The sequence below is a fragment of the Narcine bancroftii genome, chromosome 2 (genome assembly GCF_036971445.1).
Source record: "Narcine bancroftii isolate sNarBan1 chromosome 2, sNarBan1.hap1, whole genome shotgun sequence".
In the NCBI taxonomy this organism is placed as follows: domain Eukaryota; kingdom Metazoa; phylum Chordata; class Chondrichthyes; order Torpediniformes; family Narcinidae; genus Narcine; species Narcine bancroftii.
In genome coordinates this window covers 191370671-191442759 of record NC_091470.1, presented here as the reverse complement: position 1 = coordinate 191442759, position 72089 = coordinate 191370671, and the positions used below count along the sequence as shown (strand labels likewise).

Genomic DNA, 72089 nt, shown 5'->3' with positions numbered 1-72089 from the left:
CTTGTGTCTATTAATCCTGTGGCCCAGGAAGTCTATTGGCTCTCACCCCAATTGGCATTTGTCCGGGTTGATGGTCAGGCCAAATGCACTGAGGTGGGTGCATAACTGCCTGATGCAGGGCTCATGTTCTTTGTGGTTATGGATGGCTATCAGCATGTTATCCAAGTAAATGAACACGTCTAAGATCCTGGCCCACTGCGTCCATCAGCTTCTAGAATGTCTGAGCCATGTTTTTTAGCCCGAAGGGCAACCTGAGGAACTCAAACAAAATGAAGGGTGTGATGATGGCAGTTTTAGCAATGTCCTCAGGGTGGACCGGGATCTGGTGATAGCCCCTGATAAGTTCGACCTTCAGAAATATCCGTGCCCCCTGTAAGTTAACAGTAAAGCCCTGTATGTGGGGCAACAGATACCTGTCCGTCCCCCTGCTGCCTTCAGTACCATGTGTAGGGGGGGGGGGGATGCCCAGGGACTGTTGGACTGCTGCACGATTCCCAGCTCTTCCATCTTTTGGAACTCTTTGTGAGACGGTGTGCCCTGGCATGGAGAAGGACATGCCACCTCCCCCCATCCTTTGTGAGGATGTGGTGCCGTAACCCATGTTTCAGTTCTGCTGAGTAAACTGTGGCACCACAACAGAGGCAATTCTGCCAGGATGTGTGCAAACTCTTCGCTGGTGGTGGTAATGAAATGTAGTTGGGAGCGGGTAGCTTGACCTCCCGCCCCTGAGGTCCACTAACAGGTAATGCGCCCTGAGGAAATCCGCTCCTAGGAGTGGTTGTTGCACTGCCACCAGGGTGAATGTCATGTGAATTGTCTGTCTCTGAAGCAAAGTTCTTACATTGGAATTGTTCACAGCCCTCAGGGATGGGCCCAGTTTCCTGTTACGAGTATCAGAGTCTGAGGGGGGGCAGGATGTGACAAGGAACCATTGCCCACATGTGGAGGAGGCTGTCTCAATGGCTGGGCGTTGCAGCTACTAACGACGGTCGGCTGTGGTGTTTCCTTGGAACATGGGGGTGGGGGGACAGCATCGACAGGTCTTTAAACCCCATCGCAAGTGAGAGAAGCAATACTGCTCACTGGGTGCATGTGAGGCTTTGTGACTTGCTCCACCACAACACTGTTGTCTCTTTTTGTTCCCTAGAACATGTCTGCTCAGACTGCAACCTTCCTGGGGTCACTGAAATCCTCCTTCAGCAAGCAGCAGTCGGATATCCTCTGGTAGTCACTCCAGGAATATCTGCTTGAAGAGCAGGCAATGCTTGTGCACATCAGTTAAACCTATCATGTCACTCATCAAGGGGCCCTGTGCGAGTTAAAAGCTCTTTTAGGACCACATATCTGTCCTGCTCCAGAGGCTGCCAGAGGAAATCAATGACCCTGGTGGCTGTGTCCTGGTTGAGCAAGCTCATCAAGTAGTGGTACCTCATGTTGTCAGCTGTGATCTGTCGTAGCTGTAACTGGGCCTCAGCCTGCTTGAATCACACCAGTGGTTGTGGCCAGAATGTCGGCAATTTCAGTAAAACTTCATGGAGCTTTGCTTGCTCTTCCATCGCTGGGTCCAAAACATGGTTTGAACCAGTTGGGGTCACCAATGTAGCATGTGCTACACAGGAGGGCACAGAAACAAGACGCACACTCCGTGAGTACAGTCAAATCTGGTTTATTGAGTGGTTTGCCCTGCTTTATATAGGCCCACGGGGCCTAGTGTCGTGCTGCTTCCAGCGGCAATTATGTCACTGGCTTGCCGACCGCCAATTGGTCAGTGATGCCGCCAGTGCTCGTCGTTTCCCACTGTGCGGCGTGAAAAAGGCCATTTAGTTGGTGTGGTCCATGTGGGATCGCCGTGTTCAACAGCCATCTTGTGTGTCAGGACACCTATCGAGTAGTGGGTCACCACAACAGTAAGTTAAAATATATTATTTGATTTGGTTTTCTCGTTACAAGGTTTTGCTGCAGGAAGTAAGAATTTCAAATGCATTGTACTTGTGTGTCTGGCAATAAGCTAACTCATTACCATCCCAAGTCCTGCACAGATTCACACCTTCACTGCTGCTTTTGCCTGACAACCGGTGATGAAAATTATCCATGGTCAGCTATTGGCCAGAATTCCATCGGTACCCACCTACTTTAACAGAAATATGTGGATCCGCGGATGCAGAGGGCGCCTGAGCCTCGGTGGCTGAGAGAGGCTGAAAGCAGCCCGAATATTTTCTTCCCGGTAGCTGGTGATGCATTCCGCAGGCTACCTACTCATTGGCTGATTTTAGAGTTGGGGCCCCCAACTGGGTCTGAGGTGGTAACTTTGCGCCTCTCGACACGGACGCTGACTGACCCGATGAGTATTCCCAAGATTTCAAGCACTTGCGGCATTTTTGTAATTCATGGGGAAGCTGTTATCCTGGAGTTTCTAATTTCTCAGGTTCCAGGTCCTAGGACACAACACTCCCCAAATTAGTGGTGAAACAGTGTGGCTGGGTTAGAAACTGGGTGCTGGGCATCCATCCCTTAAGGAAGCAGCACACCTGGATAGGTGATTAGGAAAGCATGCCTTACTTAGTCAGGTCATGGAATATTGGAGCAGGGATCTTCAACATAGAACAATGCAGTAAAGTACAGGCCCTTCGGCCCTCGATGTTGTGCTGACCCATATATTCCTTCTCAAAAATACTAAACCCTCCCTACCCCAAATCCTCTATTTTCCTTTCATCTACATGCCTCTTAAATGCCCCTACCACCACCCCTGGCGAGGCATTCCAGGCACCCACAACTCTCTTTGTAAAAAAAACAACCCTGGTGTCTCCCCTAAACTTCCCTCCCTTCACTTTGTACAGAAGTCCTTCGGTGTTTGCTGATTCTGCCCTGGGAAACAGGTGCATGTCTTGTAGACCTCTATCGTCTCCTCTCATCCTTCTGCACTCCAAAATGAAAAGTCCCAGCTTTGCTGACTTGACTCATAAGATTTGTTTCCCATTCCAGGTAACATCTTGATAAATTTCTTCTGCACCCTGTCCAGAGTGTCCAGAACTGGTACAACTTTACAGCTGGAGTACTGTGTACATTACTGGTCACTGTGCCACAGGAGATATGTGATTGCACCAGACAGGGTGTAGAGGAGATTCATCAGTTTGTTGCCAGTATGAGGAGAGGTTGGATAAGTTGGGTTTGTTTTCCATGAAGTGGAAAAGGCTGCAGGAGTCTGATAGAGGGCACCACAATTTTGAGAGGTATGAACTGGTGGGCAATAGGAAACATTCCCCTTGGCAGAAGTATCTGAGACCAACAAACACGTATCCACACTCATCCCATTTACCAGCATGAGCTGTAGCCCTCTATGTCTTGATGGCTCATCCATAGAACCATAGAACACAGAAAGCAGGCCCTTCAGCCCCTCTAGCCTGTGCTGATCATCTCCCTAGTCCCATTGACCTGCTCCCATTCCATAACCCTCCACACCTCTCCCATCTATGTATCAATCTAATCTATTCTTAAAACACAAGATCGAGCCCGCATTCACCACGTCAGATGGCAGTTCATTCCACTCTCCCATCACTCTCTGTGAGGAACCTCCCCCTAATGTTCCCCCTAAACCTTTCCCCTTTCAGCTTAAAACTCTCGTATTTATTTCCCCCAATTTAAATGGAAAAAGTTGACTTGCATCCACTCTGTCTACACCTCTCATAATGTTGTAAACTTCTATCAAATCTCCCTTCATTCTTCTTCACTCCAAGAAATAAAGTTTGAACCTCTTTAATCTTTCCCTGTAACTCAACTCCTGAAGACCAGCAACATCCTAGTAAATCTTCTCTGTCCTCTTTCAATCTTATTGACATCCTTCCTGTAGTTAGGTGACCAGAACTGCATACGAAGCTCCAAATTTGGCCTCACCAATGTCTTAAGCAACTTCAACATAACATCCCAACTCTTATACTCAATACCCAATACTTTGATTTATGAAAATCAATATGCCAAAAGCTCTCTTTACAACCCTATCCACCTGTGATGCCACTTTCAGGGAATTATATATCTGTATTCCCAGATCCCTCTGTTCCTCCACACTCCTCAGTGCACGACCATTTACTGTCTATGTCCTACCTTTGTTTGCCCTTCCAAAATGCATCACCTCACACTTGTCTGCATTAAACTCCACCTTCCATTTTTTGGCCCATTATTCCAGTTGGTCCAGATCCCTTTGCAAGCTTAAAAATCTTCCTCACTGTCCACAACCCTCCTATCTTTGTGTCATCAGCAAACCTGCTGATCCAATTTACCACTTTATCATCCAAATAATTGATATAGACAACAAACAACAATGGTCTCAGCACCGATCCTTAAAGCACACCATTAGCCAAAGGTCTCCAGTTTTCTCCCATACAGCCTATTCCTAATCCAGTTTACAACCAATCCATGGATACCTAGTGTCTGAAACTTCTGAATTAACTTCCCTTGTGGGACCTTGCCAAAACCTTTACTAAAATCCATGGAGGCAACATTCACAGCCTTTCCTTTCCACATCCAGATTCTTCTTCAATTGTGAGGAGTCTCTGATGCCATCACACCCTCAGGCTTTCTTTGGGTGAAAGTGTTCTTCTACAGGTTCCCTCAGAACCTTCTACCCCTTACCCTAAACCAGCCATTCCCAACAAGGGCCCCATGGCACATTTATATAAAAGCCTTGTTTTCTTTTCACCTCCCGTAACATAAATATCTTTAAATGTTTTTTATGTAGTCATTAAGAGAGAAGTATGAAAGAAACTAAAGCTTCTCAGCTTCACAGGGAAAGGGGGCCATAAACTTAAAGCAGAGTTGCCCTCCAGTCTTGGATATGATGGTGAGGCTCTGTCCCTTCTACTGGTCCCAGCCTCCTTATATACTCAAGCCTTTCATCATTGACCATTCATCTACGATCCCCACTGGGCCAAGTCTAACACACATTCTTATCATTGTTGCTGAGGTTTTGGTCCGTGTGACCTAAGGATCAACGCACCCATTTCAGGTCTGCTTTAGGGCAGCATTTCCCAATGCAGGACTGTGCATTCCAGTGTAGAAGCTCCGTGATCATTCCATTTTAGGCTTCGTGTTACTTCCTCTTGGAAGCACGGGGCAAGTTTCACTTCTCCAAGCACCCTCCTGGTTGCATTGCAGAGCTGAGCTTTCACTTGCAGAGACCATTTGAGACCTTGTGCTCTACTTCTGTTGACACTTGTTGTGCTCAGGTGGTCTCCCATGTGTTGTGTATAAATCGGTAACTCAGGGAACATCACCTGTTATGGGAGCTGCTTGCCCTCGCTGCCGCAGGTCTTCTTCCCCTAGCTCTGTATGTGGCCTCTGATGGAGAGGGTGGGCAGGGAATGTCTGTTGAAGTGTCATTCCCTCCCTGCCTTCAAATATCACCAGTTAAAGCCCAAGGTTTGGAAGGGATTAGAGGACCCTGACCGATAGGGAGTTACAACCCCCCCCCCCCCCCATGTCACCTTGGGATTGTGTACGTCACTGTGTGTATCCCACCATTTACATGGATCACATGTGATTTACTGTGTGGGTCCCCCATTTACATGGATCACACTTGTATCACTGTGTGTGACCCACTGTTACAAACTAATAAAATGTTATTCATCCTAATAATGGAACAGCAATGGAAAATTCCCAATGGTAAATGTAAAATAATAGTTTTTATTAAACTATTAATAACATAACCCTTCTTACTTCTTCTAAACTTAACTCTAACTTTGTGTGTGTGTGTGTGTGTGTGTGTGTGTGTGTGAAAGTCCAAATTATTACTGTTTAAGCTTGATTCTGAAAAAAATCATTTTTAAAGTCCAGTTTAAAACATCTTGATGAATTTGAGGATCTTTTAAAATCAAAGTTCAGAAGTAAACATTATATCTTCAGATCTCTTTAAACTCAGAAGTCTCTTTTAGAGAGATACTTCTTCTCACACGTGTTTTCACAATTTTCCCCTATCTTGTTACGGTTGCAGAACTGTGAGCTTCCCAATGGAATATTTTTCTCAAACAGGAATGACCATCTTCTAGACACAAATGAGGCTGCCTCTCTTTTCTTAAAAGAGCAGTTGGAAGTGGTCTGACTTAAAAAAAAAACACTTATGTTGTGTATCTCCTATGTTAAGGATATCAGAATACAGAATAGCATCTCCCTCTCTCTCCAGATACTACCATTTCAATTCTGTCTTTTTACAGGATGGCCAGTTTTCTTCAGTGGTCTCAAAATGTGTCTCTCTCTTCATTTATATTTCTCTGACATCATGTGATGTGACATCACCACAGTTTTAGTTTCATTCTGAAAAATATTCTGCTTTACTTCAAAACCACCTCATATCCATAAAAACAATCGACCTCATCTTAGTCTAAAGATTTAATTGGTTTATGTTTCTGGAAATTCTGGCTTCCCTCAGCCAGTAGAATGGTGTGCATACACAAAAATGCTTTTAAGAACCACACATGGTACTTGAGCTTCAATTAAAAGCACTTCTCCAGCTTTGTGGCTCTGTTTTCCAGATGCAGCAACTCCAAAAATGACTTCTGTGTAAAGATCTGTGGTGTTTCTGTGTTATCCTGAATCCAGCCCACAGTTCCCTCACTAAAAATATATTTAACTCTATAACACAGGATCAGTGGAAAATTACCTGTATGGGTAAAAATATTGGCTTGTATGAAGAAAGCAGAGAGTAGTAGTGGAAGGAGAGTATTCTTCCTGGAGGTCGGTGACTAGTGGAGTGTCACAAGGAACCGTTCTGGGAGCCCTGCTCTTGGTGAGTTTTATAAATGATTTGGATGAAGAGGTGGAAGGATGGGTCAGTAAGTTTGCAGATGACACAAAGGTTAGAGGAGTTGATGGAGCTGAAGGTTGTTGAAGGTTACAAAAGGATATAGGTAGGATGCAGAGTTGGACAGAAAAGTTGCAGATGAATTTCAATCTGGGTAAGTGTGAGGTGATGCATTTTGGAAGGACAAACTGGAAGGCTGAGTTCAGGATTAATGGTTGGATACTTAAAAGTGTGGATGAACAGAAGGAGCTTGGGGTGAAAATCCATACATCCCTCAAGGTTGCTGCATAGCTTGATAAGATAATTAAGAAGGCCTATGGGATGTTGGGATTCATTAATAGATGAATTGAATTCAGGAGTAGAGAGATCATTGTTGCAATTCTCCAAATCTCTGGAAATAAAACACAGAGTATTGTGTTTAGTCCTGGTCACCTCATAAAGGAAGGAAGTGGAAGCTATGGAGAGGGTGCAGAGGAGATTTACCAGGATGTTATCTAGATTGGGAAACAAGTCTTGTGAGACAAGGTTAGCAGAGCTGGGACAATTCTCTTTGGAGTGTAGAAGGATGAGAGTTGACTTAATAGAGGTGTACAAGATTATGAGAAGCATAGATAGGGTGGACAGCCAGCACCCGTTTCCTAGGGCAGAATCAGCAAGCATCAGAGGACATTTGTACAAAGTGAAGGGAAGGAAGTTTAGGGGAGATGTCAGGAGTAGGTTTTTTTTACCCAGAGCATAGTGGGAGCCTGAAATGCTTTGCCAGGGATTATGGTGAAAGCTGAAACATTAGAGGCACTTAAGAGACTCTTAGACAGACACAAGGATGAAAGCAAAATAGAGGGCTATGGGGTAAGGTGGTTTTGCAATTTTTAGGAAGGGATATATTTGTTGGCTCAATATCAAGGTCCAAAGGGCTTGTTCTGTGCTGTATTGTTCTATGTTCTATGTTAACTAAGAAATATATATTTTATAATGAAAGATTTTAATTTAAAGTTTAACACAAATCTGTAACACCACCTTCCCACAGAGAAAATTTGAACTTCTAAAAGGTCAAAATTTTAAACTGCAATCAACCATTTATCTGGTGGACTTCGCATTATTTTACAATATAATACAAACAAATATTGCAGAAACAATTTGTAAATTCAACATCTGCATAGGCAATCAGCAAGCACATTATCCTTGCTTATTATATGAGTCATAACCAAGTCATATTCTTGCAAAATTAAATTCAAGTTCAATACTCTCCTATTCATATTTTTAATTTTACTCCAAAATACCAAGAGATTATGATCAGTTTAAACAATGAACCAGCTGGCATGAGGTCATGAGACCAGAGACAAGGTTCAGATACTAATTGAGGCTTCCAACCAGCAGTTCAGCTCTGGACTCAACTCTCCTGTTGCCAAAGGCAGCCTCCTGCTTTGGGAGTGTCCACTTCCCCCCACTGATGAGGGTGGGGGGAGGGGGGGGGGGAACAGCACTTGGACTGATGTACCACTGAAGGCCAAATTGACTGGGCCTATTGTAAATATTCTGCTGAAGAGCTTGCACAGTCACTCAGACCCTGGCATCACTTCCCACCAACACATCTCATGCTCCTCACACCCACTCCTCATATGGTTAATGGGCAGTGAAGTGGAGCAGAGGCACCCCAGTTCTGGTCCAGGCCTGCATCATGCCCAAAACTAGGACGAGGAGACCCAGCAGATGACTGTGATCACTGGTATCTCAATCTGGGTGGACAGGGTTCCCAACCAGGGTCAGAGCCCAGTAAAGCAGGTACCAGTAATGTGGGCACTGGTAACATGGGCATCAGGATCAGTGGTCACTGGATACTGAGCATCAGATATACTGGGTACAGTAGAAACAAAGTACAATGAACACTGGGTACAGAGTGCACTGGGTAATGTGAACACTGTAGGATCCATGTACAATGGTCATTGAGTACCATGACAATGAGACAATGAGCAATGTGGCTGGGCAGTGGCATGGCTGGTAGAGATGATGCCTTGTAGCTCCAGAGACCCAGGTTTGATGCTGATCTCCGGCACTGGCTGTGAAGGTTGCACTTTCTCCCTGTCACCATGTGGGTTTCTTCAATGAACTCCTGTTTTCTCCCAGAGACAAGGTCTGTGGGATAACTTTTGATGTAGGTGAGAACCAGTCTGATGGTAGACACAATGATGGGCCAAAGGGCCTGTTTCTGTGCTGCTTGTGAATTAGAGTGGGCACCGTGGCTGATATTGGGTATAGTGAGCATTGGGAGAACTGAGATGTATCGCCAGCAGCTCTCATTGGATGTGCCAGTTTGGAGATAGGTGCTCACTGGGTCGCAGAAGGGCAAACTCTTGGGAAACATCTCAGTTTAAACACCAATGATCCTCAGCCCATTAATTAGTGCAACATTATGTCAGAGGCCGGCTTGAGCTGTTGACTGATTTTCTCCCGCAGAAGCTGCCTTATGTGCTGTGATCTCCATTTCTATATTTCCTCGTTGATGACAAGATTTACAGAAGGCCCTTTCCATCCAATACTCAGTATCTTTAACCCACTGCCAACAGGAAGGAGAGTCAAAATCAGAAGAACCATAGAACGTTATAGCACAGAAAACAGGACATTCGGCCCTTCTAATCTGTGCTGACCATCATCTTCCTAGTCCCACTGACCTGCTCTCATTCCATAACCCTCCAGACTTCTCCTGTCCATGTATCTATCCAATTTATTCTTAAAACTAAGATGAGTCGACATTCACCACATCAAATGGCAGCTCGTTTCCACACTCCCACCACTCTCTGAGTGAAGAACTTCTTTCTGATGTTCTGCCTAAACCTTTCCCCTTTCAGCTTAAAACAATGACCTCTTATATTTATCTCCCCCAATCCAAGTGGAAAAAGCTGACTTGCATCCACTCTGTTTATACTTCTCATAATCTTGTAAATCTCCATCACATCTCCCCTCATTCTTCTTCACTCCAAGGAATAAAATCCTAGCCTATAAATCTTTCCCTGTTACTCAACTCCTGAAGACCCAGCAACAGCCTAGTAAATCTTCTCTGCCCTCTTTCAATCTTATTGATATCCTTCCTGTTGTTTGGCAACCAGAACTGCACACAATATTCCAAATTTGGCCTCACCAATGTCTTAAGCAACTTCAACATAACATCCCAACTCCTGTACTCAAATCTTTGATTTATAAAGGCTAAGATGTCAAAAGCTTTCTTTACAACCCTGTTCACATGTGACACCACCTTCAGGGAATAATGTTTCTGTATTCCCAGATCCCTTTGTTCCTCTGCAATCCTCAGGGCCCTATCATTTACTGTGTAAACCCTCCCTTGGTTGGCCCTTTCAACATACAACACCTCACACTTGTCTGCATTAAATTGTACTGCCAGGTTGGGTAATAGCTTCTTCCTGCTGGCTTTGAGATTGATAAGCAATATTCTGTAATAAATAAATAATTCCAAAATATTTCTATTTATTTATTTTACATCATCTATTCATCTTTAGACGCGATTATTGTGTGCGCACACACTTATAGTCTGGAGAAATGCTCTTTTGTCTGGTTCAGTACAGTATATGTGCAGTCAGATGATAAACTTGAACTTATTCCCAGGGTCGCACACACAGTCAAACATTGAGGACCACTGGAACACCATAAATTTGGTTAAAGGTGACCATTTGTCTGTCTAAACTCTGATGGTCTGTCAGCACATAGAGATGTTGATGAGGGAGTGCTGCCAACTGTCACATTCCAGGCTGCAGGAGTGCGTGGTGAGGGACGCACTAAAGCTTGGTGCAGCCAATGTCGGGGCACTGGGGAGAAGGTCCACAGTCTAGAGCCCTCCCATTACTGGGCACTGAGAGGGTGAGACCAAGGGTAAGTCCCTCACTACATGGGTTGGAGGGATTAACTACAAGGTGTCGCAGTGGTGGCAATGGAAATTAATGTAACAATATATACAGTGATGGAAATGTATGGATACAAAATGAAAGGTACGAAAAGAATTTGAATGGTTTTTGGCTGCAAATAATTTATTATGAATAAAGTCTACTTTTACTATTTAAAACTCTTTGAACTTGAATTTGAGGGTTTCCAACATTCCCTGCTTGCTTGAGATTTCGAGTGTGGGCAGGGATTTCCAATCAGCAGCGCGCTGAAGCGACGGAGAACGGGGGCTCCATGATCTGAGGGGGAGCAGGAGGGATAGGAAGGGCGACGGTACTATCGGGATGGTTCGGTGGTCGGGTGGACACTGTGGAGCAGGGAAAGTGACAACTGTCACATCTGTGGCCCGAAATGTGAAGTTAATAAAACATTAAACACAAGTTTATCAGGTAAACTTCTCTGTGGCTTTATTCTCCCGTTTCCTTTGTTCTCCTGCTTGTGTTCTTATCTCTCTCTCCTACTATGTGACTTCTGGTACATCTCATACATATTCATTATCATGACATCCCTCCTCTAATTAGAAATAAACTTTACCTTCACTTACCAATATCCCTCGGAAACCTACAAACATCGTAACTAATGGTAATACTATAACTCAACTACATAAAATTTACTTCCTACAGCACTCATACATGCACTTTATAATATAAGATTAAATACTGTCCCAAAGTTCTTATTAAAACTATGGCACAAAGTCTTAGTATCGTTTGGGCACTTTCCGGTTTCGTTTTGGCCTGCCTGCGATATTGTCGTCGCTTCTCGGTTGTTCACTCTCAGCGTCGGAAATACTGCTCGCCACGGCTTCGGGTGTTTCTGGCGCTCTAGTCACTTCATCAGGAGTGCTGGTAACTGCCTCTGGAACATCATCAGGTTTCTCAGTTTCAGCATCTCGTATTGGCCTTTCAACCTCTTCACTCGATATATCTCTGGATTGGTACATTTTTACACCTGAGACATTTCTCTTATACAGGACTCCAGTCGGAGACTTGACTGTCACCATACTGCCACTTCTGGATATGACAGTATAGGGTTGATGGTAATAAGGTGTGTCTAGCTTACCACCAGTTTCATGCCTCACTAGAACATTATCTCCTGGCATGATGTCTGAATACTTGGCTCCACGTTTCGAATCTGTGTATAGCTTTGCTGCACCTTTCTTTTCAGCATCATGGTCCCTCATCTCCTGGTCGTCTCGGATTTCCTTTATTTCTGGCATTTTTGTGCGGATTTTTCTCCCAAAAAATGCTTCTGCAGGACTTTTTCCATGGTTGCATGAGGCGTTGCTCGATAGACAGCCTCATAAGATAGCAATGCTTCTCGCCAATTTTGTCCTTCTGCGTGTGCAATCCTCAATCGTTTTTCAATGGATTGATTTTGTCTCTCTACTTCTCCGTTGGCTTGCGGCCATTTCGGAGTTACTTTATGATGGTGGATACCTGTGGTCCTCATGTATTCCGTAAATGTCTCTGAAATGAATTGTGGACCATTGTCAGAGTATAATGTAACAGGTAATCCATATCTTGTGAATATCTCTGCTAACGCTTGTATTGTTTTTTCAGTGGTTGTGGACTTCAACACCACGTACTCATAGTATCTGCTGTAGTAATCTATCACTACCATAATTGATTCACCCGTCGGTAAAGGTCCAAGAAAATCAACAGCTACGTCAATCCATGGTCCTGTCGGAAGTTGCGTACTCCGGATCGGTTCTGGCGGATTACTCCTACTTGTGATTTGACATCCATGACAAGTTTTAACAAATCTCTCTGCGTCTTTATCACAACTTGGCTACCATACCTTGGTCCTGAGGTTTTGCTTGGTACCAACAATACCTAGGTGTCCTTCATGCGCTAAGGATACGATCTTCAGTCTCAATCTTTCCGGTATCACCAATCTGCAACCTCTCAATACACACTGTCCGATACAAAAAAGTTCGTCTCTTATGGGAATGTAAGCCTTGTGAGTACACTTGTCCCATTGTCCACTCTGTATGCATTCTCTTACTTCCATGAGTTCTGGATCACGTTCGGATTCTCTCTCGACTTCCTTCGTAGTCACAGCTTTCGTTGTCGCCTGAATAGCTATGAAGCGTACAAAGCTCTCTGTTTCTGTTCCCAATTCTGACTTGGATTGTGGACCACCATCCTTCACCAATCTGGACAGCGGATCAGCAATGTTTGCTTTCCCTGCAATGTGGATTACTTTATATTTGTAGGATTGTAGTCTGAGTACCCATCTCTCTATTCTGGCACATGGTTTGGATCTAGGTGCATAGATCACCTCTAATGGCTTATGATCTGAGATAAGTTCAAATTCAATGCCGTATAAATATGCATGGAACCTCTCACAGGCCCATACAAGTCCGAGTGCTTCTTTCTCTGTCTGAGAGTATCTTCTTTCCACATCTGATAACGATCTGCTGCCATAGGCAATGATTCTTGGTCCTCCATCATGCATCTGGACCAACACTGCTCCTAAACCAACCGGGCTGGCATCCGCTATGACTTTGGTTGATGCCGCCGGATCGTAATATCCAAGAGTTTTTGCATCTGTCAGGCTTTGCTTCAGCGCTGTGAACGCTTTCTTCTGCTCAGATCCAAAATGAAATGGTACACCTTTCCTGGTTAGTTTCCTTAGTGGTTCTGCCACTGTAGCGAAATTAGGAATGAACTTTGCACAAAAATTGACTAATCCTAGGAAACTCCTCACCTCTGTTGCGTTCTGAGGTGCACGTGCCTCTGCAATAGCTTTCACCTTGGCCTCTGCAGGGTTTAGTCCTTTCCGTGTAAGTCTGTGTCCCATGAAGTCCATTTCTGACACACCGAACTGGTACTTGTTTCCATTCACGGTAAGGCCTGCCTCCTGTAGTCTAGATAGTACACGCCTCAACCGTTTGTCATGCTCTTCCTTCGTTGGTGCATGGACTATGATGTCGTCAGAAATGTTGGCAACTCCAGGAATGCCTTGAATCACTCGATGGATTTCATGCTGGTAGATCTCCGAAGCTGCATTAATTCCAAATGATAGTCTCTTGTAACGATACAATCCACAGTGAATCACAAATGTAGTTACCTCTCGGGATAATGGATCCAGCTCTAATTGATAATAGCCCCATTTCAGATCAATTTTTGAGAATACCTTGCTGGTAGTTAGTTCTTGAAGTATTTCTTCCACTGTTGGTATAGGGTGTCGTTCTCTAATTATAGCTTCATTGGCCATTCTCATGTCAACACATAGTCTTATGTCACCCTTTGGTTTGGGCACAATCACTACGGGACTGACCCATTGTGTCGAATGTTCCACCGGTTCTATAATGTCTTGTTCGATCAATTCTTTAATTTTGACTTCAACTTTCCCACGAAGTCCAAACGGAGTTCGGCGCATTGGTTGTACCTTGGGTTTGACCGTTTCATCTACCGCTAGCTTCAATTGTCGACCTTTCAGCTTTCCTACTCCTTGGAAAACTGCGGGGAATTCTTGCTTCATATCCTCGTATGACTGAATTGAATTGACACAAGCTCCAATATGAAGTATTGCCAGGTCTCTTCTACTCAGCAATGGTTCTCCCCTCTCTTCTATGACCATAAACTCTGCTTCGGTGTACTTACCTCCAGCTTCAAAAGTTGCAGTAAAACATCCAATGGTCTGCAATGGCTTGGTTGCTTTGTATGGATACAGTTTCTTGGAACACTTCTTTGAGGTACAGATGATCTTTTTCCTTTTCAACTTCTCCCATAAATGTCGATCAATCACATTACTGTCACTGCCTGAGTCTACAATGACCTGAACTGTCACTCTACCAATGATCACTGGGACTTTCTCATGATGTACTTCATTCAACGTAAATTGGTAACAACTCTGTTCCTCCTGGGTATCATCATCGTCACTGTCTATCTGGCGAATGGTATCTTTCTTTCCAGGATACTTTTCTTTCCCCCAGGCTTTGCCTTTGGAAGTTGTACTCTTCCTCTTCTGGTCTGCATTGGACTTGCTTTTGCACTTCTTTGCAAAGTGGTCCTTACCTCTACACTTTCTGCAAAGTTTGACTTTGGCCAGGCAATATGGGTCTTTTCCAAAGTGACCTCGGTTTCCACATCGATAACACTCCACGTCATGTGTCGACGTATATCTTGGCTGATTATGGCGATGTGAGAGCCTCTTAATTTGCTGGCTTGAGTTGTCTTTCAGGGTCATGGTATGAAATTGCCCTTCAACAGCCTCTAATGCAGCAGCAATGGTTAAAGCATCGGTGAGTTCCAACTCACTCCCTCTTTCCAGTAGACGTCTTCTGAGTTTATCTGATCTGCAGTGCTGTACGACTTGATCCAATAATTGGTTGTCCAAATCAGCTGGCATGTAATTGCATCCAACAGCTAGCTGGCGTAGTCTCGTCACGTACTGAGCAATTGTCTGGTCATCTTCTTGTCTCGTTCTCCGAAACAAATAGCGTTGAAATGTAGCATTCGGTGTCACTACATAGTGTGCATTTAATGCATCTACCGCTTTCTGGTACTCATCCTTTCTTCCAGTATTCAAAAGTGTCTTAAATGTTTCCCGAACAGAGGGTCCCGCAGTGAAAAGAAGTAACGCCCTTCTCTGCGCTTTTTGTTCAACCGTACCGGTATGTAGAAATAGGCCATGACTGTCGGCATAGGATTCAAATTCTTCCAGCCGTGTCTTCCACTTCACACTTACAGTGCTTGCATCACCAGTCGGGTCAAAATGAGCAATTCCACTATGTGTTAGAAAGTCACTGTTTGCACCAGCCATGAGGAAATATTTCAGCCCCAAAGTACTGAGTCACAGAGAAAATTCTTATCACCTTGAAGTTGTCTGTAATCCTCTGTAATCTTGTTTAGTCTTTAATTTTCTTCAAGCTTCTTTCATCCTCGTCGCCAATGTCACATTTGTGGCCCGAAATGTGAAGTTAATAAAACATTAAACACAAGTTTATCAGGTAAACTTCTCTGTGGCTTTATTCTCCCGTTTCCTTTGTTCTCCTGCTTGTGTTCTTATCTCTCTCTCCTACTACGTGACTTCCGGTACATCTCATACATATTCATTATCATGACAACAACATCCAGCCATTTCACACGAGAACGGACCTATTTCTGCCAGCAACTGGTGACACCTTTCGGCTGCCCCTGAGCATTGGTCGATTGGCTGGGGGCGGAGTTACTGGTGAACCTATCAGTTGACCGTGGTTTGGTTGAACCTGTTCCAGGGACTTTCCAGATACCACTCACTTGACATTTTCTTCCCTGTACAATGCACGTCAGGTTCAAGTGCACAATAGGTTAACCTTGCATTGTCCAACACTTTCCTCCTTGGAATCAGAACGATGCCCGTCAGAGTCATTTCAAGACAGGAACACTACATTTGGTCTGTCCATCTGGACTAACCTCACAATCCAGCGCTTGACCGGCATCTGTCTATCCCTGGGTGACACTTGTTAAACCCTCTCCTCCCACCACTCCATCTGGATGTGTTCCAGGTACTCCCCACTCTCTGGGTGAAGAAGGTCATGTCCTTAAGGCCATAAGTCACAGGAGCACTTCTACCCATCATCTTTGATGTCATGGTCCCCCTCAGATCCCCTCAAAATTTCCCCACTGTTGCCAAATGTATGCCCTCTGGTTTGATCTGTCTTGGGTAGAGGGTAAATATATTTCAGAGTCTACTCCACCGAAGGTCTGAATTTCCCTGCTGCTTTCCCCCCCTTTTTCTTACCCTTCCTTTTTTTCTTTTGAAAGATCCTATTGTCCCTGCCTTGTACTGGTAGCACATTCCATGCACCCACTCCTCTCTGTGTGAAGAACCTGCCTCTTATATCCCCCCTGTATTTTCTTCGAAGCACCTTAAAAATATCTCCGCTTATGTTAGACAGTTCAGCCCTAGTGAAAGCCACTGACCATCCACATGATCAATGCTGCTCATGGCCTTGAGCACCTCTATCAGGTCACCCCCTCCTCCTCCTCCTCCATCACTCCAAGGAGAAAAGGCCAAATTCACTCGACATGTCCTCATAAAGTGTGCATTCCAATCCAGGCAATTCACCCTCTCTGTAGCACCCACATCCTTCCTGTAGTGAGGTGACCAGAACTGTACACAATGTTCCAAGTGGGGTCTCATTAAAATCTTCTAATAGTTGCAACATTATCTCATGGCTCTTGAACACGATCCCACAGTTAATGAAGGCGTTTACCTTCGTGACAACACTCAGTTATGGTCTTTCAGCAGACGGAGATGTTGATGAGGGAGTGCTGCCAACTGTCACATTCCAGGCTGCAGAAGTATGTGCTGAGGGACGCACTAAGGCTTGGTGCAGCCAATGTGGGGGCACTTGGGGGGGGGGGGGAAGGTCCACAGTCTAGAGCCCTCCCATTACTGGGCACTGAGAGGGTGAGACCAAGGGTAAGTCCCTCACTCCATGAGGTGGAGGGATTAAGTACAAGGTGTCACAGTGGTGGCAATGGAAATTAATGTAACAATATATACAGTGATGGAAATGTATGGATACAAAACGTGTGCTGAAAGACCATAACTGAGAAATCTGAGGATACGTGTCCACAGGTGCTGCACAGATTGATAGTGTTGTCATGAAGGTAAACACCTTCATTAACTGTGGGATCGTGTTCAAGAGCCATGAGGTAATGTTGCAACTATACAAGATTTTAATTAGACCCCACTTAGAACATTGTGTACAATTCTGGTCACCTCACAACAAGAAGGATGTGGGTGCTACAGAGATGGTGAATTGCCTGGATTGGAGTGCACACCTTATGAGGAGGTGTCAAGTGAATTTGGTCTTTTCTCCTTGGAGCGAAGGAGGAGGGGATGACCTGATAGAGGTGCTCAAGGCAATGAGCAGCATTGATCATGTGGATGGTCAGTGGCTTTCACCGGGGCTGAACTGGCTAACATAAGCGGAGATATTTTTAAGGTGCTTTGAAGTAAATACAGGGGGGATATAAGAGGCAGGTTCTTCACACAGAGAGGAGTGGGTGCATGGAATGTGCTGCCAGCAATGGTGGTGAAGGCAGGGACAATAGGATCTTTTAAAAGAAAAAAGGAAGGGTGAGAAAAAGGGGGTGGGGGAAAGCAGCAGGGAAATTCAGGGCAGTTGTTCCAGTAGAGGCTATGAAGTCAGCAAAGCACTGTGGGCTGAAGGGCATTATGTTCTGCAGAATTCAATGTTCTACGTTCCATGTTCTATTGTTTTGCATTCGGTGTTCAGAATTATGGGGGGCTTGAAGAATGGGGGTGAGGGAGTAAAGTTGGGATGAAGGAAATAGGAGCATAGTGAGGGGGAAGACTGAGTAAGGGGTGGGGTGAGGAGATGAGTGATGAGAGGAAGAGGGAAGAGGATGGTGGGGTAAGGGGGTGAGGGAGTAAAGGAGGGGAGCAGGAGTGGGGAAGGGATAGGATGAGGGTTAAGGAGGGGAATGAGGATGAGGGTGAGGAAGGGAGAGGTAGGGTGAGGTTTAAGGAGGACAAGTAAGGCTAGATTCAGGGAGGGAGAATTAGGGTGAGGGTTAAGGAGGGGAATGAGGATGGGGTGAGGGAGAGGTCAAATGAGGTTTCAGAAGGGAGTGTGAGGCTGGGGTAAGGTACGGTGAGGTTTAAGGAGGGCGAGTGAGCCTGGATTCAGGGAGGGAGAGGTAGGGTGAGGTCTAAGGAAGGGGAGTGGGAATGGGGTGAGGAAGGGAGAGGGAGGCTGAGGGAGGTTTAAAGAGGGGCAGTTAGGCTGCGTTGGGGAAGAGAGAGGTAGGGTGAGGTTTAAGGAGGGGAATGTTTGCTCAAGATCTTTAGCCCAATGAGACTTCTTCTCCATCTTGAATTCTTCACACTGCAGCCGGTCTTCTCCTGGTTTCCTGTGAACTGTAAACAAATTTGTATCCTTTAAGAAGATTTCTCTGGCTGTCTTCAATCTGTGTTCTTCACACAGGGTGGCATATCAGTTGTTTGTACAACTTTTCAAAACATTCTTCAGGGCTTCCTGCCAGATTCTGGCTGGTAGCTTTCTATATAATCTCTTCAAGTTTACAGGTGTCTGCAGTCAGACCAACATGTTCTCATGGAGACTTCTTTAAAGCTTAAATGCTTAATACATTGAGTTTGTTCATCCAAAATTTATGAGCCTTTTCCCAAACATAATTTACAATCATAACTTTATTTTGAATAAGAATAAAGAAAACACTTTCCAAGTTCTAATATTTCCCAATTTCAAAACGTGTCATCTTCTCAGAAACATGAGTGATGATATTCCGAATTACCATCTTATTAATCCATAAATCAAATTCCATAGTAGCAGCTGTAAGTAGCTTTAATTTGTTGATAAAATTAATAAACATTTTGCATAACTTCACATTGAGATTTTCATAGCAATGAGTAAACAAATTATACTGTATTATAAGATAACGATATTCAACTTTAAACAGATATAAGCCAAAATTAAGATGATTAAGATGATTTAAGACGATTTCAGTGTCTCGAGCTTCTCATGATTCTCGAAAATCTCATGATTCTTTCTGCTCAGATATTATGATATATGACATCATAGTAACTATTGTAACACTACAAACAACAGTTTTTCTTAAAGGGATAGGCACAAAATCAACTAAAATCAGAAACACAAGGTTTTTAACCTTTACAGGAAGTGAGGCTGGCATGAGGAAGGGAGAGGTAGGGTGAGGTTTAAGGAAGGGAGTGAGGCTGGATTGAAGTGGGGAGAGGTAGAGTGTGGTTTAAGGAGGGGAATGAGACAGGGGTGAAGATGGGAGAGGTAGGGTGAGGTTTAAGGAGGGGAGTGAGGCTGGGGTGAAGATGGGAGAGGTAGGGTAAGGTTTAAGGAGGGTGAATAAGGCTGGGGTGGGGTAGGGTGAGATTTAAGTGGGTGGAGTGAGGCTGGGGTGGAGGGAGGGAGGGGTAGGGTGAGGGAGGTTTACAAGAGACACATTTAACAGAGAAAGAACAACAAAAATTAAAAAGTGATTGGACAGGACAAGTGGCAGCTTCATCATTGGGCTATTTTGATTAAAAAGATTTTACCTGTTAAGATTCAATTTATGGTCACAAATCCTGCTGGGAATTTATAGAAATAAATTCTAATTCAGTGGATAATAAATTTATTTTATGGGATGCTTTGAAGGCGTATTTACGAGGTCAGATAATAAGTTACTTAGTTAAAATGAAGAAGGATTATGCTAAAGAAGTTGACCAATTGGAAAAATAAATAGAGAGTTTGGGAAAAGGCTTCTGATAATAAAGGAAAGGCTTAATAAAGAGAAAAATGTAGTGGGCCAAGTGACCACATGGTTAGATGGGCCGAATCGCTGCCCCAGTCGGTTGAGACAAGATGGCGTGGGCCTCCTTCTCTTCTCAGGAGAAGTATATGTTTGGCGATCCGCGTTGCCTGGGAGATGTCGCCACTTTCTGGTTGTGCGTCGCTGGGCAGTCAGTGACCCCACAAAGGGCTGACATCACTCCTTTAGACCAATGCTCCCCAGACAGGAAGTAGGTTGTCCCCTTAAAGCAGCATGAGAGATTCAAATAAAGTAATTTACTGGTTCACTTTGTGTGTGGTCTTTGGAACCCACCTCGAATACGACAAAATGCAGGATGTGACCAACTCTGTGGGCATGCATTTGCCACCCTTCTGAGCCAATCAGCCTAGGAACTGGTTACAACTGGCCGAGTCACAGTTCTAGATCAGAGGCAGTGTCTCAGAGGATACCAAGTTCTGGCATGTCATCAGTGTCCTGGACACTGCTACTGCAGTAAAAGTAAGCTCTTTCATGAAAAATCCTCCTACGGAGTGTATGAATGAACAATTCCTCCTCGATTCCATAGAACTCAGCCAACACAAGCGCGCCGTCCACATCCTGAATATGCAAGGCCTGGGCGATAGAAATCTGTCTGAGCTCATACACGAAATGGTGACTTTAGCGGACACACACAAACTGTTTCTTGTTCGAGGCCCTGTTCCTCTCCAAGGTACCGGTGCACATTTCCTCGACAATATCCGACATGGATTCCAGCCCCCCACACCTGGTAACCAAGGAAGCAATTAGGGTTTTCTGCACCCTGCAACATGTACCACTGATCTACGCAGTTGGTGCCTCCAGCACAGCTGCCCATCAATTCTGCCAGCAGTAGCCGCGGCCTAACTGCAATGTAACGAGCGCTCAGATAAACAGAGTAATTACTGTTTCTACCACTGCAGATAGGGCTGTAACACTTGGCGGTGCATCCCTCCATGCTTGTACCCTAACACCAAGTCAAGCACAGCAACATAAAACAAACAGGCCACCTATAGTGGCCTCGCGGTTGGCACACATAAAGGCCTACCCTATTAAAGGACCAGCAGACAAGGAGAGATTTCCTAGTCAACATGGATGCAGAGATAAGGCTCATCCTGCCGATGTACTTCAAGCTCAAGCACAACCCCAAGGGCCTCCCCCTACAGGCATCCAATGGCTCCTCCATTCCAAGCTTTGGCACTCATCTGGTCACAATCCATGCTGTGGGAACTGTTTTACATTGGAAGTGTATGATTGCGTCCATTGGGCAAGTCCTACTCGGAGACGATTTCTTCCCGACACATAAGATCGTGGTAACATGAACAGATGCCACTTGATCAATGCTACCACATTCCAGTCATACCCCCTCAAGTTCCTTTTCACCGTTGGGCATCAACAGACTGCGATGAATATGCCCTTTTACTGGCCAAGTACCTGTCACTGTACACTCAATTTCCACGAAGCTAAACCAGCACATGGCGTGGAGCACCACATCAAGATCACCGTGGCCCCCAGTTTATGCACAGGCATGGCACCTCTCACAAGACAAACTCCTCCAAGCCAAGACCAAGTCTACTGCCATGGAGGAGTTGGGTATCATCTGCCTTCAAACAGCTTCTGGGCATTCCCGCTGCAAATGGTCCAGAAGAACTCTGTCTGTTGGGGTCCATGCGGTGGCTTAGACGACTCAATGATATCACAGTCCCAGAAGGATACCTCCTCCCACATGTCTAGGACTTTGCCACATGACTTCAGGGTTGACAAATTTTCTCAAAGGTAGGCCTCATCAAGAGGTACCATCAGATTCTGGTGCACCCTAACGACATCCCGAAAACAGCCATTATTACACCTTTCGGCCTTTTTGAATGCTTTTTGAATTAATGAATATAGCCCAGACGTTTCAGCATTTCATGGACATGGTCAGCAAGGACCTTGATTTCATTGTCTTCTACCTGGATGTTTGGAGGAGAGTGAGCCCGACAGAGAAAGATTTTTCTTTTCATTCTTCTAGACATGACTCATTTTCTAGATTTTTTTTATTTCAGCACATTTGTTGGGTAGAGTATTGCAGGCTGAATATAAAAGTCAGGTAATATCGGATCATTCTATGTTATTTTTTTCTTGTGTGAGTTCAGAGGTGGTGCAATCATCTTATAGATGGAGATTTAATATAATGCTATTGAAGACACCTGAGTTTATTACTTTTGTTAAGGAGCAGATTGCATTATTTTTGGTTGAGAATGTTAATTCAGTACGTAGTGATTTTGTACTGTGGGATGCTTTGAAAGCTTATTTACGAGGGCAAATCATTAGTTATACTACGAAAGTTAAAAAGCAATATGTAGCGGAAAGTTTAATGTTAGAGAAACAAATTACTGACTTGGATAAGGAATTTCAGAAAGATGTTACAGAAGATTAAAAAAAGCTGCTTTAATGAAGTTGAAGTTGCATTATAATACATTACAAACTTATCAGTATGAGCGCCTACTTAATCGATCTAAGCCACGTTATTATGAATTAGGTGAGAGAGCTCATAAAGTATTAGCATGGCAATTAAAAACAGAACAGGCATCACAAACTATTAATGCTGTGAAAAAGAATTCATCAGTTACCTATAAACCTCAGGAAATTAATGATCAGTTTTATTCATTTTACAAAAAAAATTATATACTTCTGAGGGGAAACAGGATGCTGGTTCTATTGAATCTTATTTATCTAAATTAAATTTACCTGTTTTAGGGGAGAAAGAGGTTAAAGAAGTGGAAGCTCCATTCACAGATTTTGAGATTAAAGAGGCTATACAGGAAATGCCAAATGGAAAGTCATCAGGAGATGATGGTCTTTCAGCTGAATTTTATAAAGTTTTTTTTATGAAGATTTATCTTCTGTATTTGGACATGTTTTGCTGCAAGTAACTGAAGAGCAGTCGTGACTCACCCCTTTGTGAAAACCTTTCCCCTCACTTCCCCTTTCAAACTTTCCCCTCTCACCTCAAACACACCCTCTCATTTTAGACATCCCTATCCGCAGGGAAACAGTGTCCATCCACTTTATGGATACCTCTCATTATTGTACAAATCACCTTTCTGATGCTTTCTCCTCTCAGGTTTGGTGAGGCAAAGACGTAAAGGACGTGGGTTTAGGGTGAAAAGGGAAAGGTTTAGGGGGAACATCTTCATGCAGAGAGTGGTGGGAGTGTGGAACCAGCTGCCAGCTGGAATGGTGAATGTAGGCTCAAATTTGATATTTAAGTAAAGTTTGGATATGTTCATGGATGGGATGGGTTCAGAGAGCTATGGTCAGATACAAGTCAGTGGGATGGAGAGAAATAGTTTGGCACAGACTAGATGGGCTGAAGGGCCTTATCTTTCCTGCTCCGTGTGCAATTTAATAACATCCTTCCTATAACAAGACGACCAGAACTGTACACAATACTCGAAATGTTGCCTTGCTAATGACCGTCACCACGCAGCACACCCTCTGTTCTCGCTGCTGGCACCAGGAAAGAGGTCTCCATGTCACAAGACTCGCCCCACCAGGTTCAGGAACAGCTGCTCCCCCTCTACCATCAGACTCCTCAACCACAAACTCAATCAGGGTCTCATTTAAGGGCTCTTGTGCACTTTATTGATTTTTAAAAATTCTTTCTGTATTGCATTGCATTCACTGTCCGTATACTTGTTATTTGTTTACATGTTTACACTGTGTACAGTTTAATTTTGCACTACCAATTAGTAATAATTCTGCGGGGCGAGGGTGTGGCGGAGAGGAGGAGTGTTGCGGCGGAGGTATTGATCATGTTCACAACCCTCTGCAGCTCCTCGGGGTGTTGGGGGACGGGTTCCCATCCCACAGGGACCATGACAGGATCCTCCCACTGGGGCCCCTGTAGACGGGGTTCGGGGAAACTGGTGACAAGTGAAGCCTCCTCCTGCCCTTTCTTGGCCATTGGATGGACCAGGACCGGTCACTGCAGACGTTTACTCCCCAGTCACAAAGCCCTCGGCCATCCCCTGCTCAGCACCGTCGTTGCGGACCGTTGTTAACACTGAGGGAGAGGTCGTTGTCCTAGCCCCAAAGCACGTTCCTCCATTCTCCTCTCTAGCCCGATTTTTGGAGATCCTGCCCTGCGCGGTGGATGCCCAGATGGAGTTGGCCCTGGGTGCGGTTCGCCTTGGCGGGCGAACAGGGATTGGGGTCGGGGGCCGAGTACACGGCATGGAGGGTGATCGTGGAGGTGGCGCTGAAACCGAACCTCACTGACTGTGCGATCCGACTGCAGCGAGGGTGCTGAGCTCCAGGTCACGGAGAAGGCGGCTGTTCAGTGGTGTGGGAGCCGGAGGGTGGCTGGAGTTGATGTGAACCAGGACCATCCTCTCCGAGCCCTGAATGATGGTGGGTGTCAGAACAAGCGGCCGGGGTTCATTTGGACATGGCACAGCGCCTGACCTGCCACACGTGCCTCTCCCTCTTTGAGGCGCGCCCAGCCTGTCCGAACGATTCAAAGAAGAACTCCCAACATTGGTCTCCAAACTTCCAACACTTCCTTCAACCAGCGTGTGAGCTCCACATCGATGGATGGGGGGGGGGGGGGGGAGCGTGGACCGTGGGAGTGTTGGAAGTGGCCCCTCCTCACATTTGCAATTCCTTCCTCTTGTGGAGCAAACTCCAGGCTTGGTAAAATTCAGGGCAAACTTGCAACTTACCAGGAAACAGCTGACGCGGCGAAGCGCAGCGTGCGATTGGCTCACCCTCACCCAACCCCATCAGGGATGGGCTCCGCAACCCTCGTCCACCTGCCCATCACAGTCCGTGGTTTTTGGTGAAGTGAGTGAGACTTGACTTCCAGAGAGAAGCCGGTGTCCTGAACGAGCGGACGCCGCTGGGTGAAGAGCGGCCGCGGGAAATTTGCGAGCCACAGGAGACCGAGGATGGGAGCTGGGAGTTACCTCTCGGTGCTGGCGATGGCGTTAATAGGTGGAGCCTGGGCTGGAAAATGTGAGTTGTTAAACAGGAGCATTTCTCTCTCTGGGATCATTAATAAAGCCTGACCCTGGTTCGGTCCACGGGCTTTCTACCGAGAAGTGACCTCAGCGGGTCAGTGTGCTGTTCTGGCAGGGCACCCTCCGTGCTCGCTCTCCGTTTATATTGAAACATTATGCACTAAAGTCTCGGGTTGGTATGAGAGGCGAGCGAGAGGGAAGCCGAAGGTTCTGAGACATTAGCGCATCAGCGGTGAGAGAGTTGAGTCGCTCTTGGGGAGCCGGCGTGAGTGTGCTATTCACAGTCGACAACCCCGGGGAATACAGAAGTCCACTAACTCCTTCCCACCAATCTTCCCTCACTAGCTATCCTCTGTCCAGTCACCCCCCCCCTCTTATTAATCCCCCTTCAGATCTGCTCCATTTGTGCCCACGACTCCTCCCTCACCAGCCCTTCCAAGTGAGGCAACGCTTCCCTTGTGAATCTGCGCGGCTCATCGACTGCACCCGGTGCTCCCTCGATGGTCCCGTTTACATCGGACAGACTGGGAGATGGCTTCGCTGAGCACCTTCACTCTGTCCGCCGCAAGAGCATGAATCTCCTAGCGGCCAAGCATTTTAAATCCACGGTAGTAAAACTTTGTTGAAGGGCTCAAGTTCGAAACGCAGGTCATCTATTTTTACCTATAAAGGACACGGTTTGACCGGCTGAGTTTCTCCAGCATTGTGTTTTTATTTTAAATCCACACCCCATTCCCACAACGACAACTCAAGCGCTGCCGAGCGGCAGCATTAACATCGACTTCTCCGGCTTCTGTCTCGCTCTTTCCCAATCCCTCTGTCTCCTTCCCACCAGAGAACTTTTCTATCCTCTACCTGTTCGTCTGGGCTCCTTCCCCTCCCCATGCCTCCCTGCTTTTTACTCAAACCTTGAAATCTCAGCCCGAAATATCGGTTTTCAATCTTTACTTCCTCTGGACTCTGCGAGACCTACTGCGTTCCTGTTCCACCCCTTCCTCTCTCCTCTCCACCTCTTTTTCAAAGAGCTTTCAGACCCCAAATAATCAGTCTCTCCCTCCCCCTCCCCTTTCTCTCTCCCCCTTCTCGCTCTCCTCCCCTTTCTCTCTCTCCCTCTCCCCTCCCCCTTCTCGCTCTCCTCTCTTTCCATCCGTGAAACAGATTTCAAATAAAACCACCAGCTGCCGCCCAAAACTCAACACCCGCACCTGCCTATTTTTGCTCACACTTGATGAAGGGCTCGGGCCCGAACCATTGGTTACCCGTAACTTCCTGCGGACGCTGCTCTTTCTCCCATGTGCGTTGCATTCGACCTCAGCGTCTGTTTGACCTCGGAATAGAGGAGACCGTGGTCATCTCGCTGGTTGGTGGAGGTGTCGGGAATTAGGACCGGGTGTGGTCAGATGGGTACATTTCACACCGGGAGGGCGTGTGCTTGGTCACCGATGACCCTGTGGGGGGGGGGGGGGCGAAAGAAGCGCACCGTGTGTGGGAGCGGGTGCCCAGGCCGCACCCGGGGGAGAGAAGTGGAGGGGTTTGAGCCCGTGCGCCGACACCACTGATGTCGCCGGCCGGGGTGGGGGGGTTCCTCGACAGTGATACCCGGGATTAGCGGCAAGTCCCGTCCGCAAACTGGGGCTGGACTTGGGAGCGGGTCCGACCCTGCGCCGTGGGAAGGCTGTCATGTCCCTGGACGGAGTGCAGTTCCCATTCAGCGCAACCACCGACGGACTCCAGTTAAAGCGTGATCGGAGACGCAGAAACAGCAGCTGTCCTCACGGACTCTGTTCAAGTTCAGGACAGAGATCATCTCTCACTGCACGCATACAAGCCGAAGAAACAACGTTTTTCCGGACCACTGGACGCGCGCACACACACACAGTATACAGGTACAAATATATGATTTATTTATATAAAATATGCTATTTCCCAGCCTGGTAGCCCTGACTTTGATGCTCCTGTAGTAGATGTAGTATCCAACACAGGCAGGGGAACTGGGAGGGATTTGACTCCCCCAGGTTGGGGAGTCCAGGGTGCGGTCACAGGATGAAAGCAGGTCCCTCAGGGTTAAATTGGGAAACATTCCCCACACGGAGAATGGGTTCGATCGGAAATCTATTCCGCGTGTGATGATTTATGTCCATTCAGGACATCTACAAGAGGCAGGGTCTTAAGAAAGCAGCTTCTGTCATCGACCCTCCCCATCCAGGAAGGGGGTACAGGAGCCTGAAGCCGAACACCCAGCGGCACAAGGACAGCTTCTTCCCCCTCTGCCATCATATTTTCCTATGGACAATCAACCACAGACGCTATCCACTTTATCTTACATCAATTTAGAGGTTTTTTTAAAAAAAAATTGTGTATTTACGGAGATGTAATTTATAGCCATCTTTGGACCCGTAAATCACAGTACAGGGCGGGACGGTTGATGTCGAGATTAGTGCAACGCCTTTACAGCGCCAGCGATAGGGACGGTGGGTTCGAATCCTGCGCAGTCTGCAAGGCCGTCCTCGCGTGGGTTTTCCCCGGGGGCTCCGGTTTCGAAACGTACCGGGGGTGTAGGTTAATGGGGTGTAAATTGGACAGGACGGATTCGTGGGCCGAAAAAGGGCCCGTTATCGTGCTGTTGCAAACCAACGAATTTCGGGACATGAATTCATGAAAAGACATTCTGATTATGGCCGATTAGTGCCTCACGGACTTGGTAGCGACACGCAGACACAGTGAAGCTGTCTGAAGACTCTCGGAAAGAGGTCCAGGAGGATTCTGACATGTTGTTCCTCAAGTTTATTGTGAGCTGTCCTCCCCTGAATGGTCAACCCCACAGCCAGGTCGAAAGCACTCCATGTATTACTGAGGGTGATGATTCTCTCTGCTCCCCCTCGACACCCCTCTTGGTAGTCACCCAGCACCCTGGCCACCTCCCTGAAGTTCTAGTCCATGATGATCTCCAGGTTTATCAGTGTTAAATTCTGAGGTACTGGTGTAATATTTGGGTTTACCATGTTTGAAGACTGGATGAAAATGCTGTTGAGGTGGTTAGTAAATTTGCGGACGAGACCAAAATCGATGGTACAGTGAGGAACGTTATCTAAGATTACAACAGGATGTCACCAACTGAGCCAGTGGACTGAGGAATGATTTGGATCAGTGGGAAGTGTTTCATTTTGGTAAGTCACACCAAGGCAGGATGTATACAGTAAATGGAGGGGCCCTGTGGAGTTTGGTACTTTCCCTGAAAGTGGTGACTACAGATGGACTGGGTGGGGAATAAGACATTTGGCCTTGGTTGGTCAGGGTATTGAGTACAGGAGCAAGGACATCCTGTTACAGGTGTAGGAAGACATTTTCAGATTTATTGTCAGAGTACATACATGACATCACATACAGCCCTGAGATTATTTTTCCTGCAGGCATGGCAGAATTCCCACTTATTGGCAGAGAAAAACTAAACTGTACATAGCATGAATATGTAAACAAATAAAGAACTGTAAATGGACAGTGAATGTAAATGTACAAAACAGAGAGAAAATAAATCAGTAAAGTGCACAAGTAAGAGTCCTTAAACGAGTCCCTGATTGAGTTTGTCGTTGAGGAGTTTGACGGTGGAGGGTGAGCGGCTGTTCCTGTACCTGGTGGGGCGAGTCTTGTGGCACCGGAACCTCTTTCCTGGTGCCAGCAGTGAGAACAGAGGGTGTGCTGCATGGTGACGGTCATTAGCAAGGCAACATTTCGGGTATTATGTACAGTTCTGGTCGTCTTGTTATAGGAAGGATGTTATTAAACTGCACACGGAGCAGGAAAGATTCAGGACCACGTTCCTGAGCCTAGAGAGGTTGTGACATAGAACTATAGCACAGCATGGAAACAGGCCCTTTGGCCCATCTAGTCTTTGCCAAACTATTATTTTTCTCCATCCCATTGACTTGTATCTGACCATAGCTCTCTGAACCCCTCCCATCCATGTACATATCCAAACTTTAAAAATGTCAAAATTGTGCCTACATTCACCATTCGAGCTGGCAAATTGTTCCACACTCCCACCACCACTCTCTGTGTGAAGAAGTTCCTTCTAATGTTCTCCCTAAACACTTCCCCTTTCACCCTAAACCCACATCCTCTAGTTCTTGCCTCACCAAACCTCAGAGAAGAAAGCTTTTTCTACCTGGATCATTTGAAATGCTGAGGGGTGGGGGGGGGGGGGGGGACCATAACATCAGAAAGGAGGTTTGTACAATAATGAGAGGTACCCATAAGGGCCATTGGGCTCAAAGGGCACATATTGAATTTGGACAAAATGTCCCACCCACATTTGCCAAGTCCAGATCTCATTCTGTCCATTTCTTTCCTAAATATTACAATAGTACCTGCCTCAACTACCTTGTCCAGCTGCCCATTACATTCAGCCACCACCCTCTATATAAAAAGGTTACCCTCGTGTTTTTGTTAAATCTCTCCCTCCCAGTTTTAAACCTGTGTCTGGTTACTGATTCCCCTACTTTCACCATTTACCCCATCTATTCCTCTCATGATTTTATACAGATCAAAGAGAGGGAACCAAAGAACATTACAGCCCTTTGGCCTTTCTAATCTGTGCCAAACTATTTTCTGCCTAGTCCCACTGACTGGCATCCAGCCCATAGCTTCCATACCCCTTCCATCCATGTACCTGTCCAAATTCTTCTTAAATGTGAAAATTGAGTCTTCATTCACCACTTCAGCTCGGAACTCGTTCCACTCTCTGTGTGAAGTTCACACAAATGTTCCCCTTACATTTTTCTCCTTTCACCCTTAATCCATGTCCTCTGATTTGTATCTCGCCTACCCCTTAGTGGAAAAAGCTTATTTACATTTACAGTCTATACCCCTCATAATTCAAAATACCTCTGACTCTGATCCCAAAGACCTGGCAACATCCTAGAGTGGTGATACCACAGTGATGCTGTTATGCCATTAGTACTGTATCTGTGTGACTCCTCCCCCTGGAATTCCCTAATAAAGTTATCATTAAATTATATTCTTGCAGAATTAAACTCCAGTTTAATAATCTTCTATTTTTGTTTTTCATCTTACTTAAGAACACCAAGAGATTATGGTCCACATACATAATAATCGGTCCCTGAGCTGTGCGGATATAAACATCAAAGTGCTGCAAAGCCAATACAAGGGACAATGGTTCTTTTGATGATAGAATCATTTTTTTTGATTTTCATTGCCTGTCTTGGAATCAGTGCCAGGGTTATGGCACAATATCTGGTTTAAATTTTCTACAACTCTTGACCAGATTTTGTCTACAAATTTCTCACCATTCTTCAAAAGATTGGTCTTCCTTTAACCAATTTCTGCAAAATTCTTGCAAAACTTCCTATCATTCCTAAATCCCTTCTCACTTCTTTCTTGCCATTGGGAATGGGGAATTCAAGAAATCACCTGCATTTTCACTTGAATAGTGCAACTTTGCCCTGATCATTTTCATGTCCTAAGTATGTCACAGTGGCATGCCCAAATTCACTTTTAGTTAAATTGACAGTTAAGTTTGCTTCAGATAATCTTGCAAACAATTTCTCCAATGTGTAGGATTTAAATCTTGGATTACAGAATTTATCATTCTTTTGTAGCTGTGCACCTATCGAAAGAAGACACACACACGTAGTGTAGTCAGGTTAAGCTCATTATTAGGGCTCAAGCCTGACTTTTATATTTGCACTGTTCCCGCTGCGCCCCCCTCCTCCCTTGGCTGACGTCACAACATGCATAACAAAAGCAGGTTTCCCACATGCGGGCACTTTACTGCATAACAATGCCTTCTTTCCTCTGCGCTGTCCCTGTCTGTTGGCTGCGCAGCAAGGCCAGCACTATTTTGGGGTCACTTGCCTTTAAGCTGCCCTTGCCTTTCCCATGCCAGTTCACTTGTTGGGGTCAGTGTTGCTGTGTGGGCTGCTGGCGTTTAGTTGTGTTCACCATCCGGAGCACTGGATCAATTGCTGCAACAGTGTGCTGTCACATGAAACCCCACCCCAAGAACAGACGGTGTTGTCCTTCAGTGACCTGGCTTTTTGGCATGTTGCTGGTGTCTTGACAAGGTACATTGGGTTTAGCTGTGCCAGCTTCAGCCTGTCTGTGATGAAGACCTCCATCTTGCCTCCAACCTCCAGCTGAAATGTGGCCCCTTTGTTGTGGATGACCTGGAACGGACCCTCATATGGCTTCTGAAGTGGTGGACAATGTAGACCCCTGCTAATGTCCTCACATGTTCATTCCTGGAAGATGGAATCAGGGCCAGATTGCCAACTCTTTCTCTTAGCTTGCTGAGGAATGCTGCAGAATCATCTTGCATCTGCCCGGTGATGGTATGAATTCTACCAAGACCACCAGTGGAGCTCCATAGTTAGATTGAAGAGGTGTTCAGATCCTCCTTGGGTACCTTGGTAGCTCATCTACCCAGTTGCATCTGGGCAACTACCAGATGGCCTCCACTTTGCTGGGTAGTGGTGTGGCTCCTTCCCTGGCTATCCTGTGGCCCAGGAAGTCAATGGCCTCCAATCCAAACTGGTATTTGGCTGGGTTGATCGTCAGGCTGAACTCGCTCAATCAGATGTAGAGGTTGTGGAGGTGCACCATATGCTCCTGTTGGTTCCTGCTCTCCACCAGGAAGTCATCCAGGTACACAAAGGTGCCATCCAGGCCTCGGCCCACTGTGTCCATGAGTTGCTGGAAGGTCTGTGCAGCGTTATTTAGCCCAAACAGCATTTGGAGGAATTCCAAGAGGCTGAATGGGATGATGATGGCAGTGTTGGGGATATCATCATGGTGTGGCGAGATCTGATGATGTCCCCGCACGTGGTCAACTTTGGAAAAGATCCTTGCCCAATGCAGGTTTGCCACATTACTGAATGTGCAGCATGGGATACAGATCTGATGTTGTGGCCTTGTTGAGCTGGCAGTAGTTGACACATGCTCTCCAGCCCCAGTTGCTTTGGATACCATGTGCAGGAGACTCCTGGGCTGTCCAAATGCCGCATGATGGCGAGCTCCTCCTGCCTCCTGAATTCCTCCTTTGCCAGCTGGAGGTGCTCCAGAGGAAGGCGTCTTGCCCTTGTGTGAAGCGGTGGGACAAGGGTCAGGATTTGGTGCTGTACTCCATGTCGGGGCATTACCGTGGTGAATTGGGGCAAGCACTGCAGGCAATTCTGCCAGGACTCTGGCATATTTGTTGGTTGATCACTGCCCAAAGTTCAGGTGGAATGCTGGGAGCCTGGCATCTTTGAGGGGGAAGGTTTGAAAAGTCTTGGCATGGACCAATCTCCTTCCCTTGAGGTCCAGAAGCAGACTGTGGGCAAGCAGAAAGTCTGCCTGGAAGGGCAGCTGTTCCACTGCGGCCAGCGTGAACACCCATGAGAAGAGGCTGCCTCCCAACTGCAGTTGGATCTTGCAGGCACAGTTGGTCCAAATCATACTTTTGTTGCCAGCCCTCAGCATGGGGCCCGACTTCCTGTTCCTGATGTCTTGTCCCAATGGGAGCAGGATGCTCACCTCTGCTCCTGTGTCCATGAAGAATCATCATCTGGACTGGCGGTCCCAAACATACATGAGGCCATAGTCATAAAGACACTGTACAACATCTTTACTCTATTCGGGTTCCCAAGCTACATCAAAAGCGATTGGGGGTCCTCCTTCACCAGTACCTTTTGGCACAGGGTATCACCACCAATAGAAACACCAGCTATAACCCCTGGGGGAACAGCCTGATGGAATGGGAGAATGCCACCATTCGGAAGGCAGTCCTCTTAGCCTTGAAATCAAAAGGCTTACCCATTTCCCATTGCCAGGAGGTCCTCCCTGAGGTGCTCCACATGATTAGATCCGTCCTGTGTGCAGCATTAACACCATGCCATGTGTAAAAATGTTTTGCTTCCCCAAGAAGTCCGCACTGGGAACAATGCTGCCATCCTGGTTGACCTCCCCAGGACTAGTCCTGCTCCGGACTGGAGCGTCTAAACCTTCCTGACTAACTTACCACGTTCGACCTTGTCAAAGGCCTTACTAAAGCACACGTAAACAACATTCACAGCTTTTCCTTTATCAACTTTCCTGGAAACTGCATCGAAAAACTCTGTAAAAATGGTTAAACATGACCTACTATGCACAAAGCCACGCTAACTATCCCTAATCAGTCAATCCCTGCCTATCCAAATACTTGTATTTCTGATCTCTTAGAACACCTTCCAATAATTTACCTACTACTGGCATCAGCTTCACTGGCCTGTAATTTCCAAGATAACCTTTGGGGTATTTTTTAAGCAATGTGAGTTACCTTCCAATCTTCTTGTACCACATGTGGTTAAGGACATTTTAAACATTTCTGCCAGAGCCCCTGCAATTCCTACACTCGCTCCCTCAAGGCCTGAGGTAATATCTTGTCAGGCCCTAGGGGATTTATCCATCTTTATTTGCCTTAAGACAGCAAGCACTTCCTCTTTAATCTGTATCAGTTCCATAATCTCACTGCTTGTTTTCCTAACTTCCCATGACTCTGTGCCAGTTTCCTGAGTAAGTATTGATGCAAACAACATCTTTCCCCATTTCTTTTGCCTCCATACATAGCTGACCACTCTGATCTCAAGAGGACCAATTTTTACAATCAGTTTACTCTTAATATACCTGTAGAAACCCTTTGGATATTCCTTCACATTGTCTGCCAAATCAGCCTCACGTCTTCTTTTTGCCTTCCTGATTTCTTTCTTCAGTTTGTTCCTGCATTTTTTAATACTCCTCAAGAACCTATTCCTGTTATACACCTCTCTCTTCTGAACCAGATCGCCAATATCCCTATGCCTGTTAACTTTGCCTTTAATCCTGACAGGGACAGACAAACTTTGTACTCTCAAAATTTCACCTTTAAAGCACTTCCACTAACCTTGCACATCCTTGCCTGTAATCAATTTATCCCAATCCACACATTCTAGATCCTTTCTCATTTCTTCAAATTGGCCTTCTCCAATTTGGAATCTCAACCTGAGACCAGACCTATCCTTCTCCATAATTAATTTGAAACCAATGGCCTTACGATCACTGGACCCAAAATGTTCCCTTACACATACTTCTGTCACCTCTCCTCTTTCAGCCCCTAATCAGATAGCCAGTGTTGCACTCTCTCCAGATGGTACCTCTATATAACAATTATGAAAACTTTTCTAAACACATTAACAGTGTAGGAGTTCCATTCAATAAAGTCACAACTTTATGTTTCCTGCTGCCGTCTGCTATGTCTCTATATATTTGCTCCTCCAATTCTTGCTGACTATTGGGTGATCTATAGTACAACCCCATGAGTGTGGTCATACCTTTCCCGTTCCCCAGCTCCTCCTCTAGCCTCATCCTCCTGAAATCCAAGGAATAAAACACCAACCGGCTCAATCTCTTTCATAGCTCAGGCTCCTGAGTCCCAGCAAAGTCCTCGCAACTCTTCTCAGCACCTTCTCCAGCTTGACAACAACTTTCCTGTAGCATGGTGACCAAAACTGAACACAATATTCCGAATGGGGACTCACCAATGTCTTGTACAACTGCAACATAACCTCTCAACTTCTGTACTCAGTACGCTGACTATGAACCTTGGCGTGTTGAAAACCTTTTTAACCACCCTATCTACCTGTGACACCACTTGCAAGGTATTAGGTACGTGTACTCGAGATCTCTCCGGTTTACCACACTTCCCAGATCCCCACCGTTCAGTGTGGGTCCTACCCACATTAGGCCTCCTCAAATGCCACACCTCACATTTCTATGCATTAAATCCCATCATTCCGCTCCCCACCTGCCCAAACAATCAATATCCTATTGCAATCTTTGGCAGATTAGATCATAGATTAGGAGACATTACTATGAGAGCTCATGGCTTTAGGGTGAAAGGAGAAAGGTTTAGGGGGAACATTTTCACTCAGTGAGCGGAGGAACGAGTTGCCATCTGATGTGGTAAATCCAGGTTCACTCTTATGTTTTAAAAATAAATTGGATAGATTCATGGATGGGAGAGGACTGGAGGATTATGGACTGGGTGCAGGTCAGTGGGACTAGTGATATGATGTTTTAGCACAAACTAGAAGGGCCAAATGGCCTGTTTTCTGTGCTGTAGTCTTCTATGGTTCTAACTGTCTTCACTCTCCACAATTCCACATACTTTATGTCAACCTCAAAAGGTACATGTTTAGTTTTAGTTTTGAGGACTGTTTAACATCTCATTTGTTTTTGAATCATATTTTTGGCTGTTCAGTAGCAGAATTTTTAAAATTAGATTTATGTTATATTTATTACTTAATGGAAAGAACACCATCTGTCCTGGTCAGTAGCAGAATGTCGAACACCATCACACTGAGCACTGATGCACCTCAGGGCTGTGAGCTCAGCCCACTCCGGTTCATGCTACTGACCCATGACTGCATGGCCAGATCCAGCTCCAGCAGTGTCATCAAGTTTGAAGGTGACACTACAGTCGCTGGCCTCATCAGCAACAATGATGAGTCGCGCGACAGAGATGGAAAATCTGTGATATGGTAGGTGGGTAACAACGTCAGTCTAAACATGGACAAGATGAAGGAGATGATCGTGAACTTTAGGGGAACCAGGAACAACCACCAAGTCAAGTCAACTTTATTTATTGTTCGTACCATGCTCACATGATAAAGACGAGATAGTGCTTCTCCAGGACTACAGAACATATTGCATAGATATAAGGTAGGAAAGCAGTTAACACATTAAAATATTAAGGTATTAAGATGTTTTCACTGAAAGTCCATGGCACACGATGCACATCTGAACTGGGAGTTCTGGAGTCTGATGGCTTGGGGAGGAAAGGGCCCGAGTGCTACGGTACCTCCTGCCAGTGGCAGAAGAGAGAACAGTTTATATATGATATATGTGGAGGCTTTCATAATATTTATTGCTTTCTGCTGGCATCGACTGTAGTAGATATCCTCCATGCTAGGAAGAGGGTCCCCAATGGTCTTTTCCACTGACTTCACTATCCTCTGCAGGACCTTGTGGTCTGAGGTGGTACCACTTCCAAACCAGGTGCCCTGGGGGCCCCATGCTCAGTGTGATGGTCTTGGAAGTACTGTTTCCAATCTGGTCTGCTTGAGGTCTCTCCTACAGGAAGTCAAGCATCCAATTGCAGAGGGAGGTGTTTACACCCAGCAGGTCCAACTTCCTCATCAGGTACTGAGGTGTGATTGTGTTGAATGCTGAGCTGAAGTCAATAAGCAGAATTAAACATACGAGTCCTTGTTATCCAAGTAGGTGAGGGCCAGATGGAAGGTGGTGGTGATGTCATTGTCCATACAGTTGGTTGGGTTGTATGCGAACTGCAGGGGGGTCCAGTGATGGAGGCAGAAGGTACTTGATGTGCCCCATGACGAGTCTCTGGAAGCACTTCTTACCAATAGAAGTGTAACCCTCCACTACACATCAATAACTCTGTAGGTGAGAGAGTGGAAAGCAGCAAGTTCCTTAACTAGTGACCTATTGTGGGCCCTCAACATCTCCTCACTTGTCAGGAAGGTCCAACAGTGACTGCATTTCCTGAGAAGACTGAAGCGGGACCATCACCTTCCACAGGAGCTCTATGGAGAGCGTCCCGGCTGGCTGCATCACAGTGCGGGACATTACTGCAGAGAAATGGATCTGAGGTCAATCTACAGGCCCATAAGCGTGGCAGCGAGGATCACCGGGGTCTCCCTCCCTCCACCATCAACGAGATCTACCGGGATCATTGTCGGAAGAGGGTGCGCAGAGTGACTTGGGACCCCTCCCACCCTGCACGCAGCAACTTTCAGCTGCTCCTATCAGGGAAGAGATCCAGGAGGACCAGCTTCTCCCCACGGGCAGGAGAATGCTGAACGGCTCATACAAACACTCCCAGACACGACTATTTATTAAACAATTCATTTATTTTTATAAAGGTACTGCTTGTAAATTTGTGTGTTATGTCTGCACGTGTTTGCGTGTTTTTACACCAAGGACCATGTTTGGTCCAGTTGTACTTTTCCATTAAATTATCACAATAAACGTGAACAGACACTGTGTGAAAGTGAGAGAGGGGGAGGGAGGGAGAGAAGGGAGGGAGGGAGAGAAGGGAGGGAGGGAGAGAAGGGAGGGCGGGAGAGGGCGAGGGAGGGGGCGAGGGAGGGGGCGAGAGAGGGGGCGAGAGAGGGGGAGGGGGAGAGGGAGAGAGGTCGCTAACCCGGGCGCGGAGCAGTGCCAGGCCGGTCGGGTTGGCCTTGCTTCCACTTCATTGCTGTTTCAATCTTGTTTGATGCTGTGATCGCCGTTGAATATTCCCGTTACACCGGGGCTTGCCTTAGCCCTTCGGCATCCCGAATGTACCCGGTGTTCGGGTTTATCAGTGTTTCATTCTGCCGGCTTCTCCCGCTCCGACACCGGGCGTCGACTCCCTGGGTCTGGGTGTCCCCGGCGACCCTCCCCGCTCCCACCCTCTCATTCCTTGCTCTCCCTCCCCACAGACCGACACGCGGATTTCCTGGTGTATCTCGTCCAGGACAGCAGCCCCAACAAACAGTTCGATGTGTTGCTGGACGGAGACGAGATTTTGTACATGGACTTCAAGCTAAAGAAGGAGGTGGCGAGAATCCCCGAATTCCAGCTCCTCGCCATGCAGGGCGGAGAGGCGGGGATCTCCGCTCAAATCGCCGTGCTGCAAAATAATTTAAATGTTTGCAAGAACCTGTCGAATTGGAGCCCGGAGCCCAAAGGTGAGAGAATGGGGGGTGGGGTGGGGGGAAGCAGCACTGTCACCCTCCCGGCCCCCACCTCAACCCAACCACCCGGCCCCTTCTCCACCCTCCAGTCCCCCCATCCCCACCTATCTGGGCCTTCCCCAACCCACCCATACTCCCAGACTCCTCCCCACCCACCAGATCCTTCCCCACCCATCCGTACCCCTCCAATTCTCCTGGACCCCTCACCCACCAGATCCCTCCCCACCCACCCGGATCCCTCTCCTACCAGATCCTTCATGGATCCCTCCCAGACCCCTCCCCACCCACCTCACCACTCACCAGATCCTTCCCCACCCTCCCAGACCCCTCCCCACCTACCTTCTCTCCTCCCCACCCACCAGGACACCCTCCCAGACCCCTCCCTACTCACCAGATCCCTCCCCACCCACCCATACCCCTCTCAGACCCCTCCCACCCACCTGTCCCATTGCTTTGTGGCTCAGCATCATCCCAGATCCCTCTTGTACACCCTTACCCAGCCACACCCCATCCCTGATTCTGCGGAATCGATGTGCCCAATGAGACCAATGTGGGATTACTGACATTGGTCCTGCAGTTGGAGACATTAACCCGCATTCTTGTGAATGGACCGGTGGAGAGGGAAGGAGAGGTGATCCAGTCCTTGCTGCGCTTCAGATGCACCAACTCTGAGACATTGGGAAAGCTCCTTGATGAGGTGAAACCTGGGATGTTGGGTACACCCAATGGTCAAACGGCATCTGTGGAAATAGGAACAGAACTTTCATTGGCCTTTTAGAATGTCACAACACAGTAAAGGCCTTTCAGCCCACGATGTTGTGCTGACCTTTGAAAACCTACTCCAGAACAATCTAACTCTTCCTGTTCTAACACCCATAACCCTCCAGTCTTTGTAAATCTAAAAGTATTTTAAATGTCCCTATTGTTCCAGCCTCCATCATCTCCTCCAGTCATGCATTCCAGGCACCCACCATTCTCTGACTAAAATAAAACTTTCTTCTACTCACCTTGCTACCCCGGGAATAGATGCTGGCTGTTCATAATTTCATTACCTCTGTCAAATTGCCTCTCACCCTTCTTCACTCCAAGGAGAAAAGCACTAGCTCACTCAGCCTTTCTCCATAAGACATGTTCTCCAATCCAGGCAGCATTCTGGTAAATCTCGGCACCCTCTCTGAGGCTTCCACATCCTTCCTGTCATGAGGTGATCAGAACTAACACAATACTCCAAGTCTGGTATAACCAGAGTTTGTAGAGCTGCAACATGATCTCACGGCTCTTGAACTCAATAACCCGACTCATGAAGGCCAGCACACCATAAACCTTCTTAAACATCCTATCAACGTGCATGGCCACCTTGAGGGATGTATGGACCTGATCCTCCACACTGTTAAGAACCTGTCATTAAGCATGTATTCCCCCATCCTGTTTGACCCTCTAAAGTGCAGAATTTCACACTTTTCTGCCACTCCTCTGCCAAACTCTGCGTCCCGTCCGTATCCCACTGTAACCTTCAACAACCTTATACATTATGTACAACACTGTGAGATTTCTCCCGTCTACATCCCCACTCCCCATGTATTATATTGTGCATTGCTGTGTTCCCATCACCTCAGCAAATATATGCTCTCTCTGTTTGCCCACAGAATCCCCTCAGATTGCAGTGTACCCTGAACAGCCCGTGGAGTGGGGTTGGCCCAACACCTTGATCTGTCTGGCTGATGGATTCTTTCCTCCGCGGGTCAGCATGAAGTGGATGAGGAATGGCGAGCTTGTGACTCACGGAGTCAACATCACAGAGTACTATATGAAGTCCGATTATCACTTCCAGAGGTTCACCTACCTGAGCTTTGTCCCAAGTCCAGGAGACCTGTACTCCTGCCACGTAGAGCACGAGGGTCTGCAGACGCTAGACGCCGTCTTCTGGGGTCAGTACGGAGCAGAGTAGCATGGGGTCTGATCTCAGCACTGGGACAGGTTGGATAGGCAACTGGATGATCCCAGATTCGCCAAGTTCAGGAGTAAGGAGTCTACTTCTGTTGCAGCTACAAGCAGGGAGATGGTGTGTGCCCCCATGTAACCCTGCATGACCCCATGAAACACTGTGTAACCATAGAAACACTGTGTTGTCTGGTACTGGGTGATCTAACCAGGGTGGGGAATTGAAAGTAAAGGTTGGTAAACAAGAAATCTGCAGATGCCGGGGTCTAGTACGGTACTCGAGAGTGCTGGAGAAACTCAGCAGGTCACGCAGGATCCATGAGAAGTAAAAGGCAGTCGACGTTTCAGGGATGCCGAAAATCAGGGGGATGTCTGAATAAGAAGGTGGCGGTGGTGGTGGGGAGGGGAAGGTGGTGGGAGGTTAGTGGGAAGAGGAAGGAGCACAGGTTTTAGGAGCTCGAGCAGTGGGGATAACAGAGGAGGAGCAGTATGAACTCCCTTCGAAGACAGGAAGAATGTCTTCAGGATAGACATCTCTCGAAAAGTCGGCACTTCAAGCTCACAAAGGTGCTCGCTGGCAGATTTCAGTCTCCAGGTTCCCCAACCCTAGTGCCTTCCATCAGAGTGTCCAGCATCATTTTAATGTTTTTAAATTTTAGAGATAGAGCACAGAAACGAGCCCTCACTGCCCAAATACACCCATGTGACCAATGATCCCTATCAGTCTTTGGAAACATGGGAAGAACATACAAATTCCTTACAGACAGTGCTGGATTTGAACCCCTGTCGCTGGTGCAGTAGGAATGTTGTTTTGACCCCTACACTAACCAGGCTGCCCTCATAATGAACTTGCTGTGTTGGGAGATTTTCACTGAGCCTCCTTGTTCCTCTGAATATCAGCTGCCACACCCAACATTGATTAGACTTCATCAGTGAATCAAATTAACTGGAGATCGAACAAGGAGAAGGCCATAATACACCTAATCTCAGGGAATCATCTGGACTTGAGTGAGTACTTTGGGATGGAGACTATAAACTGGTTCGTTCCAAATTATTTGGGGACAGGGGTAAAGATAGTCTGGAACTATGACGTCTAAACTGGGGAAGGTTTACTTTATTAGCACTAGAAGGAACATGTAAATATGAACTGGAAACACTGCAGGGAGATTTATGTGTTGGAAGTGAAAGTCTTTGAAGGTGTTTCTACTGAGCTAGAAAATTCGGGGCGATGCGAGGTAACACCGCAAATTTTAACTGGTTCTTTTTGAACAACTAAATTTATTAACTAAACAAACAGCACTAAGAACAGAACATACAGGGGCCAGACGTCGTTTGGAGGCACCCACCTTGAATCTACTAAATTGCAACAGCACGCCCAAGATGCAACATTCCCCAGATGCTACACACTCCATCTCCGACTCCTCCTGGTGGTAGAACTCCATCACTACAAAGTGAAATAGAATGAGTTTGGGGCCAACTTGTTCATGTTTCACTGAAGGGTCAGTTCAACAAATGCAGGGAACCCAAAATGCCGAGAGATATTGGCAAGTTGACAAAGAAAAAAGAGGAAGATCAGATACTATTTATATTCATTTAATAAAAATGTAAAATTACATGAAATTGCCTTTAGTCAAAAATGGCAGGACTGACAGAGCAGCTGTAACGGTAGCACTGCTGCTAGTGTAGACTCCCAGGGAATGAGGATACTCCACTCCATGGGGTCCAACAGGCCAGTCAACTCCCATCAGCTCCACAGACTTTATGCAGCCCATTAAAGGAGCCAATGGCAGTTAGTTAAAATCCCACGACTGCAGGGTCTGCGCCCAAGATGATAATGCCGCAGATCGGCAGCAGCCACGAGAGGTTCCAGACTCCAGAGGAGTGGCAGACTGGTGCAGGGCACCAGAAAACAGGGGACCTTTGAGAAGGAGAAACAGAGAGATGACCCGAGAGGACGGTGACCACGGTGGTGGACCAGTGAGGGGGCTCTGTGGCTAAAAGACCCACGTATGCAGTGGGCAGCTTGCGACTCAAGGTGAGGAACCCATGGAGGCTGGGGGCCTCTGGAGACTGGTGTCGGGAGACTCGCACTGGGGTTTGGATGGCTGGAGGGGCACCAGGTATTGGAACTGGGATGCGAGGGGGTGCCAAGGACACTGAAGGATTTGTGACTGTGTCAGAAGTTTGGAAAGGAGCTCGGATTGCCCAGGGTTTGGACTGGACTCTTGTGTGGCTGCAGACAAATCTATGGACACTCAGGGAATCTGGGGGGGGGGGGGGGGGAACTCTTTTTTTTTTCTCTGACTGTAAGAAGCACCAGGCAATTTCTGCCAATAGCGAATCTGTCTGCCTTATACAGGCAAAAGCAATTTCATGTAACATAACAATGTTTTATTTCAATGACAATTGAATCTTGAAAAAATCAGACAAAGATCTGACATTAGCAATTCCTGGTGCTCCTTACAGTCAGAGAAAGAGAAGCAAAAGCAAGTTGCCAGAGTCACCGAGTGCCCATGGATTCACCTTCAGCACTCTCACAGCTTCTGCAGTCACACAGAGTCCAGTTCAGTTCAGATACTGACCCAGATCCAAACCTCCAACACAATCAGGAAGCCCTCAGCATCCAGGGCCCTTTGGGAGCCTTGTTACCCTCAGCACCCTCTCGAATTCTGGTGCTGATACCTGGTTCTCATCAGCCAGTCTCCAGCAGCCTGCAGCCTGGTGTGACTCCTTCAGCAGCAGTGCTCTTTGCTGGTCTGCGACCATAGTCACGGTCCTGAGGGTCTTCTCCTCTGCTTCTCCTTCTCATTGGGGGTGTCCTCCCTGTTTCTGGTGCCCTGTGCCAGCCTGGTGCTCCCCCGATGTCCGCAGCCCTACGTGGCTGCTGCTGAACACAGGACCTCTGAAATTGCAGGATTTAAAAAGAAAGTTGGTTCCTTTAACAGGCCGTTTAAAGCCTGTATGGAGCCGTCAACATTAGGGGAATGCAATAGGACCCTGTGGAGTGCTGTGTGTCTGCTCCTCACTCTCCACGGGGCCACACCAGTGGCAGCACTGCTGTTACAGCAGTTCTGGCAGCGCCGCCATTTCTTCATCTCTGTTCATTTTAAAAATACAGAGGTATCAGATAATGGCAGAAGTAAACCAAATAACGACTTTACTGAACACAACCAAACATGATAATAAACAGGGCAGGGAGAGAGAGCTCACAGCGTGGCGCCTGCTAGTACTCGATTCAACTAACGCACCCTTGCGGATCTCACACATGTGCTGTGTGATGTTGTGAGTATGGTGGCCGCAAAGCGATTGCAATGGGTGCAGAGCAGCCAATGGCTGCAACTGTCTACACTCCATGAAATGACATTAACATCTGTAACACGGTACAGCTCGGGGAAACATTTTCCATCCTTCCACCTGTCAGATGGGCTGGCGGACTAGCTCTCAGCTTTGTGATCCTCTCGTGTTGCACTGTGAGATGCTCACCGTCTCTCCATCTCTCCCCAGAGCCCGAGGTGCCTGAGGAAAGGTCCGGCCCTGGAACTGTGATCTGTGCTCTGGGACTCACTCTGGGGATCATCAGTGCCGTGGTGGGAATCGTCTTGCTGATCAAGGAGAGGCAGCGGCTGCAGGCACAGCAACATGGCATCTAGGGGTGAGTAGGGGGGCATGGGGACGGTTCCCAGGCTGCGCCCTGTGTCCCATCAAGGGAAGAGGGCCTCAGTCAGAGACTCATTGCCTCCTACCACAAGGTACGGAGGGGGAGACAATTCAAACAGGGAGACAACTCAGTTGGGTCAGGGTTCAGACGGGGTTAATTCAGTGGGGACAGTTCAGACGGCGTCAGTTCAGGTGGGGACAGTTCAGACGGGGTCAGGCTTTAGTTGGGGTTTGGATTGGGTCTGAGATGAAATTTGGTCATTTCAGATGGAGGCAGGGTTCAGATGGGGATAGGGTTCAGACAGGGTCAATTCAGACAGAGATGGCTCTGCTGGAGATGGTTCAGCCAGGGATGGTTCAGACAAGTTCAGCTCAGACAGGGTTGGTTCAGATGGAGACAGTTCAGAGGGGGACAGGGTGAACCCTGTCGGGGTCAGGGTTCAGGCGAGGACATTTTAGTACGGGACGATTCAGACAGGATCATTTCAGAATGGGACCTTTCAGACGGGGTTCATACGGGATGGAGTTCCGATGGGATGGGGTTGGTTCGGGACATGGTCCATTCAGACGGGGACAGTTCAGACAGGGTGGTGTGCAGACGGGGTCGGCATCTGCAAAATGGACCTGTGTGACCCTGTGACTCATTTCTAGTTTCAGGTAGCAAACCCCTCTTATTTTGTACCCCATTCTATTCCTCTCCTCCCCCCTTTTCTGTCGCCTTTCCCATCCTCCTCTACCCCGTCCCCATCTGTTCTCCTTTGCCCTCCTCTTTCATTTTTCTTATCCCATCTCCTCACTGGATTCTTCCCTCCCTTCTGTTTCAACTATCGCACTCACCTTCTCCAGATCAGATCCCAGTACTGGCCACACACTCCCCACTGTGTCATTTATCTTTTTCTGACTGATTTTTTTGCCTCCCCCTCCCTCTCCCTCTCCTCTGCCTCTGTCTGTCACATTCCACCTCTGCCTGCTGTGTGGGTTCCTGTCCCTCGACTCCCATCCTGTCATTTTAACACAATTTCTGTACAAACATCTGAGTCCCAAAGAAGTGTTTCGGCTCAAAACATCGACCATTTTCTCAGAGGTCACCTGGAAAGGCAGGATTGATCAGAGATAGCCAATATGGCTTTGTCAAGGGCAGATTCCATCTGACCAATTTATTTGAAAGTGTATCGATGAGGGCAGGGCAGTAGATGTGATTTAGGGCAGTAGATGTGATTTACATAGATTTTAGTAAACATTTGACAAGGTCCCAAATGAGAGAGTGGTTCCAAATCTTAGGGCTCATTGGAATCAAGGGAGGAGGCAGTGTAATGGTATTTGGTTGCTTTTATGATAGGTGTCCCCCAGGGATTGTGATGGTACCTTTGCTGATTGTAGCTTAAATGAATGACTTGGATGTGGGAAGTATGATTAGAAAGTTTGTCGATCACTGTGATGTTGTTGACAGAATGGAAGGTCATCTTAAGTCACTGGGAAGTAAGTGGCAGATGGGGTTTAATCTGAAAAACGTGAGCTGCTGTATTTGAAGATCCTTGGGAGTGTCGACGGAAAGGGGGACCTTGATGTATGTTCATGAATCATTGAAGAAGGCAGTGCAGTTAGATAACTTAGTTGGAAGACACATTGAATACTGCCCTCCTGTTGTAAGGGTTCGTGTGGGTCCCACAGGTTAAGGAACTAGACCAAAGTCGAGGTATTTCGGGGACGCAAATGGGGAAACAGGGTCAAAATGCTAAATAGACCTAAACACACACACACACACAATACTCAAGCGGTGAATATTCACTTAGGATAATGAGGGAGAATGAGAGAAACTGGGGAAATGACTCAAATACACATACAATCAACAATCAAAATCAAGGCGATACTACGTGCCCCCACCCCTTGACCGATACGGACACGGCTCTAGCTAGCTAACCTCGGGACTCAACCCAACCCAGTGTGAAAGGTGATATTCTTGTGCCATGAGGGGTCAAAAAGAGACAGTACAAAAGGGAACATAGTCCTTTATATCCCTGCAGCAGGTATTGAGGGGCCAATCACTTGGGACAGGCTGGGCCCTGTTGGCTGCTGTGGTCAATGGCTCGAAGCTAAGTGCAGGGGTCAGCTGAGGTGATTTACCTGGGCCAATTGGGTGAAGGTCATGGCCGAGTCCAGGTAGGCTGTCTGGACTCCAGCACCTGGTGGGTCCGACCTTGATTGACATGCAATGTGTCCTCTGAATAGGAGCACAGCAGCGCCACCATGTGATGGCCACAGCCTCTCCATTACACCTCCGTTCACGGGCATTAGATGGGGAAGGAGGGAGTTATGCTCCAACTTTATAATATATGGACCCAACCACAGCTGGAGCACTGTGTGCAGTTCCGAACCCCACTCTGCAGGAAGGATATGATTGCACTGGGTGTAGAGGAGAGTCACCAGTGTATTACTAGGACAGAGTGGTTTCAGTGATGTGGGCCTGCTCCCCCTGGAGGGAGCAGTTTATGAAGGGACATGATTGGAGATTATAAATTTACGAGGAGTATAGATAGATTGGACTGCCTGAAATCTTTCACCTTAGCACTTTCCGTGTAATATTTTTATAAAGTTTTTGTCATAAAAGTGGTTTGGACAATGATACTGCTGCAATACACCACATTCCAATAACTTCATGACAAGGAATTTTATTATTCTGATTCTGAAAGGGGTAAATGCAGAGGACGTAGATTTAGGGTAAACGGGGTAGAATTATGGGGCTATCTGAGGGGGACCTTCTTTACGTAGCGTGGGAGAATACACTGCCGGAGAAAGTGGTGGGACATGTTCTTGAATCACCCATGGGCAGACAGCTACAGGTTGTGCAGGGTCATGGGGTTAATACTGATGTGTGCTCACAAATCAAGGTGGATGTGGGGCTCAATGGTCTGTTTCCATGCCTGCAACTTCCACTAGCAGAGGAGGAAAATTGGCCCACTTTACCTGTGATTGCTCTTTCGGAATGTGTTGTAATGCATTGTCCCACATTCCAGATGCTTGTCGAAAATCCCGAAGTTTTGAATCGTCAAGGATCACAAAACTCCTGTTGGAAATTATTTACTCATTCAGTGGTGGGATGTGAATGTAAACCGCTCGGTGACAGTGTGTGACTGTAAACCATTTGGTAATGTGATGTGAATGTACACCATTCAGTGATGGTGTGTGACTGTTCACCGTTCGATGACAGGATTAAATGTAAACCATTCACTGACAGGGTGTGACTATTTATCATTCGGTGATGGGTTGTGACTGTAAACCATTTTGTGACAGGGTGTGACTGTAGACTGTTTGGTGATGGGGTGTAAGTGTAATCTGTTCGGTGATGGGTGTGTCTGTTCACCATTCGGTGACGGGATGTAACTCTAAACTGTTCAGTGATGGGGTTTGAATGTTCACCATTCAGTGATGGATTATGACTATAAACCGTTCAGTGACAGGTGTGTCTGTTCATCATTTGGTGACAGGTTGTGACTTAAAACTTTTTGATGACAGGTTGTGACTGTCAACCGTTCAGTGTCAGTCATATCTCTACATTCCCTTCAATGTACATTGTTACATTTGTTCTCTCCACATCCAGTTGTCATCACTGTGACACCTTGTCGATACTCCCCCCTCTATGGGTTGAGGGACTCACCCTCAGTTTCAGCCCCTCAGTGCCCAGTAATGGAAGGACTCTAGACTGGACCTTCCCCCCAGCGCCCTCACGTTGGCTGCACCAGCCTCTGGGTGTCCCTCAGCACGTGCTCCTGCTGCCTGGAATGTGCCAGTCAACAGCATTCCCTCACCGACATCTCCGTGTACTGAACGTCCAACAGGTTTAGGGCGGACAAGTACGTCTTCCACTGAGTTGATGGTCTTCCGGCAGTTCTGATGTCAGACTCTGTGTGCATCGCCAGGAACAGTCCATAGATCACAAAGTCCTCTGTCACCCCCTCCATCCCTCTCCACACTCTCTGTGTATCTGCATTCAGTAAAGAGTGACAGTTTCCCTCTACCACAGCCGTCAGATGTCAACGTATATGGAGGCTGATGTTCCGGTTGTGCAGAAAGGACCTCACTGGGAGGGTTCTTCTCACTGGCAGCCAGACCAAGTCCTGGTGCTTGTTAGTGGGCCCTGCCGATGAGGCATTCCGCCAGATGACTTGGATGGTCTGCTCAGGGAACCATCCCACCAGGTCCATCAAGTCCTCATCTCTCAGTTCCATGGTTACTTCAAGAGAACAGAACCTGCACCCCAGGACTCTCCGTTCTGCAACACTCTCTAAGACCCTGTCATTCACTTTGCAAGCCTTGCCCTGGTTGAACTTCCCTATTTAAATCACTTCATGCTATTCTAAATTCCATCTGCTGTTCCATGAAATCATAAAACACTACGGCACAGAAACAGGGCCTTTGGCCCATCTGGACTATGCTGAAATTTTATCCTTCCCAGTCCCATTGCCCTGTAACCGGACCATAACCGCCCCACCCCCCCATATCCCTCCCAACCATGTGCCTGTTCACAATCTTCTCAAATGTTAAAATTGAGCCTGTATTCAGCACTTCAGCAGGCAGCTTGTTCTACACACCCACCACTGTCTGTGTGAAGTTCCCTTTAAACATTTTACCTTTCACTGTTAATCCATGTCTCTACTTCTTGTCTCACTGAACCTCAGAAGGGAAAATATCTGCTTGCTTTATACTGCTCACAATTTTGTATACCTCATTCAAATCTCCCTTAATCTCTGACACTGCAGGGAATAAACCCCGAACCTATTTAATCTTCCTCTGTAACTCAGTTCCTCAAGCCCCTGATGGCCTGTGGTCAAAGATGTTGATCTGGAAAAACTTTTCCACCAAGGAGAGGTGGTGAGGCAAAGTCCAGCTAACTGAGGCCAGGCCCATCCTTCGTAAAACCTGGGACAGGTAGATCCTCAGCACATATCCTCAGTACATGTGGCCCTCATACTTTGGTTCCACACACAGTCTGATGTGTGACTGTTCAATGATGGCGTGTAACTGTACACAATTCGGTGGGGTGTGACTGTTCACCAGTTGGTGATGAGGTGTGACTGTACAGAATTCTGTGGGGTGTGACTGTTCACCAGTCGGTGATGAGGTGTGACTGTACACCATTCAGTGGGGTGTGACTGTTCACCGTTCAGCGATTGGTGTGTAGCTGTTCACCATTAGATGACAGGGTGTGACTCTACACTATTTGGTGATGTGATGTGACTGTTCACCGTTCAGTGATGGTGTATGAATGTAGATCTGATGGTGATGGGATTCAGCCCCAGTTGTTCAGCCACCCAGCATGGATCCCTCTCCCTCCAGCCAAGGCCTCACTGACCCTTTCTGTCTCCACAGCCGTCCTGAGCTCAGCACCGGTCTGTCTTGCTCATCCAATGCTCGGCACCACCTAGAGACCAGTGTTCATCCCCCAGATCTACAGCCGGAACCACCTGATGACGTCCCTGTAGCAATAAACCCTTGAGCTCAGTTTCCAGTCTCTGCCTGTACATTCTTGTGTCCTGTTACTTCATCACAGAAGCGTGGAATCAGACTGCACAGCAACAGGCCATTTGGGCCATCTTGGTCATGCTGACTACGAAGCATATCTACTCTAATCCCATCATCTCCCTCCACACACCCACCAGTCTCTGTGAGAAGAAGGTGCCCCTCAAACACCCCTTTACATCTTTCCCCTCTCACCTTTAACTTGTGCTGTCTGGTTGTAGACTCCCTGAGTCTGGGAGAAAGAAGTGACCATTCACCTTGTCCATGCTCCTCGTGATCTGTGAGGTCACGCTGAAGCCTCTGCTCCAGCTCCCTGCCGATGCAGTCTCTGCTGATCACTCAAGCCCCTCCAGTTCTCATGAACCCTTCCTGCACCATATGCAGGTAATGACCTCCTTCTTTGGTGCGTCAATCAAAACCGTACACATACTGCCGGTGTGGTCTCACCAAGTCATTGATCTCCCACTCCTGCCGTCAATGCCACATACCATGAAAACAAGGGTCCCAAATGATCTTTTCACCACCCTCTATATCCTCTGAGAACTGAACCTGTACCCCAGGACTCTCTGTTCTGCAACACCCTCTAAGGCCCTGTCATTCACTTTGCGAGTCTTGCCCTGGTTGAACTTCCTCCATAAACTGTTCTGATTTACAGCCCTACCACTGTCTGTGTGAAGATCCCTTTAAACATTTTACCTTTCATTGTTAATCCATGTCTCTAGTTCTTGTCCCACTGAACCTCAGTGGGGAAAAAACCTGCTTGCTTTATACCGATCACAATTTTGTATACCTCGATCAAATCTCCCTTAATCTCTGACGTTGCAGGGAATAAACCCTGAACCTGTTTAACTTTACTCTGTAACTCAGTTCCTCAAGCCCCAGCAACATTCGTTCATTCTCCTAGTACATCCTGTTGTGATCTTCAACAACCTGATTCACTGCCCAGCGCACCCCAAATTTTGGTGACATCTGCAACTTACAAACCTCACCATCTACATCCCCAATTAGGTTCTCACCCAAACCATTAACATAGATGACAAACAACAGTGGACCCAGCACTGATCCCTGTGGTACCTGTTCTGTTTTAAATTGCCAAGCTAAGACCTTATGAGCTCTTTCTCCTAACTCATAATACCATTGTTTAGATCTCTGAATCATTTTCTCATAATGATATGTTTGTAAGGTATTATATTACATTTTCATATTAGATAATTGTATATTTTTTATCTTCTGAAACATTTCTCTGCAAATTTTTCTACAATTCTTTAATCTCTTCCTCATTTTATTACTATCTGCCAAATATTTCTTTTAAGTTTAGTTGTAAAACAATAATCTGACCTCTCAAATATGCCTTCAACGCATCCCACAATGTAAATGTACTTTGAACTGAATTCACATTTAATTGTAGAAACATCTTAATTTGATCTCTAAGAAAACTAACAAATTCAGATTGTTTCGAGAGCTGTATTAAATCTCCATCTGTAACTAGTTTTAACCATATCTGAACTAATACATGATATTCATAGAAGTGAATGATCCGATAAAGTTCGACTTTTATATTCAGCGTTGGTTATTTTCCCTTGTAATTGAGCAGATATTTAAAAAAATCAATTCTTGAACATGAATCATGTGTAGCTGAATAAAATGAAAAGTCTTTTTCCATTGGATTCAATCTTCTCTATATTTCCACCAAATTTAAATCCTTCATAACCTTAGATATATGTTTAGCTATCTTTAATTTTCTTACTGATTTTGGTAATTTATCCATTAAAGGTTCCAAACAACAATTAAAATCTCCTCCTACCAATATATTTTTGTTTGCTTCATTTAATCCCAAAATAACGTCAGTACTAAATTTTTCATCATCTACATTAGGAGCATAAATATTTAACAATGTCCAAGCTTCAGAAAATATTAATCATCAATTAATTAATCAAAAAATATTAATAATCATCAAAGCTCCACCCTTCTTTTCCAACATAAAATCTAATGTAAAAGATAAATTTTTATGAATTAAAATTGGTACACCACAAGATTTGGAATTGTAGGAAAATGAAATAACATGCTCAACCCAGTCTCTTTTTAATTTCAAATGTTCTTTTTCCGTCAAATGAGTTTCTTGCAAAAAAGCAATATCCACCTTCATTTTCTTAATAATTCAAAACCCGCTTCCTTTTTATCTGATTATTCAAACCCTTAACATTAAAAATTGCAAAATTCCCCTGATCTCATCTCCTGCCTGACCTCATCACCTTCCTTTGATCTCATCACTATTACATAACTTAATCACTGTCTTGTAACCTCATCACCTACCCCTGACTTCATCACCTTTCCTTACTTCATCACGTTCCTTTGATCTCATCACTATTACATAACTTCATCACTGCCTTGTAACCTCATCACCATCCCCTGACTTCATCACCTTCCCCTGATCTCATTACCTTCCCCTGATCTCATCACCTCCCATGACCTCATCTCCTCCCCTGACCTCATCACCTTCCCCTGATCTCATCACCTCCCCTGACATCACTTTCCTTGACCTCATCTCCTCCCTCGACCTCATCACTACTCCATAACTTCATAATTGCTCGATGACTTCATCATCTTCCCCTGAACTCATCACTGACCTCATCAGTGCTTTGTGACCTCATCACTGCTCCATGACCTCATCACCTCTCCGACCTCATCACCACCCATGACCTCATCACTACTCCATAACTTCATCATTACTCCATGACCTCATCATCTTCCTCTGATCTCATTACCTTCCCCTGATCTCATCACCTCCCCTGACCTCATCACCTGCCCTGACCTCATCACTGCTCCATATCTTTATCATTGCTCCATGATCTCATCACCTTCCCCTACCTCATCACCTCCCATGACCTCATCACTGCTCCATATCTTAATCATTGCTCCATGATCTCATCACCTTCCCCTGACCTCATCACCTCCCATGACCTCATCACTTTCCCATAACTTTGCTTGATTAATTGCTTGATTACCTCATCATCTCATCTGACCTCATCATCTTCCCCGACCTCATCATTGCTCCATAACTTCATCATTTCTCTGTGACCTCATCACTGCTCCATGACCTCATCACCTTTCCTGACCTCATCACCACTCCATAACTTCATCATTGCTCCATGACCTCATCACCTTCCCCTGACCTCATCACCTCCCATGACCTCATCACTTCCCCTGACCTCATCACCTTTCCCTGATCTCATCACCTTTCCCTGATCTCATCACCTCCCCGACCTCATAACTGCTCCATATCTTCATCATTGCTCCATGATCTCATCACTTTCCCCTGACCTCATCACTACTCCATAAGTTCATCATTTCTTGATTACCTCATTATCTCGTCCGACCTCATCATCTTCCCCTGACCTCATTACCTTCCCTGACCTCATAACTGCTCCATATCTTCATCATTGCTCCATGATCTCATCACTTTCCCCTGACCTCATCACTACTCCATAAGTTCATCATTTCTTGATTACCTCATTATCTCGTCCGACCTCATCATCTTCCCCTGACCTCATTACCTTCCCTGACCTCATCATTGCTCCATAACTTCATCATTGCTCTGTGACCTCATCACTGCTCCATGACCTCATCACCTTTCCTGACCTCATCACTGCTCCATGACCTCATCACCTTCCCCTGACCTCATCACCTCTCTGACCTCATCACCTCCCATGACCTCATCACTTCCCCTGATCTTATCACCTTTCCCTGATCTCATTACCTTCCCCTGATCTCATCACCTCCCATGACCTCATCACCTCCCCTGATTTCATCACCTTCACCTGATCTCATCTCCTCCCCTGATCTCATTACCTTCCCCTGATCTCATCACCTCCCATGACCTCATCACCTTCTCCTGATCTCATCACCTCCCCTGACCTCATAACTGCTCCATATCTTCATCATTTCTCCATGATCTCATCACCTTACCCTGACCTCATCACTACTCCATAACTTCATCATTGCTTGATTACCTCATCATCTCGTCTGACCTCATCACCTCCCCTGCTCTCATCACCTTCCCCTGACCTCATCACCTTCCCCTGACCTCATCACCTCTCTGACCTCATCACCTCCCATGACCTCATCACTTCCCCTGATCTTATCACCTTTCCCTGATCTCATTACCTTCCCCTGATCTCATCACCTCCCATGACCTCATCACCTCCCCTGATCTCATCACCTTCACCTGATCTCATCACCTCCCCTGATCTCATCACCTCCCATGGCCTCATCACCTCCCCTGATCTCATTACCTTCCCCTGATCTCATCACCTCCCATGACCTCATCACCTTTCCCTGATCTCATCACCTTCTCCTGATCTCATCACCTCCCCTGACCTCATAACTGCTCCATATCTTCATCATTTCTCCATGATCTCACCTTACCCTGACCTCATCACTACTCCATAACTTCATCATTGCTTGATTACTTCATCATCTCGTCTGACATCATCATCTTCCCCTGACCTCATTACCTTCCCTGACCTCATCATTGCTCCATAACTTCATCATTGCTCTGTGACCTCACCACTGCTCCATGACCTCATCACCTCTCCTGACCTCATCACCACTCCATAACTTCATAATTGCTCCATGACATCATCACCTTCCCCTGACCTCAGCACCTCTCTGACCTCATCACCTCCCATGACCTCATCACTTCCCCTGACCTCATCACCTTCCCCTGATCTCATCACCTTTCCCTGATCTCATTACCTTCCCCTGATCTCATCACCTCCCATGACCTCATCAGTGCTCTATATTTTTATAATTGCTCCATGACCTCATCACCTTCCCCTGACCTCAGCACCTCTCTGACCTCATCACCTCCCATGACCTCATCACTTGCCCTGACCTCATCACCTTCCCCTGATCTCATCACCTTCCCCTGATCTCATTACCTTCCCCTGATCTCATCACCTCCCATGACCTCATCATTACTCCACAACTTCATTATTGCTCAATGACCTCATCATCTCCTCTGACCTCATCACCTTCCCCTGACCTCATCACATCCCATGAGCTCATCACCTTCCCCTGACCCCATCACTGCCTTGTGACCTCATCTTCCATCAGTCCTACTGCCTGGTCATTACTCTGACTGCCCCATGAAGGTGGAGTCTAGGAGAGGATGCTTCAGGGTGGGAGACCACATCAGCAGACCAGAAAGCAGCTCAGAAGCTGAAGAACTCAAACCAGTCTAGGGGATGGAGACTGGCTTTTGGGAACCAAGGATTGGAACTGAAATTCGTGAGGGTCCTGATGGTGAGCAGGCACCTGAAGAGCTCAGGCGCTGACAGCTTCCTAATCCTATCGGGAGTATGGAACCAGGGGCAGAGGATGGAGATTTGGGTACCTGCAGCTCAGGTTCACCACTGGAACAGACAGGAGGTAGTGTAGCTACAGAGCAAACAAAAGTAAAGGTATTTTTGTATTTGTGGACCTGACACTAAAGGAATCTTGATTGTATGGAGTTTATAGAGATGAGATGGGATTGTGTGATCACTTGAGCTGTGTTCACGACTGTCTGCAGTCTGTTACAGGTTTAGGCAAAGTGGTTCCCCTGCAGCACTGTGTTGCATCTGGACCTGCTGCCCTGGTGCAGCGAGTAAAATGGGAAAAGATCATAAGTGATATTCCTAATTCCCTGAGGTTTGTGAGGAAATCTTTCTTACTCATGGCATCAATATGTTTTGACTAGGGGAGGTTATATCTGATAATGATAATGAGTTATTCTCTCTCTCACACACACACACACACACCAGTAGAATGTACTTGTGAACTGAAATTCCTATCTGCTGCAGCCACCAGGTACTTTGTAAAATAAAAACTCCAATATATGCATTAAATTACCATAGAGAAAAAGATTAAAAGACAGGGGGTTGGATACCTACCTTGATTAGACCAGGAGAAGGCTTTCAACTGGATGTCACATACCTTCATGATGGATGTGCTTTCCAGTATGGGTGTTGGGGAGGGAATCTGGAATTGGATTAAACTGCTCTGTACAGACATCTGTAGTACAGTCCAAATCAACGGGTGGGAAAACAACTTCTCCATCAAGTCTGGAGTTAGATAAGGCTGTCCACTGTCTCTGGACCTGTTTGTGTGTTGTATAGAACCCTTTGCTGAATCTAACAGGAAGGACAAGGGCATGAGAGGGCGTCCCAGTTAATGTTCGGAAAGTTGAAATCTCCCACAACTACCAGCTTGTGTTTATTGCACATATGTGCAATCTCCTTACAAATATTCTCCTCTAAATCCCTCAGCACATTTGGTGGTCTATAATACACTCCCATTAATGTATTCATGGCTCTGCCATTCCTCAATTCTACCCAAATACCCTTGCTGGACGATCCCACCAAACCATCCTGCCTCAGCACTGCTGTAATGTTCTCTCTAATAAGCAATGCAACTCCTCCACCCTTTATCCGCGCCCCCCCTGTTCTATCATACCTAAAACAACAGAACCCTGGAATATTTAACTGCCAAACATGCCCTTCCTGCATCCAGGTTTCAGTGATGGCCACAATATCGTATTTCCATGTGGCCATCTGTGCCTTAAGCTCATCCTCCTAATTTACAATGCTCCTTGCATTAAAATATATGCACTTGAGAGACTGTCCTCCACATATACTCCTTTTGTTACCAACTACCTTGACCTTTCGCCCTCCTTCATTTATTTTTATGTTCTGTTCCTTCCATTCCTTCCAATCTAGGCATTGTTCCTCCCTACCCTCTGTACTCTCATTCTGATTCCCATCCCCCTGTTAAACTAGTTTAAACCCTTCCCAACGGCTCTAGCAAACCTGTCTGCCAGGATATTTGCCCCCCTCCAGTTCAAGTGCAGCCAAGCCCTTTTGTACAGGTCTGACTTTCCCCAGAAGAGATCTCAATGATCCAGAAATCTGAACCCCTGCCCCCTGCACCATCACCTGAGCCACATATTCATCCTCCACAACTTCCTATTCCTACCCTCACTAATGTGTGGCACAGGCAGCAATCCCGAGATGGCCACTCTTGAGGTCCTGTTTTTCAACTTCTTCCCTAACTCTATGTAATCCCTTTTCAGGACCTCATCTCCACTTCTAACTATGTAAGTGGTCCCCTCGTGGACCAAGACTTCTGGCTGCTTGCCCTTCCCCTCCAGAATGCCAGGGACTCGATCAGAGACATCCCTGACCCTGGCACCTTGGAGGCAACATACCAACTGGGAGCCCTGATCTCATCCAGCAAACCTCCTATCTGCTCCCCAACTACAAGAGCCCTTCTCTTTCCCCCCACTTCCCTTCTGAGACAAGGGTCCAGCCCCTGTGCTACAGACCTGACCTTCATGTCTTGTCATAGGAACATAGGAAGTAGGAACAGGAGTAGGCCAAAAATGGCCCATCGAGCCTGCTCCACCATTCAATACGATCATGGCTGATCTAATTTATGACCTAACTCCACCTATCTGCCTTCTCCCCATATCCCCTAATTCCTCTATCATGTAAAATTTTATCTAACCGAATTTTAAATATGTTTAATGAAGCAGCCTTAAACACTTCCCTGGTTAGAGAATTCCAAACATTCACTACTCTCTGGGAAAAGCTATTTTTCCTTATCTCTGTCCTAAATCTACTACCCCGAATCTTGAGACTGGGTCCTCTCGATTTAGTTTCCCCGGCCAGCTCAAAAAACCTTCCTACATCTATCCTATCCATACCCTTCATAATCCTATATGTTTTCATAATCCCACCCTCCCCAACAGTAACCAAAACAGTATACTTGTTGTTGAGGGGAATGGCCACAGGCATTCTCTGCCTGTCTCCCCCCCCTGTGAGGAAAGGGAGTCACCCATTTCCCTGACTCCTGACTGTTGGGGGTGACCACCTCCCCATCACTGCCTCCCTGTCACTCCTGTCCATCACCGCCTCCCCATCACTCCTGTCCATCACCGCCTCCCCGTCACTCCTGTCCATCACCGCCTCCCCATCACTCCTGTCCATCACAGCCTCTCCATAACTCCTATCTATCACTGCCTCCCTTCTGATCAATTCAATACACTTTAATTACCACATGGGATGGACAAATTGCTGCCACCTGACAAGCTAGACATCGATCCACAGATGCCTGGAGCTGCTGATCAGTATGAGCAGTGGATCGAGTGCTTCACAAACTTTCTGGAAGTCACAGTGGACCGAGTGGACTCAGATGAGAAGAGGCTCAAGGTCCTGCGAGCGAGAATTGGCTGCCAAGCGTACCAGGCGATCAGAGGCTGCATGACCTATCTAGCTGCAATGACTGAACTTCACAGCCTCTTCCGACCCCGGGTGAATGAAGTTTACTGATGATGCCTCCTGGCCTCGAGGAAACAGCAGCCTGGTGAGTCTATGGATGAGTTCTTTTGAGTCCTGCATGACCTGGGAAGAGATTGCAGGGACAACATCTTGACCCCGGTCCCTGCAGACCAGTGTCTGGAGGAGTTGATTCAGGATGCCTGCCTGTCTGGAGTGAGGTCCGACTACATCCATCAGTGACTGCCTCTGACGAGAGCCCTCTAGCTTGCTAGGACACAACGCAATGCTGAGTCAATCGCTGCTGGTAAAAACGGGTCCTCCACGTGTGGGCTGCAGATATTGCTATTTTGGGATTTGGCGTCACAGACTGCCTCCGTGCAAGGAGGCCCCGACCCTACCATTGTCGCTGCCGCAATCAGCTGTGGCCAGCTGAAGGACCCCTGACGACTCTGCCCGGCAAAGGAGGCCACATGCTTTGGATGTGGGAAGAGAGGACATTATCAGTGAGTCTCAGAAGGGAAGGGGGGAAAAGAGAAGGGCTCTTGTAGTTGGGGACTCGCTGGTTAGAGGAGCAGATAGGAGGTTTGCTTGACGAGATCGGGGCTTGGTATGTTGCCTCCCAGGAGCCAGGGTCAGGGATGTCTCTAATCAAGTCCAATCAAGCAGCGCTGTGTGCACTCCTGGGGGAAGGCCATCAATCCTGACATCACTTCCAGTCCCAAATGCTTATGGGAATCAGAATGAGAGTACAGAGGGTAGGGAGGAAGAATGCGTAGATTGGAAGGAATGGAAGGATGACATCACTTCCACCTTCTTCCTCCTCCTCCTCACCCAGTATAGCAGCATGGTCAACATGGGGCCACCATCTTACTGATTTGCCCCCCCCTCCTGACAGTGACGATGATCCAGTTCTGGCATTCGTCATATTGAACCAAGGCAGCCCTCACCTGATTGCCTACTCGATGATGGCGATTGAGGTAAACAGGAAAAGAACTGACTATTTGACAGTGGGAGCAGAGAGAGCTTCATCCATCTGGGCACTGCCAACAGACTCTCTTTCTCTGTTAGACCCATGTGCGGTATGATCTCAGTGGCAGCAAAGGACCAATCTGCTGAGATCCATTGCTTCGTTAACAGTTGGGGGGTGGGGGGAGGGCAAACATTATGATAACTTTAATTTACTGTAATGCCACAGCTCTGTGCATCCATCCTCCTGGGCCTTGACTTCCGAAGCCAGTTCAGGAGAGACGATGGCTTCCAGATAACCACAACTGCCCATAACAGTATACAACCCTCACCTTATGGACCTCCCCGCTGGCAGCCAGCTCCTACCTGCAGCCTCTCCACCTTGAGAACCTGAACCCGAACTGCAAGCCCATTGCAACAAAGAGCAGGTGCTATATCGCTGAGGACAGGGTACAGAGGTGCAGAGACTCCTGGCGGAGGGGGTCATAGTTCTTGGTGGTCAGGGGTGGGAGTATGGTGATCAACTACAGCCAGATGATCAACTGCTTCATGCAGCTGGACACTTACCCCGTCTCCCAGATCACCGACATAGTAATTCAGATCGCCCAGTATAGGGTGTTCTCCACCATTGACTTGAAGTTGGCATATCATCAACTCCCCCCTTTCCCAGGAGCCCACCAGTATACCATTTGAAGCAGATGGCAGGCTCTTCCATTTCCTCCAGGGACCCTTCGGAGTCACCAATGGTGTCTCTCTATTTCAGAGGGAAACGGACCAGATGGTAGACAAACAAACTGATGGCCACATTCCCCTACCTAGATAATGCCACCATCTGCGGCCACGATCAGCAGGGCCACGACGCGAACCTTGCCAAATTCCTCCACACCGCTAAGTCCCTCAATCTGACCTACAACGAGGACGTGTGTATTTAGCACAACTCGTATGGCCCTCCTCAGATGCATCGTGGCACATGGTGCCATTGCCCCCAACTCTGACCACATGCGTCCCCTCAGAGAACTCCCAATTCCACACAACCTCAAGGCACTAAAAAAATGCCTGGGGTTCTTCTCCTATAATGTCCAATGGGGCCCAACTATGTCGATAAAGCCTACGCCCTGGAAAATCCACAACCTTCCCCTCATCGGCAGAAGCCCGGGCTGCTTTCACCCAGATCAAGGGAGACATCACTTAAGCCACGATGCGTACCGTGGAAAGCAATGCCTCTGACTTCGCACTGGCAGCCACTCTCAACCAGGCAGGCAGGCCAGTGGCATTTTATCCCACACCCTTCACAGCCTCAAGATACATCATTCCTCTGTCGGGTAGGAGGCATAGATAATTGTTGAAGCAGTACCCCACTGGTGTCATTACCTGGCTGGAAAAAGATTTACCCTGCTAATGGACCAATGAGCTGTTCAACACCAAACTGCAAGGTAAGATCAAAAATGACAAAATTCTGAGGTGGAGAATCAAGTTCTCCACCTCTAACTACGATATCCTATACTGGTCAGGCAAGCTCAACGATCCCTCAGATGTCCTATCCTGGGGGACATGAGCCAATGCGCATCTTGGCCACCTCCAGTCCCTGCATAATTACCTCTGCCACCCCGGAGTTACAAGATTGTTCCACTTCATAAAAGCTCGGAACTTCCCGTATTCCATTGAGGACGTCAAGTCTCTGATCAGACACTGTCGGGTCTGCACAGAATGTAAACCGTAGTTCTTCCAGCCTGACAAATTGCACCTTATCAAAGCCACACGCCCCTTTGATCGACTCAGTATCGATTACCCTCATCCAACAGGAATGTCTACTTCCTTAATGTCATCAACGAATACTCCAGGTTCCCTTTTGCCATCCCATTCTGACATGACCTCAGCCACTGTCATTAAGGCACTCCACAGCATATTCACCCTCTTTGGTTACCCAAACTATATCCACAGTGATTGGGGGTCCTCTTTGATGAGCAATGAGTTGCAGCAGTACCTGTTGGCTAGAGACATAACCACAAGCTACAACCCCAGGGGGAATGGCCAGGTAGAGAGAAAAAGCACCACAGTTTGGAAGGTGGTCCTCTTGGCCCTTAAGTCAAAAGGCCTGGCAATATTCCATTGGCAGGAAGTCCTGCCAGAAGCACTCCAAGCCATCTGATCTCTCCTATGCACCGCTACCAATGTGACCCCACATGAATACATGTTTTCCTTCCCCAGGAGGTTGGCGACCGGAACCACACTGCTCCTCTGGCTCTCATCTCCGGGACTTGTCCTGCTGCGGAAACACGTGAGAGGCCATAAGACCGATCCATTGGTTGAAGAGATGCAGCTTTTGCATACCAACCCCCAGGATGCCTGTGATGTACTCCGACAGCCATGAGGACAGAGTCCCTGACTGGGACTTGGCGTGTGCTGGAGATCCTTACCCACTTCCTACCCCATTCAACCCAAATCCTACCTACACCCCCATTACCCCCATCAGGGGTTCGGTGTAGGTTAGTGACGCACCCAGGGCCCCCACACCACATGCCCTGGACCCCCTTCCAGCTGCTCCAACCACCACAATTGCCCCCAAGCACAACCAAGCCCCACTTCCTACAGAGACTGCCCTCCCTCCCAGCCTCAGGACACATGACCAGCAATGGAACTGACCAGTACTACACAAGTGGAACTGCGCAGGTCACAGAGGTGGAGGAGATCACCCGACCAGCTAAGCCTTTAGAATTTTAACCCGGTGGGGTTTTGTTTTTAAAGAGAGGGTGAATGTGGTGATATGTATGTATGACTGTGTATGGATAGCTGGCCCACCCACTGATGACCCACTCCCTAGCAACTCCTCCACTTGTGACACGGCAATAAAGGTCGACTTCTCTCCCCCTGTCCTTGATTCGAGCACATGGAATCAGGCCAGCTACAATCTAAAGAGTATTAAAGTCCATTGTTTCCCTCTCTCTGACTTGGGATTTATTGATAGAGTGTATCAGGAGGGTCGTGGCCTGGGTGAACATGCTCTGGAGAGCGAAGAAGGACACCAGTCCTGTTTTAGACCACATCAGCAAGCCCAACAAACAGCCACCTGCGAGACCAAGACGAGCAGAGAGGCAAGTTAATTCCCCGGGACAGCAATGCTATTATCAGCCATGGGGTGCAGAGGCCTGTCGATGCCACCCACCCTGCATGTTACTGGGAAATGCCCTGGCCAACTATTGATAATTGCATGCCTGTTGGCCCACATGATAGCCTCCTCTCCATCTGGAACTGTCGGGCAGGCGTTTCCTGGTTGACAATGGCACTGAGATAAGCATTCTTCCCCCTGCAGGCCTTGACACCTGCAACGGCAAGCAGGGCCCAACACTGAGGACAGTCAACAGCTCCTCCATTTGGACTTTTGGTACCTGCACCATCCCCCTTCGTTTCGGCCAGAGCCACTTTAAACAGACCTTTACCCTCACAGCAGTGGCACAACTGCTCCTGGGGCCAACTTCCTTCATGCCACTGCCTACTTACTGTCCTCAAGGGACAGCACTTGGTGCACACCAGAACTTTTCAGATTCTACCTCTGGGGGAGGACGTCTCTGTTGGTCCAGATAACCTGACACTGCTGTGCGATGTTTTTAATGGCAGCCCCAGCCCCATTGTTCTGGCTGCATGGAGATGCCAGATTTTTGACGCCATCCACAACCTGGTGCACCCCGCAATCCACACCACAGTCAAAATGGTGGCCAACAGGTTTGTCTGGCATGGCCTCCATAAACAGGTCAGGCAGTTGGCAAAATCCTGCATGAAACGTCAGTCATCTAAAGTGCAGATTAACACGAGAGTGCCCACACAGACCCCTGAACCAGCGTGTCACAGGTTCAGTCACATCTGTGATATAGTGGGGCCATTAACATGGGGTGAGATACCTCTTGACCACAGCTGACTGCTCCATGAGGTGGCCTGAGGCAGTCCCACTGGCTGATACCACCATAGAAACCTGCTCCATGGCACTCATTGACACATGGGTGTTCTGATTCTGGGCCCAGAGGACCTAACCTCGGATAGGGAGGGGGGCATAATTCACCTCTGAGCTCTGGGCAGTGTTGTCTAACTTTCTGGGGCCACAGCTCTACCACACCATGGCATATCACCCTCTGGCCCTAACCCTAACCCTAGTGAGTTGGTGGAGCACTTCCACAGCATCTCGAGGCTGCTTTGATGGCCCGGCTCAAGGGTCCTAATTGGATGGAAGTCCTATTGGGGACTCAATGTGTCGGAGGTGGAGATGGTCTACGGCATGCCTTTGATCATCCCCAGGGAGTTCCTGGCTATGATAAACGCTTGGAAGACCCCGCAGCAACCCTCAAGAACCTGCGGTAAAAACTGGGATTCCTGGTCCCACAGCAACCTCCACCATATGGCGAGCCCAAACAGAATGTCCCCAGGGATTTAGACGTCAGTATGCATTCATGAGAAGGGGTGCACATTGGCCACCCCTATAACAACCCTACAAAGGGCTCTACAAGGTCATTAGGGACAATGGTTCCACCTTTGTCCTCGATATCAGTGGTAAGGAGGATACTTTTACAGTTGATTGCTTGAAATTGGCATAGCTGGACCATGATGAGCTGGTCCCCATGACACAGGGCCAGGCCACCCAAGGCTATAGGCAATGGCCCAATTGCCGGTTCTGGGGGGGGGGTGATGGGGTTGTGTAGCAGTCTGTGCATGGAGACCGCGGTGATCGCACAGACCTGGGGGAGACACCGTCCTTCATCTCAGGTGACTTCTGTATGAAGGGAAGATGGGGAACTCTGGCGGGAACATCGACCAATCCCAGGCCGGTGCTCCGATGACATAGGGCCCTGACGTCAGCACCAGAGGGCCATATAAGTGCAATAGTCAGAGCCACAAACCAGTCTTTTTCCAAAACATTGGTGAGTGTGTCATTCTTTTCCACACTCATGTAGGAAAAACACTACACTGTGTCTAAATTTAAAATAAAAATAAATACTGTGTGTGGGGTGGTGGTAGTCCTCAATGATTCTGCGCACCCTCTTCATAAAATAATCCCAATGAATCATGTCGATGGGGGGAGGGAGACCCCCAGTGATCCTCTCCATTGCTCTTATGGTCCAATTTCCTACATCAACCTGTGATGTAGGCAGCCAAGACACTAGGTAGAGCTTCTGTAGAAAGCTGACATGATGTGGCCGGTCGCCTTATCCACTCAGGAAGTGAGGAATGTTGCATGTCCTGAATCTTTGGCTTGGCTTCGCGGACGAAGATTTATGGAGGGGGTAAAAGTCCACGTCAGCTGCAGGCTCGTTAGTGGCTGACAAGTCCGATGCGGGACAGGCAGACACGGTTGCAGCGGCTGCAGGGGAAAATTGGTTGGTTGGGGTTGGGTGTTGGGTTTTTCCTCCTTTGCCTTTTGTCAGTGAGGTGGGCTCTGCGGTCTTCTTCAAAGGAGGTTGCTGCCCGCCCAACTGTGAGGCGCCAAGATGCACGGTTTGAGGCGATATCAGCCCACTGGCGGTGGTCAATGTGGCAGGCACCAAGAGATTTCTTTAGGCAGTCCTTGTACCTTTTCTTTGGTGCACCTCTGTCACGGTGGCCAGTGGAGAGCTCGCCATAGAACACGATCTTGGGAAGGCGATGGTCCTCCATTCTGGAGACGTGACCCATCCAGCGCAGCTGGATCTTCAGCAGCGTGGACTCGATGCTGTCGACCTCTGCCATCTCGAATACTTCGACGTTAGGGATGAAAGCACTCCAATGGATGTTGAGGATGGAGCGGAGACAACGCTGGTGGAAGCGTTCTAGGAGCCGTAGGTGATGCCGGTAGAGGACCCATAATTTGGAGCCGAACAGGAGTGTGGGTATGACAAACTGCATGAGTTTTTCAAGCTTTGTTGGGACCAAGGAAAACTGCCTCAGGATCTTCGTGATGCCACCATCATCACCCTGTACAAAAACAAAGGCGAGAAATCAGACTGCTCAAACTACAGGGGAATCACGTTGCTCTCCATTGCAGGCAAAATCTTCGCTAGGATTCTACTAAATAGAATAATACCTAGTGTCGCCGAGAATATTCTCCCAGAATCACAGTGCGGCTTTCGCGCAAACAGAGGAACTACTGACATGGTCTTTGCCCTCAGACAGCTCCAAGAAAAGTGCAGAGAACAAAACAAAGAACTCTACATCACCTTTGTTGACCTCACCAAAGCCTTCGACACCGTGAGCAGGAAAGGGCTTTGGCAAATATTAGAGCGCATCGGATGTCCTCCAAAGTTCCTCAACATGATTATCCAACTGCACGAAAACCAATAAGGTCGGGTCAGATACAGCAATGAGCTCTCTGAACCCTTCTCCATTAACAATGGCGTGAAGCAAGGCTGTGTTCTCGCACCAACCCTCTTTTCAATCTTCTTCAGCATGATGCTGAACCAAGCCATGAAAGACCCCAACAATGAAGACGCTGTTTACATCCGGTACCGCACGGATGGCAGTCTCTTCAATCTGAGGCGCCTGCAAGCTCACACCAAGACACAAGAGAAACTTGTCCGTGAACTACTCTTTGCAGACGATGCTGCTTTAGTTGCCCATTCAGAGCCAGCTCTTCAGCGCTTGACGTCCTGCTTTGCGGAAACTGCCAAAATGTTTGGCCTGGAAGTCAGCCTGAAGAAAACTAAGGTCCTCCATCAGCCAGCTCCCCACCATGACTACCAGCCCCCCCACATCTCCATCGGGCACACAAAACTCAAAACGGTCAACCAGTTTACCTATCTCGGCTGCACCATTTCAGCAGATGCAAGGATCGACAATGAGATAGACAACAGACTCGCCAAGGCAAATAGTGCCTTTGGAAGACTACACAAAAGAGTCTGGAAAAACAACCAACTGAAAAACCTCACAAAGATAAGCGTATACAGAGATGTGCTGAATAGTTAATTGAACTACGAGGATCTTGATGACACTCTCTTCATTTCTATACTGGACATGTGTAGTGGAGGGTCATCATGTTATGGAGGGCAGTGGAGGAATTTGTAATCAATATTTAACACTGATATGGTGGTCCAATTCCTGATATCCTCCTCCCCATTCTGTGTGCAGAGGAGAGCGTTAATGCCCTTCCTCATGGTCCGGCCCCACCCAGACCCACAGAGCCTTGATACCACAGGCAGCCAGTGGGCAGCTCCCCATCTCCCCCCAGCACCTCCGTAATTGCTCCAAGCGCCTCCATCTAGCGCTCTGGTCTGCCCAGAAACTCCTTCCTTCAACTTTGTGGTTGGTTCCCCAATTCCCGCTTGTGATTGGCTCCTCCCTGCCCGCCTTGCCCGTTCATGATTGGTTCCCTTTTTGCCGGTTGTGATTGGTGCATTCGGCGCCCTATATTTAAAGCGGGTCGGAAGAGAGCGTCGCAGTTCCCTGTGTGACCAGCGAGCGATAATGAGGGAATGGACAGCTCCGTTCGGCGCTTCGTGGTTTCGGGTGTCCCTGCTCCTCTGCTCCGCGCATCTCCGTGGACAGCGGGAGGTCGGAGTCGGTGAGTCCCGGGGTCCCGTCGCCTCTGTGCCCCTGTCCCAGTGTCCCGCCGGCTCTCAGCGGCTCCACTTCCATCCCTGGGGCTGGGTGAGCCTGAGGTCCGGACCGATGTGATGGGTTCAGTGGGAAAGGATCGGCCAAGTCCTGCGGGCGAATCGTCGGCTCGGTCCCGTGAGTTGGAAAATATGTGATGCACTTCAGTGTGTGGCTTGGACGTTTCACCTCTTCGGTTTATGGCCGCAATTTAATCAAATTGTATTTCGGGTGATTCACCAGCGGCTACGTAAAGAAAGTTTTCTCTCTTCACTTTGAGACCAGCTCTTGGTTCTCGGCACCTGGCAAGAGGGAAGTTCTCTTTTTTTAGTCCAATTTATTGAGCTTTCAGGTGGTTTCTCCAAAATAGACTTTATTTACAAAACAAAACTTTTCTAAGTTGCTTCCCACCCTTAGTATCATGTTCCCATCATTATTACATGTTCTCTATTTTCAGCATAATCGCCATCTTGTTACTTGTGACCCCATCCCCACAAAAAATCCCAGTTTGAGGAACTTCCCCCTTACTGCCCAATAATGGGAGGACTCGAGACTGTGGACCTTTCTATCTTTCCGCGCCCCCCGCCCCACCACACACGCACAGTGCCATCTCGTTGTCAGCAGCAAACCTCAGCACGTACTCCTAAAGTGAATCTTTCACCCAGTTAATGGTCTTCCAGCAGTTCTAGAAGTTGGACTCTGTGTGTGTCCCCGGCAACAGCATGTAGATTGGAGAGTCCTCTGTCCTGCTGCCACTGGGGATGAACTGTGACAAGAACCCTTGCATTCTCCATATGCTGAATATGCATTGTGCAAAGAGATGAGTTACTGTCTCTGCTGAACTGCAGTCATCTTGGAGACAATGTGTGTGGATGGTGATGTTCCAATTGTACAGGAGGATTTGACTGGGATATCCTCAGTGCCAGCCAGGCCAAGTCCTGGCAATGAGGCTTTGTGTGTCTCTCATTTTCTGCAGGATGTTCCATGCTGACCACTGCCTGATGGACTTGTGCTCAAAATTTTGTCTGGAAAAACATTTCCATGAAGGATAGGTGGTGAGGTGAAGTCCAGCTGACTGGGACTTTGCACAGCAACAGGGCCAAGCTTATCCTTCACACCAGCCGGGACAGGAAGAACCTCAGCATGGAGCTGCAGATCCTTTTATGTTGATAGACAGAATGGCCTCCCAAAACATCCTGTTCTCTATCATAGAAGTCTTGCATGACAGTACAAGGAACTTGTTTGATCCGTCAATTACTCTGGGGGAGCTGCGAGACTCCATCCATTCATTTGGATCAAGTAAAACTCTGGCTGAGTTGTACATGGGTCTGTGGGACTGGGTGGGCCCAGACTGGCTGGAAGTGTACAATGCTATGCTCCTCTGGCAGGAAGTATGTCTGACTCCCATGAAAAAGGGCATCATCATCCTAATCTTCAAACAGGTGGCAGAAGGAGGAGTATATCAGGAAATGGAAACCCATATCATTGCTAAATATTGATGACAAAGTCTTGTCCAGGGCCATTATGAATCGTCAAGTCTGACCTGGGGTAGGTATCCACCCAGACCTGCCCTGCATGGTCCTGGGCAGGAAGATCTCTGATATGCTCCTCAAGGATACCATTGCCTACGTGCAGGGAGGGGAGTGGATTCCTGCCTGGTCAACTTAGACTAGGAGAGGGCTTTTGACTAGATGTCACACACATACACAATGTGAATGAGTTATCCAAAATGGGCTTTGGGGAAGGAATTTGGAATTGGATTAAACTGTTCCACACAAATATCTGTAGTGCAGTCCAAATCAATAGGTGGGAAACAGACAGCTTCTCTATCAAGTCCGGAGGTGGGCAAGGCTTATTTGGGTGCTGGATAGAGGCCTTTGATGAATCCATCAGGAAGGATGAGGACAAAAGAGGAGTAATGTTTGCTGGACAGTGGAGGCACTCGGGTTAAGGCCTCCCTGTACATGTACGACATTTCTATCTTTGGATATACGATTGGTCTGGAGACTGACCAGCATATGTGGGCAGTTTGAGTTTACGTGCACCAAGGTAAGCTCAAAGCAAACTGAGGCAATACTTTTTTGGTAACTGGCCTGAGCGGTCCACTAAGGCGCTCAGCAAAGATTGGTTGGAGTGGATCACAAAAGTCCACCAAAATTTGGGACCGTGGGCTTAGCACTCCCTCTCAATAATGGCAAAGAACCTGGTCATCAGGTGGGAGGTGCTCCCAGTGCTGCTGTAAGTGATGCAGGTGGCCCATCTCCTGAATCTCCACCCTGGCATTTACCAGAGCAGGTTTCTGATTCATAAGGGTGTCCAGAATGAATTGGGTCTGAAGGCACCAGAAAATGGTGACAAGGTTGTACCCAACTTGGCCCTCATCCTGATGACTACCTTTGTATTCATATGAATTGGGCTGTACAAGGATCCAAAGTATGAAGGCACCAAGTGGCATTGCAAAGGATAGGCCTGGCCCCACCTATGATTTGGAAATGTTTTTCCAGAACAACAACTTTGACCACAAGGCCACCAGGCAGTGGTCAGCATGGTTCATCCTGCAGAAACTGAGAGATGAAGTCTTGATGGACCTGGTGGGATGGTTCCCAGAGCAGACTCTCCAGGACATCTTGTAGAATTCCTCATTGCCAGGGCTCACTATCAAGCACCAGGACTTTGCTGGGCTGGTAGAGAGAAGGGGCCTCCCAGTGAGATCCTTCCTGCATGACTGGAACATCACCTTCCACACACAGTCTGCGGGATGATTGCGGTGAAGTAGAGGCTGTTGCCCACCTCTTTGATGAATGCAGATTTGCATTAACAAAGGGAGTGACCATTGTTGGAGCAGCTAGTGTCCAGATTGGACTTTGAATCTTTAGGTCAAGGCTTTGGAGAGCAGATGGTGAGGAAGTGATGGCAATGATGGTGCCTCCTGAGGAAAAAGGAACAGGCGAGTTTTGGGTAGTGTTTACTTATCGTACAGTCTGAGCTGAGGGAATGGCAGCCAGGGCAGTAGTGTGCTCCTCTTCCAGGATGTGGGAAATCTGGGACAGTACAAGTGCACCCAACTGCAGTTCTCCAGAGTTGGGGGAACTGTGCAGCAGATCATTCAGGAGGCAAAGGGAATGATGGGCAGTTGCACCTGGAGGCAGGAAACCAGTAGCGGAGCCTCTGTCACAAAGGAACATGTAGTCAGTGCAGGGTATCCTGTGGCCTCAAAAGTACAGTTTTGGATACTGTTGGTAATGAACTGCCAGGAGGGGGGGAGGGGGAGGGAGGAGGGGGGAGGAGGGGGGAGGGAGGGAGGAGGGGGGGGAGGGAGGAGGGGGGGGAGGAGGAGGGGGGGGAGGGAGGAGGGGGGGGAGGGAGAGGGGGGAGGGAGGAGGGGGGGAGGAGGAGGGGGGGAGGGAGGAGGGGGGAGGGAGGAGGGGGGGAGGAGGGAGGAGGGGGGAGGGGGGGAGGGGAGGGGGAGGGGGAGGTGGAGGGGGGAGGGGGGGAGGGGGGGAGGGGGAGGGGGGAGGGGGGGAGGGGGGGGAGGGGGAGAGGAGGGGGGAGGGAGGGGGGGGAGGGGGGGGGAGGGGGGGAGGGAGGCAAAGGCCCAGGTAGGAAAGGGGGCGATTAAAGAGGGAAGGGGCGGGACTGCGGATATATCCGAGGTTCCAGCCTTGCGGGGGGATGGACGGTGTGGGGTGGGAACTGGAATGAGGGCGGGGGCTGCAGCCTGCGGGCCTGATGCTGGAGAGGGGATGCCCAGAGTGGGGCGGGGGTGACTCTGTGTCCTGTCTCCCTCCCACCCAGGAGCTCACTCGTTGACTCATTATTCAGGGCTGTGAGTTCAACAGCAGCGCCGTGGGGAATGGACCTTCGTCAGAAAATCGATCTACGACGGTGAGGTGATCTGGTACTTAGACCCCGTCCTAAGGAGGTTTGTGGTGGTGAAGGAGTGGATGCAGAGCAACGTGGACCGCTGGAACAAGGAGGATCCGGAGGCGGTTTACCAGGACATGTTGGGCGTGTGTGGAACAACATTCCCATCTATGAACGAGAGGTGCTGCCGCGGAGAGGTGAGAACATCCCCGGGACCCTTCTCACCCCCGCGCGCTCGAGCATCGGGCCTGCAAGCCGTCGGCGGGGTGCAACCTCTCCCCGACTCCCGGCGCTGTCCGCCCGCCGGTCCCGGGCACCAGCCACCGCATGGACGGGAGTCCTGTCTTACCGGCGTGACGGGCCGGTCCCCGGGAGAGGGGGGGGGGCGGCGGATCCATATAGGGGAGAGGGGCGGCGAGTGAAAAGGAGGGGCACCGGATCCCAGCGTTTGGAGGGAAAATGAAGATGAGGGGGACGGACATCGGATGGGGGGGGGGGGTGGGGGCTCCAGATTCCGGGGTTGAGGAAGGGAAGGGGGCGCAAGATCCCAACGGGGAAGGGGGTGTCAGGTCCCTGGGGTGGGGGGGGGGGACTGGGCACTGGGTCCAGGTGGGGGGGGGGGAATGGATCCCTGGAGGTGGGGGGAGATCCTTGGTGGAGGGGGTAAGGTGGGTGGAGGTTGCACTGCATGCCTTTGGGTCATGGGGGCAGAAGATCTCTTTGGAGGGGGTGGGCGTGGGATCCTGAGGCGTGGGAGTGCGGGGATCAAGGGTGGAGGGTGGGTGGAGATGGTACTTTATTCCTGTTGTGGCATTGGGTGCACGATCACTTGGGAGGGGATGGGGTGTCTTAATCCTGGGGACACCCTGCATATTGCCATCTGGCGGTCCACACTGTGCCCAAAACTAGGCAGTTTGGGTTACAACAGCTGTGCCATCCCATGTGTACTAATTTTATTATCTAGCATTGGTCCATGGACTTCCCTGCCTCTTTGATACAGGTCTTTGTTCAGAGGTGACTCTGTCTTCTGTCCACTTGCGTAGATTACAACCCCTCACCTCGTACCTACCCTGACGTTTGTTTTGGTTAAATTCTGGTAATTCTTTCCTGTGGGTTAGGGGGATGGTTCGGGAGTTTAAATTAGTTAAATTTATAATAAAATGCCAGTCAGCGTGTCAGCAAGTAGACACACCATTGGTTGGGATGGCTGGGATCTAGTTAAGTTCCTGGTGTGTGCCTGTGTGAGGGTGACTGGATGCAGCGCTTGGCAGAGAAGTAGCAGATGGAGTTGAATGTGATGTGTGTAAAGTGTAAGAAAAAAACTAAAGGCAGGAGTTCATGGTTAATGGTGGATTCTTAATGGTGAATCTGAATTTATTGTTATGAACATGTCTCAAAATTCATTGTTTTGTGGCAGCTTCACAGTGCAAACATTCATATGAACCACCTTAAAAAAATAAATAAAAATTCTGCAAGAACAAAAGCAAAGTGAGTCTGCGGTTCATTCAGAAATCTGATGGCAGAAGGGAAGAAGCTGTCCTTGTGCCACTAAGTGCTCGTCTTTAGATTTCTGATGGTAGCAGAGTGAAGAGGGCATGGCCTGGGTGGTGGGGGGTCTTTGAGAATAGAGGCTGCTTTTTTAAATTTCTTTACACATCACCTCGTGTAGATGTCCTCAATGGAGTGAAGGTCTGGTGCTTGTGATTGTCACAGGCTGAGTTAATAGCCCTCTGGAGGTTTTCCTGTCCTGAGTGTTGGCATCTCCATACCAGATGCAACCAGCCAGAATGCTCTCCACGGTCCAAATGTAGAAATTTGCAAGTGGCTTCGGTGACATACCGAATCCCCTCAGACACCTCACAAAAATATATACTGGTGAGCCTTCTTTGTGATTGCATCGACATGGAGGCTCGAGGACAGATTTTCAGATATCAACTCCAGGAATTTGAAGTTCTTGACCCTCTCCATTGCTGACCCCTCTATGAGGATAGATCACGTTCTCCTGATTTCCTCCTGAAGACCACAATTCATCTAGTTGGTTTTGCTGACGTTGAGCGCGAGGTTGTTGTGACACCTTTCGATGAGTTGATCTCTCTCCTTGTATGTTGTCATTCTGCTGACAAATGTCCATGTCGTTGGCAAATTTGCAGATAGCATTGGAATTGTGCCTGGCCACACAGTCGTGGGTGTATAATGGGTAGAGCAGTGGGCTAAGCACGTATCCTTGGGGTGCACTTGTGTTAATAATCAGTGAGGAGGAGAATTTGTTTCCAATTCATGCTGACTAGTCTTCCGATTAGGAAGTTAAGGATCCAGTGGCAGAGGTGAATGCAGAGGCCTGGAGTTGAGATTGTTGACCAGCAATGAGGGAATAATGATGTTGAAGGGTGAGCTGTAGTTGATGAAGATCAGCTGCATGTTATGAGTTGGTGTTGTCAAGCTGATCCAGAAGAAGGGGG

The 72089-nt window shown here is 47.7% G+C and overlaps 1 protein-coding gene and 1 long non-coding RNA gene across 2 annotated transcripts; one reads left to right on the top strand and one right to left on the bottom strand.

The window, feature by feature from the left end:
• Positions 1 to 7755: 7755 nt before the first annotated feature.
• LOC138754846 (uncharacterized) lies at positions 7756 to 16379 on the bottom strand. The gene is made up of 2 exons (XR_011351941.1): positions 15564 to 16379; positions 7756 to 9344 (listed from the first exon to the last, which is right to left on the bottom strand). It is a non-coding gene; the product is annotated as an uncharacterized lncRNA (long non-coding RNA).
• An 8464-nt stretch (positions 16380 to 24843) lies between these two features.
• Positions 24844 to 48913, top strand: LOC138754845 (RLA class II histocompatibility antigen, DP alpha-1 chain-like). Its single transcript, XM_069919739.1, has 5 exons — positions 24844 to 25041; positions 37562 to 37810; positions 39463 to 39744; positions 43262 to 43409; positions 48782 to 48913. Exons 1-4 carry the CDS (start codon positions 24975 to 24977, stop codon positions 43405 to 43407), a joined length of 744 nt encoding a protein of 247 aa, XP_069775840.1. The 5' UTR covers positions 24844 to 24974; the 3' UTR covers positions 43408 to 43409; positions 48782 to 48913.
• The last annotated feature ends 23176 nt before the right edge of the window (positions 48914 to 72089 follow it).

What these genes read in the sequence shown, in the direction of transcription:
- LOC138754845 (XM_069919739.1), top strand. Translation starts at nt 24,975, where the DNA reads ATGGGAGCTGGGAGTTACCTCTCGGTGCTGGCGATGGCGTTAATAGGT. An exon ending in TTGGAGCCCGGAGCCCAAAG is followed by an intron (nt 37,811 to 39,462) that starts GTGAGAGAATGG and finishes GTTTGCCCACAG; the next exon opens with AATCCCCTCAGATTGCAGTG. An exon ending in GCTAGACGCCGTCTTCTGGG is followed by an intron (nt 39,745 to 43,261) that starts GTCAGTACGGAG and finishes ATCTCTCCCCAG; the next exon opens with AGCCCGAGGTGCCTGAGGAA.